This window comes from Anopheles coluzzii, chromosome 2 (assembly GCF_943734685.1).
Source record: "Anopheles coluzzii chromosome 2, AcolN3, whole genome shotgun sequence".
NCBI classification, from domain to species: domain Eukaryota; kingdom Metazoa; phylum Arthropoda; class Insecta; order Diptera; family Culicidae; genus Anopheles; species Anopheles coluzzii.
The window spans coordinates 13494901-13552001 of NC_064670.1; the positions used below are offsets into that span (position 1 = coordinate 13494901).

At 44.5% G+C, this 57101-nt stretch overlaps 1 protein-coding gene across 1 annotated transcript; it reads left to right on the forward strand.

Moving 5' to 3' along the window:
* Positions 1-21811: 21811 nt before the first annotated feature.
* On the forward strand, positions 21812-23517 carry LOC120951808 (uncharacterized). Its single transcript, XM_040370746.2, has 3 exons — positions 21812-22086; positions 22175-23080; positions 23143-23517. The coding sequence occupies exons 1-3, from the start codon at positions 21896-21898 to the stop codon at positions 23396-23398; spliced, it is 1353 nt and encodes a 450-aa protein (XP_040226680.2). The 5' UTR covers positions 21812-21895; the 3' UTR covers positions 23399-23517.
* Positions 23518-57101: the final 33584 nt, after the last annotated feature.

Below are 57101 nucleotides of genomic sequence, written 5' to 3' on the forward strand. Positions count from 1 at the left end.
GCCCAAGGTAAATTGGATCCTTCTTATCTCGAGCGGAGAAGCACGCCGTTGTACCAGCACAATCGTAACAATTGTTCGCGAACAACGCACGAGCACGTGAGAGTTGGCTTGGAGTCAATTTCACCGTAGGGGTCAGGGTGGGTAGGGCCGGGAGCTTGCTATTGTTACGTTTCGGTGCTGTATCGCGTAGGCTGCTTGGTGCGATTGAAGCGCTTTTAACTTCAAACCGTTCGGAACACGTAACCGGCGAAACAATAGAGCATCCCATTGCGAACGAAACGAATCATGTCGTGCGGAATGAATGGCGGTTCTAATTACATGAGAATGCTTTTCATTCACGCGGAAAAGGGTATTTATCTATATTTGACTGCCTTTTTTACGGAATAGTAAAAATCAGCATCATAAAACAGTGCCAAAATAGAGCAGTGTAATAAATTGGTACATTTTATCGCACAGCGGATTAATTATCCTGATTGATATGACGATTGTAAACAACCGATAGTCAACCACCAAGCGCATCCATCGTCACCACGCATCAGCTACCATGCGCCTCCATGCACTGTTTTACTTTGATTAATCATTCACAGCAAGCATACAATGTTCCCCCTTGATGGGCTGTCAGCAAGGCTGTAATGAACGAAACACACTGTAATTTCAAACCAACAAACAACAAAACCTGTAAGAAGATTAAATTTAAATCCTCCGTAGGCGCGAGAACCACGAAACGATCGCAGACGTCGATCATCCTACGCCAGTAAGGCCCCTGCTCGCCATTAAGCATGAGTTATGGACTCGCGCTGGATCGCAAACACTCGTCAACGCTGCGGCACTATCGTCGACAGAAACAGTGGCACATTCTCTCGCTAACAGCTGGTCACTTGCCTCGATGCACTGCGCCCAAGGGTGAGCCGCCGGGCACATTACTGCGACAAACTCTAAAACCATCAAGTGTTGAGGTGGAGTGGAAAAAAAAACACCTACCCAACCACGTCCAGCATAACTTCACTCGACTCATCATCGTCATGTGTGTGAGAGTTTTGCATGTGTGTGTTATTTTTTTGTCTTAAAAAATGAAAGGCAAAGTGTAAAAAATGCTTTCTCCCGCTGCGCAGCAACCATTACCGCCCGCAGGGAAACGAGTCGGCTGTACAATTACCCTTTGCTCCGGGTCAGCCCGTGTGTGTGTGTACGTGTGTGATATAATCACAATTTATCGCTGTGAATTTCGGTGCTTTACGGTGCTAGGCACACCTAGGCGCGCCCACGTCCGCTTTTCCGCTGGGATACATATTTTTTCCAACTTGCCCCGTTACAGTGGCTGCCCGTTACTGTCCCTGGTGTTCAACACGGAAGCATGTGGTGATGTCTATGTGTGTGTGTGTGTATGTGTGTAGTCTGATCTACTCGCGATTGCATATTCACACCGGCTAGCCCACCAGTGCGGTAGGGACATCATCAGCGATAGGGGTCGAGAGCTTGAGAACTCTGGCACCACTCTGTCAAGAGTGTTTCAGCTGATGCGTACCATAAATTTCATTTTATGACAGCAGCATCAGTGCTGGACGCTTTTTTCCCTTCAAATTTGTATCTGTGTATATGGATGTGTGCTTGTTGGTTCACTTCTTTCTGCACACTCACGACCTGTTTCAGCAGGCCTGCAAGATCATTGGAGCGCACCGTACCAATCGCCCAATGTACTGCCACGCGTTCTTTTTCTCACACAAGCACACATACTCACACACACGTCATAAATTATCTCCCGGTTTGCTATCCGGGTCTGCCCTACCCGAGGCGCCATGCATCCCCACTATCCGAAGGGAGGCTTTGCTGCCGCTGATGGATTAGTTCCGGAATTATGGAAGCGGTTAAAGTGTATCTTTTTGGGGGGCCTTCTCTTGTCGCAAAGCGCGCAACGATGACAGAAGCGCATCCCAGCGGTCCTAATTACCGTCCCAGTTTGAGCGCTCGTCTTGCACCGTGACAGTCGTCGGCATGTGTGTGTGTGTGTTTAGCAGCAGAACCCGCCAGAGTACACTGCTTGAGATGAGAAGAGCGGCAGCAGTTGCAGTAACGGAGAGCAGGAAAAAAAACTACACTTTCCACTCGAATGTGCACACTTTTCTGCACAGGATGTGAACCGCAACATAAATTGCCCGCCCAAGTATCCCTTTACTAAGCCGGTCCCCCCCCCCCCTTTATACTGCCGTTGAGACCCCGAGCAGCAGTTCAGCATCGCTGCTAGAATGATGAAAATTAATGGGAAAACTACTAGCGCCAGCCTACCCCGAACAGGAGGCCGCATCCTTAAGCGCAGCGTTTCATGTTGATGAAGTAAAATGGGACCTTGCGCGAGCCTACACCTAGCAGGAGCCAGATGCACCTCCACGGTAGGTCGGGTTACGCTGGGAAATACTTCAGCTGTGCTAAACGCATAACAGTCGTACCTTGCCGTGTATTCGTACCGACCCATGAGCCACCCATTAGTCCAATTATGTCTCTCACCACCAACGAGCAACGGTGCACATTGTGCTCGGATGGTATCTTAATCATCGTTCTACGCTTTGTTCTGATGCTGCATCTTATCTGCCAACATTTGATTGGCTCGTTGTCTCAGCAAGCAAATCCATGGCAGCTCTTTTGTCTTAAGTAGTTAGTAGTAATTGTGAGTATAATTTAATGAGAAATGGATTGCAATTTTCTAACTCATAACAGAAACTTTGTCTCAGTTTTTTATTGTTCTATTGCATCAAAACTTATTTAGGTGAAATAATAAGTCAACATAATCAGCCACTTTCTCAGACTCGCTCGAAGCGGAACGATCGTTACAGTTGCCTAGATACAACGATTTCCTTGATTTGTTTGATGAGTATCCTGCTCAGTAACGAGTACAACATGACATCATGTTTTAAAAACATCCAAAGAAACCACTATTTTTTGTCATTAATGACAATTTTTACGATCGTTCCCGGTTGGTTCGAGTGTGGGTAAATGGCATAATATATTAAAGGTCTCGTAGTGCACTAAAATCGTTTCCCTGATACAGTTCCTCGGCATCTTCATTTTCTAATTTCTTTTTTTGCTATATATCTATTCTTATTTTCCTTTTTTCCACTCAATGCACTTCCACACATCCTTCTTCTTTTTCTCTTTTCTTTTATTTTCCTTTCTACTTCTTCATTTCTATTATTATTATTGATTAATATTCGTTTAGAGTTAAACTTTTTTAATATTTGTTTTTCCTTTTTACTCTTGTATAACTAAGGAATTTCTTATGTAATGCGATAAGTTAAGTTAGCGATTTGTTAGATTTCGAAATTATTAAACCATTACGCTTATAAATTGAACTAAACTTGAATCGAAGTGAATTGCACAAATAATCAAACTGAATAAATAAATTAATTGCCTCTGTTTTATTCCATATGTATGTTGTTAGTAATACTAATTTGGCAAAACACAACACCAAGATCAAGAATCTTCGAGTAAGAAACTAAAGTGCCATAAACGATGTCTCCAAACGGAACTCCTATCGCACAGATTGCCTACTTTTAAACGGATTACCTTTAAACCCTAAGCGACCCTCGAATATTTTTAAATACAGAAATAAACTACCTCCCACCTTCCCATCCCATTCTTAAACTTCCCCTCCCAAGAAACTAGTTTAGTTTCAGTAATCGTCCAACACATCAAGCTGTACATTTTTAAACCTACCAAATGAATCATTCGCTCATGCCCACAGGAAAAAGGAATGGATTCTGAAATTAGCAAAAACAGGTGTTTTCTTCTCTCTTTTTTTTTGCTGCTTAATCCGTACATTCAAATTGCACCTTGCACCGGAAACAAAATGCATTCACATTCGGCTTACCAAAGGTATCGCATTTCGTAGCCGCACAATTGCAACAGAACCGCCTCGGTATGCTGGACGGTAATGGATGATGGCAAGAAATCTCGGCCACCTCCAGCAGCGCTGAAGCCTTTGCCTAAGGCCTGCCCACTACCTTTCCTGGTAATGAAAGGTAAAACCTCACCCTCCACTCGCACAACAAGTGGCGATTATGGGCGATTTTGGGAGCGTACAGAGCATAAAAGCACCGGCTTCACACCCACTCAAAACGGATCACGGTCCAGGCTCAGGGTACTGGGTTTCGGGCACTGTTGCTCGTGCTTCGGATCTGCTGCAACGCGCACGGATCCGATGCAACTGCACCCGGTGCGATGATACGCTCCTTTCCAACCACCAGCACCATCAACCGGGCGATTCAGAAGATTTGTTTCAACATCGCAATCTCACCTCGCAAAGCTGCCAACCCTTCCCGGGTGCCATTCCCTTGCCGTGCGCTTTCAAATACCATCCTTTCCAAAGCGAAACGACACCACTTATTCATGCGCTCTGCCGGCAAAACCCACCCGAATACCTCTGCTGTACCGGAATCAAAAGATTTGAGATTGTTCAAATTTGAGGTGATTAAGCAGTTCCGCCCAACCTCCTTGCGGGGTTTTTGTGAGCTTGCAGGACCGGCGCTGCCCCTTTCCGCACTGTACGCTATAGCTCATGCTCGGATGCCAAATGGGAAGGGATAAAGGAAAGATCTCCTCCTTTTTTTTGCTGGGGCGCAAATCCCGCCTGCTACAAACCACAACCGGTCTCACGTGAAGGCTCAGCGCATGCAACGTTGAAATGGTACCACCCAAGCCCACGGCCGTGCACTCCCTTCCTTCAGCGCGTTCACATTTGTTTCACTCTATGCTATGCATCGGTGAAAATAATCAGCCCTCAAAATGAGGCTGAATAAAACAACGGCTGGCAAACCGACGACCGACACATCCCTCCCTCCCTCGCCGTGGAAAAGCATTTTTCATTTTAAAATTCATGGTATTTTGTGTAAATAAATAACATCCATTAGGGGTGGTTTTTTTTCGTGGCCGCTACGTTTCGGTGTCCGCTCGGCGGCAGCCTCGAACGGGAAGCTTCACAATGAAAAGTCAAGCCGGGATAGAACGACCGTCCCATCCATCTGCCCGCAAGGGGTGGGCCTGTTTTGTTTTGAATGCGCCTCCACGAGGTGGACGTTCGGATTAGCGTGCCGAATGAGCGGCACTCAGTATGGTCATTCGGAGGTTATGGAGAAAGCTTTTTGTTTTCATTTCGAGCGGTGTTTGCTAGAAAGTTCCAGACAGAGCGGTACGGCATACACGAGATCGAGAAATGAAACTGTAAACTAGCGTAACATTAGGTCGACTTTTGCTACCCATAGTTGCTCAAACCTAATAATATGTAGTGAAATAATGAGGTCTCGTTAATCATACTGCCGATGCTTTTGCTTTTTACAAAGTTCTGGCGAGCTACAACACCACTGATACACACGTTTTTCATTCGTTCATTATCATTTCTATTACCACAACGTAGCGTATGAAACTAGAGCACACAAATATGTTAGTGTTGTACATTTAATTGAAAGTTATTTTTTATTTCGAAACACACGGTTTCGCTGGTCAGTTGAGGCATATCTACAGGCAAAAAGTATGTTAAAAATTAAATTGTTAAAAATTGATAATGTTATTCGGAATCCAATAGCGTTCAGTATTGCATACATTCAGGCGTTAAATACTTTTGCATACATTCAGGTGGTAAAATCCACATACAGAAACGTCCACACAAGCTATTTACCTAAATGACACGAAAAAATCTGAATATAACAGCACTAAAGAATCGCATGACTCATTACATTCAATGATAACACTCTTTTTTCCTTCGCTCATGCTGCCTTCCAATGAACTTTCACACCTTTATACGTATCGTGGGACTTTTACTCGCGCTAAATGAGTTCAGCATAAAAATCCCTCATCATTCAACGACAAAACTGTTACTCCTATGGCAAGAGGACCCAAAGAGAAAAGGTTTTTACATGCGGTGTTGAAGCGTGCACACATTTGCAACTAAAATCTCCTCCCCGAGGTAGCACAGCGTCTGTTTTTTTGTGCTTCTTTGCTATAAGCTACATACACTTCACTTCCTTCCTTGGCCGATATGATGTCGATAAGAGTGTGTACCGGACCGGAAGCTCGCTACAAGAAATGTCTGTCACCCAGGAAACACTTCGTAATTACACCCCTGGGACGCTTCGTACAGGTTCGACTCGACCCGTTTGCACTGCGTCGCGTGTGCGGTCACGTCCTGCCAGAAGCCAAACGGCAATTCATTTGACATGACGCAAAATTGAACCCGAACGACACACGGACACGGGCTGGGCTGGATTGCAAATACCACTGCAACCATTACCAGAAGTAGCAAGGCGAACCCACGAAACGAGCCAGCTCACTCACCGTTGCAGCACCGTCTCAAAATTATGGGAATATGAAGCGGCAGTCTCACAGGGCTTCACTTCAGGTTTGGTCCCATCCTTCACCTGACCACCATCGTGGTCCATCGTGCTGGCAAAACCAGTGACATCACCTTCCAGATCTACACATACCACCTACCCGCAAGCGGCAGGGATGCGTTGTTCCAAAGAAAACATGGCTGACGAGAACGACCCAACGACGAGTGCTCGAGTGCTGGGGCTTCGTTCTTGTCGTAGTAGCAGGCTGCCCGCCTGCTGCTCTCTTTGCTGCACGTCCCGTGACAACCTTTTTTCGACCGATTTTATGAGATTTGATCTTCGCTGCATGCATGGTACGGCTGGTACGGCGACGAAACGTTTAATACACTCGGGCGAACCCGTCCCGTTCCGGCTGGACTGGATCTCAGGTGCACTTGAGCTCTGTCAACGTTCTGCTCAAGTGTACGGAGTTTTGCGCATCGGAACGAAGAAGACATCCGGCCACCATCAACTGCAACCATTTGAAGTGCAATAACAGCAATGCGCACACCGTTTTTCCCACACACCCACACACACACACTCACATGCTCCATTTCAGGATGCATTTTTGGGGTTTGGAACATTTTAAAACTCGAAGAACTTGCCTGAGCGTGTAATATTAAAGAGCTGTTTTAAGCATTCAGAATACTCCATGCTCCAGTGCATGTAGTTTATTAAGCAGCATATGACATTCATTGCACACCTTTAAGAAACACAAACGTCAAACGCCTTAAAGTATACAATTAACGATTCAATCACAATGTAGGAGTTTTATTTTTTAGGATAACTTTAGAAACAGTGAACATTTCATTATTTTCTTTATTTTATCACGAAATATCCAACAGCATGCTAGCATTATGATTATTAATATAAACAGCACGAATCCTATTACACTCTTAACTAAAAGGAAACGCGTATTTGTAAATATTCTTCACCAGAATCAGCAAATGAAATCATAAATGCGTCTACATCAACAAGCGTCCGTTTTCTCGAAACAAAAGCTTCCGAGTACGTAAAGTGATTTAATAAAACATTGTTACTCTTTTACAGCTTCTACCAAAGGATGCTTACTGCTTCTAGCAAACAGCACAGCACAACCTTCTGCTCCCTTGTCTAAAGATCCCCGATTTGCATTCGCGCTACGGAATGGTCAGCACTGGGGACGTCAAGCACACCATCTGCCGGCAGTAAAACCAAGGTGTCCCCGTGTCTCGACGTTGTCGCATCACCTTATGTGCCCATTCGCTGACACACACTCCGTGTAGAAGCTATCAAAACCCGACTTTAAACGTACCAACACACGGAAAGGATTGTCTACACCAACACAGACAGGTAAAAGGCTCACGAATGGTTGCAAAATACCTTTCACGACAATGGCACTGCGACGAAACAACGGCGTATAAAAGAGAAAAAAAACCCACACACCCCAAAATGCATCCCAACAGCAGTGGGAGGAAGGAAAGCTACTACATGTTTTCATTTATTTCCTCCCCGGGCAGCGGCAGCGAACCGTCCATTGTTTCAGCTTCCGACAGCTTGCCCATGGCTAAATTCCACCTCCACTGCTCGCCATCCAACGCGCTGTCAGTGCACCGGGGCAAAAGCTTGTATGTTGGGCTACACTTTCCTCAACACTACGCCATGGCGCGCCGGCATTAGTGGAAGGCAGGAAACAATATCTGCCACCGTAGATCGCCTTAGTAATGATTGCTGCTTCGTGCACACAGGAGACGTTCGCCCGCTCCCGCCGTAGCCTCCACCGAGAACCAGCTCTCTCAAGAGCTGATAATAACTCGCACAACAAACACGGGCGAGTAAACCGTTCCCCGTGACCCGGTGTTGGGACGTGGCAAGGTTCGTCTTTGTTCGTCTAGTCCCTGTCATCAACGACCAAGCGACGTTACGGAACGGATGCTATGGTGGTGGGGAGGGGAGTGTGTTTCAAGAATGACCTCGCGCAATGGTTGGATCTCCCTCGTTCTCTTCCATTTGGTGCCACTTCAAAACCCTACAGGGTGGTTGAATTTTTATTTATAAAACTGCATTTCATGCTCGTAACTAATTTGTCGGGATGGAAATTTTCACAGCCAATACGGAACAACTTTGTTTGTGCCATTGGCGGCGGCGGAAAAAAAACCCTTGCATATTTTGTGCTAGTTTACTGTGTGGCCAGTTTTTGTTATTGTGGTTTTTTTTTGTCACTTTCGTTGGTCAGCGTACCTTTTATACAACGTTACACGTACCTATCTGGGAAACCGTGGTAGTACCGGCGGCCATCGCGAAGCTGCCCAAAGCATAACGAACTGTAATGCTAACAGTAACACAAAAAAAACAACTTCACCTATTCATACGTTGCTTCGTTACTTTTCATCCTGTTACAGGTTAAGGTCGATAAGTGGTACCAAGCTCACAATTCAACCAGTGTTTTGATTAACGTGAGTGTATAGGTTACGGGGCAAATGGTACCTTCGTAACAACAGAGAAAACGAAAACGAATGAAACAAAGCATGTTCTATAATTTCGATCTTTTGCTACACACCACAGCCGTAAATGAGTACAGACGATGGTCCTTTGTGGCTGCTGTTGACCCACACGGCGATATAAAACAGTACCGATCAAACCTATACCCTTAGGATTTAATTGTGATTTACTTGTTGAATAAAGCTCAAGCAAAACATCATGACAGCATCTGCTACAATCAAGTGAACTGTTTGATCCGAACGACATGACCTTTTTAGTTGAACCAATACCAAATAGTTATAGAAAGCTGGGCTAAGCTGCTTGTGTGGCTTGATCAATTATGATTTTTTAGTGCATAATGAGAACAAACTACCGGATGAAATAAGTTTTTTTAATTAATTTATTTATTTCTTCAAAGTAACATTATTACTTCTTTGGCCATATTTTCTATACATCTATAAACTTCATACCGGGCACACTCGGTTGAAACAAGCTTTTGTCTGTAAATGTAAATAATTGATACACACCGAAAGCATTTGCATCTCATGTGAATTGATTTTTCTAATTCGCATCTAATGAGAATTGATTGATTGAATTGGGGCGGTCCCGTGGTACAGTCGTCAACACGAACTACTCAATAACACGCCCGTAATGGGTTCAAGTCTGAAATGAAGGGTCCCCTCGTAGTAAGGACTAACTATCTGGCTACGTGGTATTGAATAAAGTCTTGAAAGCCTGTATAGGCCGGCATGTCCGCGTAGAACGTTTACGCCAAATAGAAGAAGAAGAAGAAGAGAATTGATTTTTATATTTTAAACAGAAATGCATTTAAGGGTCCTCCGTGCGTGAAAGAGACATTCGATACTTCTATCATTCAATTTTACACTTGATCAACAATCTCTAATAACCAACCGCAAGTCTGTACATTTTTCAATCATATTTTTACTGCATCGTTGTAATCAAAAATAAAAACTACAAATTTATTATTTCAATCGTTAGCGAATTGTTATGGTTGCTTAAAAAGAATAAAAGCCGAGCCCTTTTGGCCCATTGGCATTTGAAATCGTTGGTTTAGAATTCCTGCAAATTGTTTGATTACTCAAACAAACACATACATACACACAGATACAAAGACACACAAACGCATTTCATCGGCATCCATTTGCACTGCACAGTTCATTCTAGTTTACATTCTATTCGCCAAAAGCTCGCTCCAAATTGTTCGACGAATTGTTTACGGGTTTTATTGTACATTAGTCCCTGCGATACGAAGTGCCATTCCATGCAGCTTAGATTTTCACTCGCATCATATGACGTTTGTCGAGCGTAACGCTTCGCAAAAACCTCGCCTCAAATCGCCCCACACTCTACTGACCGTCAATACAGACGGTGAAGTTACTAAATATTTTGGCAGCAAAAAACCTGCCTCAAATGCCGCACTCTTCATTGCAAAGGGCAGTATCGTTCTCAGCAAAAAAAAAAAACAATTCTCTTCTAGCGCCCGTACCGATCCCAACACAGGCCCAGCAATGATGAATCGGATGCTGTTTGGGCTGCTTGTGTGTGCTTGCATTGCACAAGCTGTCAAGCATCAAGTAATGGTGACCGCACTATACTGCCAGCCCTTGTGTTCCTTTGTAACCACTCGCAACCATCTCGTCATTATAGGGTCACGCCCCACAACCACCAGGCAGTACCGCAGTCCGACTGTAGTTTGCGTGCAGCAAGAAAATAGAGTAGATTATGCCATCAATATTTAAACTGTTTCATTGCTCGTTTCAGCAAATATGTGAGCCCGCCTCATCGTTTAGTGTTTTTTTGCTACGGTTACGGATAGTTCCTTTTCATTCTCTACTCTCCGTTGTGCTGTTTGCCGAATCGGTTATCATTTCGTATGCAGTATGCTTTTTTCCTCCATTCGCAGCATTCCATCAGTCTCATAAAATTCCAACTTCCAAATTGCAACATTGCAGCTCAATTGCGTTTTTTCATCCCCGCCAATCGCACCAATTGCCGGTTCGTAGCTTGGTCGCCCGACGTAGCAGCAGCAGCTTCCCACAAGCCATGCTTCATTTAGTTGGCACTGATGGGGGAAAAAAAACATTTCCCCCTGATTGGTATCCAACACTGGTGCCCGAATGGTGGTTTGGGCTACAATTACGAATGATGAAGATGTAACAGCTAGGTGGAGCTAGGCGAGAGGTAGTAGCATCAGTGAATATATTTCTTTGCCATCAGCTTTCAGAAACAATCGAAATAGTTTCAGATGCAGTTTTTGTGCTCAAACAAGTTTTTACACTCCCCGCGAACTGCTATTGGATTTCGGAAAATCCCATTACCTGCACCCACACGCAGATAATATAATTGTGCATTCGTCACAAACAAGCAAGCGAAAAAAAAACAATCGAAACTAAAATCACCCAACCGTTAAGCCTTATTTGCATGCAGCTGCATCGTGTTTTGCAAATGAGCAAATTCTCACAACCTTTACACCTCCCTGCACAATATGCAGCCAGTGTGAACTTCCATCGAATCGCTTTTTTGTCTTTCCCACACCTTCCACATGGGTGCATGGGAGATACGGCCACATTTAGGATACGTCTGCACTTACTGTACACGCCTCAGCCAGTCGTTGCACCCGTGTGACACATTCGCCACTCGTATGCCGCTCGCTTGCTAGTCGATGGAGCATTTTAAAAGACCCAATGTGCTGGGAACCGACACGGGAAGTAAATGCAAAAACAAACGACAAAAGCAACAGAAAAAAAGTAAAATAAAGAATCCTCGAGACACACTGTACGAAAGGACCAGCAAAGCTGACGAAGCCCGGCGTCTTCGCGGAAGTTGTATCCAATGGCAAATTGTTGCTAGCGTTCGGTTTGCTTATTATTGTGCTGCTCGTTTGAGTACTGCCTGACAGCTATGAGCTGAAATATATGAAACAAATCCCTAGCGTAAGCACTCAATCCACTTCCGCCTCGATGCCTGGTTGTCACCCTTACGCCTGCCGGGAGTCTGTCCTTACGTTCGAAGACAGAGACAATGATTCGAAACAGCAGAGAACAGCGGTTGCAAGCTGCAGTGGTATTGGTCAAAGTTTCGTTCAGTGGAATAACGTCCGCCTGATTCTATGCAATCCGCATAACAAAACCAACATTATTAGCCGTTTTAAACATCGCTTCCCAAAAACTATAAATTTATGTAGTGCTGTTATCTTTAAGGCTGAATAATAATCATTGTTTGATAGTTTTGCATAACTCAATTTAACTAAACATATTTCCTCGTCTGATTTTGGGCAGCCCCTAAAGGTATGCAATGCACGAAACTAAGTTTGCATTGCTTTCCCTAATCAACCAAACTACCTTGCCGCATTGCAGACGGTCCCATAGTGCGCCGGTTCTCCTTTCCCCTCCAGCTCACACCACCGTACAGCAGTTTCAGCAGCTCGGGCGACCGATTTCCCTCCCGAGGTCGATCGAATGGAAACTTATTCGATCTGTCAGTTGGTTTAGTTTCTGTTATAGTTTTTCAATTTGCCACCGCAAGCATCGCATCGCCGGCATCGGTGAAATGGTGTGCAGATAAAAACGGCAAACCATCCCTGTCACACATTTCTTCCCTTCGCTGATCCTTCCACCATTTTTTGCAAGAAAAAGTTTCACACAGTTTCCCGGGCTGCCAGAGGAAACTGAACGCACACGCAAGAATGGGGGAAGGAAAAACACCTTCACAAAAACCAACATCCGCCCAGTTTCAGCGCTGTCAACGGCTCAGCGTCGAAGTCTCTGACAGTCGTTAAGGAACGGGGCGCGTACGAATACAGCTACATCCTAAATACGGACCAACAGCTCTCACGGACCCATTACTCCTTTTCTGTCACTTTCGCCGGGCATGAAGACAAAGAAGCGCCCGCTTCCCGAGTCGTGGGCGAGAAACCCATCCACCCGTTGTAAGCAGTTTTTAAAACGGCTTTTCCCACCGAGAGCCATTTCCGGTATGCGGCCGGCACGGTGTTGTGGGCTGGGTAAATTTTATTTCCTTCCACCCTGCCTGTATTTATTTGCTCCGATAAAATAATCATCTTGCAAAGTGTGCTGAAAAGTTGAACGATTCCTTCGGGATGTCGGCACGATCTTGGAACGTGTTGACGGAGCTAACGTCCCTTCCATCCTGCTTAGCCCAGCAGGCCGGCTGGAAAGGTGATTCGTCTGGAAATGGGGAGGCAGTGGCACTGTTATCTCTCTCCCTCCCTCTCTCTCCCCATCAAAGCTCACGAAAGTAGCCAAAGCCAGTTCTTGAGTTTAAATTGACTTTGCCTTCACGGTTGGAAGGGAGCGTGCGCGTTACCTATTCCATCCGCACCGTCCAACCGCAATTCCCACTAAAACGGCACCGATACGCATCTAAGCTAACTTTTGCAACAACTGTCTGAATTGCCTGTGCGACTAGCCATTTGGCAGCCGCTTTCAAACTGCAAAACTTACAACCCCCCCAACCGCTCTGACCCGTCCATCGCCTGCCCTCGTGGCTAATCGTTTGTTTATCAACTGTTGTAATTAGCTCCCGGGAAAATCATAACGAGCGTGTTTTTCCAACCGAACGCCGGGCACCTTTTGCCCGCCATTCTTTTGCCGGTACGCGCGATAGCGTCTCGCCGGCCACCGATAGATAAAGCGCACCGAAAAACTTTCCGGCTCCAACTGTGATCTCAAGCGTGTCGTAAGTGCCCACCAAGTACGTACGAGCGGATGAGATCGGATTTTGGAGCTCTTCGTTTAGCGCTCCCAAGGCTAATTGCTACCGCATTTTCTCGAGATGGGTCAATCGGAGCGCAAGAAACTTCCGTTCCGTTTGTTCCGATGAGGTGGGAGTACACGGCTCAGGTACACTCGAGCCTGGTACAGGTCGTGCTTAACCGTTTGAATTGTGGTTGGCAGTTTTCAAGTGATCCGGTGGCTTGAACCCCCTCGGGGATTGATGTTTCAAGCGGCTGTGAGTGTGAGCTGTTGCTAATTGGCGTTGGCGTTCTGGCAGTAGGAAGTTAGAGTGTGGAATACTACTTTGGTAATGTTTTCTAAGCTCTTACTTCTATCAAGCATGGGTGCACGCGACATTGACTATTCAATATTACACATTTTCGTTAAGTTTAAGCATCAAGATAATTTTATTCAGTCCATTTTCCTAGGGAAGAAATAATTTAGTAAATGAGGCATAAAACAGATAGAACTCAGCAGGAATAAAGTTGATTCTTATCGCCAACATTAATGCAACGACCATGGCCAGGCCTTAAGGAAGGTTAATCGTAAGACATAAACCATCCAGCAACTAGAGAAAGAATTGAAATATGCGAGAAACAGGACTCCGATCAAAAGAGCATTGCCATGCGATAGGGTATTACTCGCTCGATACCGCTGAGGCTCTTCACAAGAAGAAGTTTAATTTTGACTCGGTGTTGGAACAAGTCCATCTTACTTGCTGATGTCGAAGACTTAACTAATTTCTTAAGAAGAAGTCCTAAACTGTTATTTTGTTTGCTCAAGGTCAGTCAACGTCAGCCCTTAGTTACCGTTTTGTGCAATAATGTTTTAGATTCTGCATTCAATGATGTGTTTGAAGCGGCGCTTATAATTCCTAAATTCATTACTGACGGAAACATCAATGCAAATGACCAAGATTTTAGTTATGCACGTACCTGTAGGCAACGAACCAAATCAATAGGTAATGTTCCAATATAGTAAACTTCTTCAATTTTCAACGTCTTCCACAGGTCTTTGTAATGCCAATTTTTCCCAATATAAGGTGTCCGTCTTACATTTCAAAACGGTTCGAAAAAAAACTATGTTTAATTGAAACCACAAAATTGTATAGAAACTTTAAAGTTTCTACATGTTTTCTGATAAAATATGAGTGTAAAAAAAAGGTCTCCACATTTTCATGATCGCCGTATAAACCTCAAGATTTCAAACATTTTCCTTGATGTGTCTTTAATTACCTTCCCCTTATAGCTACTTTATCATTAAATTATTTTATCTTCCCCATTACCCCAGTGAAGGAACCACTGTACCCGAAATATATTATCGTCCAATTTCGAATATGTACGCCTTGCTTACTTATTTTAACGATCACTTTAATCGTGTCATCGTCATCGTGTATCAATGGATTTGATGTCTTGTTTGATAGGAATTTCTGAGTTTCCTTTGCTTACAAAACAATTAAATCGCCAAACAACATAAACGCATACAACCCACTTCACAGCTGACAATCACAGCGTTAAACGGTCCCTCGAGTTCATGCACCCCGAAATGAGCGACGCCCAGTGTAAAGTATGCACAAATTTGCTTGCCACCAACATCAAAGCACCGGATAGCTCGTATGTGTAATATCCATTTCAGCGTGCAGACTGACATTACAACAAAAGCTGTAGCCAGCGCTCGTTTCATGCAAACTTTGCCACCCCTCCCCAAAACTGCCAGTAACGGGCATTTTGAACAACACACACACTCCCACACGGCGAAAAACTTTGGTAATTTAGAAATTCCATGCTGCTACGATCGGGAATGGCTCTGATTTGCAGCATGCAACATTAAGCACGGTTTCCGTGCGACAACCAAATCGGAACCGAGAGACAAAGCCCGACCTAACCGCACGAACAAAAGCGACGCCCGCATGCTAGCAAGCGATCGACATTGTAACCTAATGTCGAACCAATAAATATGGCTACCAGCTGCCGCATGTTTACCGCCCGCACCATCCCCGTCCTGCAGTCTGAGAGAGAGAGAGAGGGGATCTGTCCGTAAAAAGAGCATACTTTTTCGCTGTACAACACCCGCAGACACGCAGGTTACAACAACTGTTTCACCGCACTGCAATATAAGCAATCAGCTCACTGTTTGCGGTTTACTTCGGTACACCTTTGTGCGAGAGAGGGGTTGAGGTTGAAAAATTGTGCCAAAAGTGCATCGACAAAGTTTTGCCCTGTTTTGCTACATCGTGCCCCCAGACCGAAACCCCTCCCCAAACCGAGGGTCGATCGATTGGGTCCAGTTCATTTTCCATGCAGCGCAGTTTGGACGGGTTCGTTCGTGGTGGTTCCGATTCGGCGACAAAACTTTTGCATTGAACAGCAGCACGAAGCTTGCGCTACACGGTTCAACGCATGTATCTTCCAATCAGAGCCATGATCGTCCCGATCGAAGCACGGGACCTGGTGGAATCATAAATGGGACATAAATTTTTACCATGCTCCCTGCAGCAACAACCCCGTGCAAGGTTCACGCTGACGCAGCCTGCTGGAGGTTTTTGCAGTATTGAAAAATAGTGCTGCAACTGCCAAAAGGGAACGGAATAGCCTGTTCGTGGTTGAATCTTCCCAGTGCTTGATAGTATTTTTTCCACTCCATTCCATTCCGAGCATAGATATGCATACACACCACCAGTGCGCGCCCTCGCCACTGTTGTCAACCAGTGCTTCCCCCCCAAAGCATCAACCAGGAAGCCGATTTACGCCACCGTCTAGACAGTAAAATTGTCCTGAAATTATTCCACCACACCTAGCACACCCCCATAGCTGCGAACTTTCATCGCCCGCGGGAAAACCACCAGCACGTTTGCAATCGACCGATCATAAACTGTAACTTAATATGATTGCACCCGGCGGGAATCGAACATTGGAATGCCTCGGAGCAGCCAGACGGAGCCGCCCCGGGCAGACCGGGCGCAGCATCTTGCAGTTACACACGAGTGCACAAACAACTCCCGCCCGACGACAGAAGCTGGTGAATTTGTGGAGCAAGCGAACATAAAAGCGCACACACACACACACACTCGGTTGCTAAACTGCTCATCCCCAAAGGCTAAAGCTGTCAAGACTAATGATGACCACGATCGTTTTTCTCTTTCTCGCTTATTTTTTCGCTTTCTTCGCTCTTCGCCTTTTCTAACTTTTACGCTCCATTAAGTTTCACTGCTGAGCCATTGACGCGTGGTCAGCAATGCAGTTTTGTTTTTTCTTCTTCTTTCATTCCATTATCACCAGCGACTAACTCCACACACTCACGGACTTATTTGTGTAGCTTGTCCACTCGGTCATGCCGCACGGGAATCACTTGCGGGTAAGGGTCTGTATAATTGTAATGGATGCTTTAATGGCTGGACTCTGGTCAGTTGGAATGGGCTACAAATGAGATGGCAGAATAGGAGCACTTACACCAGTGCTTTGAATTTGCTAAAGCGTCGTCTAGCGAATCAAGGTGTGTGTACAATAATATACACCAAATGGAACATTACATTTTTAATGTTTTTTTTATATATTAATATTTAATAATAAAACAGCAAAACGTCAAGTATTTAGTATTTTTGGATAAATTACCTGAGCCAAACTTTGTCTTAAAACTTGAGCTAAACCTCTTCAGACAATTAGCCTCTAATGGCGACCGTAGACTTTGCATACATTTAGGCGCTATCTTACAATGCTTCAGAAGAGACTAACAATAATTGGATTTCTAAGTATCCTTCAATTTTATTTTTTTAATTCTATACATTTATGGATGAAATTCTAGTAAACTACCTTTTTAAACTATCCTTTTTAAATTTAATCGTTTAATCGTTATTTTATTTAATCGTAAATTTACTCAGTGTTGCATGTTATTTGACTGGCAGCATCCTACAAGATTCTGTTGATCCGTCTTGATATTGAACACTGCGTTTGATCTGCTCTTTGTTATAGTTATTTAAGTTCTAGTTTTAGCTCAGTGATAAGGCCACTTGTTTGGCCAATCACTTAAACACAATAAAAAACTATATAAACAATACATTTTCCTTTAAAACTCCATACAACCCCCTAAGTTAAGCGATATACACAAGCTTCTTAAAGAATTGTGGCGTCTGATCAAACACAAAACAAAGATGACGTGAATGGTAGGAATAGAAATACGTACATACAGGTCACGCAATATTGCAACGGTCCATATCATCACGCAGCTGATCCAACAATTCGAAGCTCACCTTCTAAGCTCACGGTTAAATATACTCTTCCTCCGAATATCTTCCCACTAATCTTTGCCACCTTTCTCGAACACAAAACCAATCCCTACAAGCGATGTACTCATTTCAATTGGTATGGATTCATCCTCGGGTTTTTTTCGCCCTGCTGTAAACAAACCAATAAAAGTAAGCAAACATTCCACCAGCTAACGTTTCGCCCGGTAAGGTTCCCCCGGGGAACATTGGTGTATGGAAAAGCAATATTTTGGCTAAGGGGAAATCCTCAAGTACAATGCTCAGCGTGATGTTTTGGCTTGTACGTGTACGCGCCCATGCCCAACGGCCCCATCCACGAACGAACGTTTTATTAATCTTCTAATGCACACCGAATCTTTCTACCGTTTCGCCTTTCAGCATTGATCCAACGGCAGCCAGGCTGTGCGTCAGATTGACAAGGTGCGTTGGGAGGTGGCTCGAAGGTGGATTGCTCCCAACGGGGATTAAAAACACACTTTTTGGCAGCGGTCCATTGGGGGTGGATCCAGCAACATGAGAACAAACAAAGGTGGAAATCACAATCACAAGATGCCACAGTCAGCACATCCATCCAGCATGTAAATTAGGCACTGCCAAACAAAGAGATAAAACTGCAGGATTCGTTTCATTTCAGCGCAAAAGGTTATTTGAAATTCGCTTTCAAGTTTGGAGAACAATTATTTATTTATAAGCTCGGTACTTCGAACAAGAACCATTGAAATGTTGAGAAATTCAGACAAACAGACGAGCTAATTCAGTGCCACTTTAAAAGGGCAAAGATAAATTACATTTTGAACCTACGCGTTGATTGCAAGCGCGTTTTACAATAAAAAAGAGCCGTTATCATACAAATGATATACTTTTAGGCGTTTATGGCAATTAATTTGCTTTTGAAACACTTTCCTGCCAACCATAAACACTCGTTTCAATATCTTCATAGCGCTATTAGAGCATGTATGTTTAACATCGTATTCACCAATCAACTTGCACAAACGAATGTCAGGTTCACGATAAAATAAATAAATAAATCTCTTCAAAGCATTACCGCCTAGCATCAAAAACTATCAGGTTCAGTATGGTCGCCCGTTTCCAAGGTTCACTAACCAACATGTATAAAATGTTTTCCCATTCAAGAATCATAAACTACCGAAGCTAGAAGCTCATTTCCTCCGTTTAGATAAACGCTTCCAAACGCAGTAGAAACAAGCGCGTTTCTATCGCTCCAAACCTCCAGTCAAAATCAATTTCCATTTCCCAGTGTTTTTCCACACCAGCGTACCAGCAACAAGGTGCCCAACAACCGTGGGAATCTTCTTCGCCGCTCCTGCGAAAGCTTCAAAGCCTCAAAGACTTTAGCCTTGCGCTCGTTCGGATCATGCCTAAGCCAAACAACAGCTCTTCGCGTTTGACCCGGTACGCCAAACCGCAGCCAGTCAACTTTCCCCGGGGGCCGATGGTAGAAGCTCAAATGCCTGAACCTGCCTCGTAAAGTTTGTACGTATGTGTACCATGCCGTTGTTTGTGTGCTTTGATTGCCGAGGCAGAAGTGTGCTGTGCCATTATCATTGTTATTATCATAATGAATATGGTGGAGTTGATATGGATTTGAATTCTTTGTGAAAACTTTCCCACCTCACCGGTTTCGTTGAGCGACATCAACAACAACATGGAGTGGAAATGGAAGAATAAGAAGAAGAAAAAACAACTACTAACAACGCTTTCCCATCGCTTGATGCGCACACATTCGCGACATTCAACGGCGCTTTTGGGGACCAACTTTTCATTCGCCTTTAACGGGCATCCGGCAAAATCCTCCTAACAGCGGGGAAACCGACTAGCACTTCGTTCGAAAATTTAGTTTTCCGCTGACTATTACCGGTGAGCTGTGTTTTTGCTGTCTTGTCTTTACCTGCTGCCAGGTGAAAGTCGCCTACTCCTCCCACAGCAGCAGAAACAATGCTAAACCCGGCATTCCTTTCCCAGTCCCAGGTTGTTCGTGTGTGGTTGTGCGGTAATACCTTCACCCAAGCAAATACGAGCTGATCTTTCACAAACGTACTTGATCGTCGTTCACGAGTATGTGTGTGTGTGTGCGCGCGATATATGTGCTTGTTATGTGCATATCCTGCCAGCACACTTAACTTGATTTAGACTAAGGCCGGCCCCGGCACAAACGCTGACAAGGTGCGAGGCAGCTGGCCGGCAAGACGAAACGGTTTGCACCGGAAATGGAGAAAGTGATTCCCACATCCGAAATTGTGATGCTTCCACTTCACTGTTTGCCAAAAGTTTTCCCCAACTTGGCTTCGTTTCCACGCCCACCTCTCCCCCCTCCCCCGCAGGAAAAGAAGCCAAAACCAGCCAGAAAAGGTTTGAAGACGATTCTACCCTGATTCTCGAGAAGAACAAACACTTTCGGGTAATTGAATGGGAAAGTTTTGCCTTACCGACACCGGCACACGCTCGGCAACCCGCTAGGCACCAACATCCCTCCCCCCGCCCCCTTCCCGAGCGAGCCACACATCCCTCCCTCCCGCAGGGTGGGTGATTTTAAGGGTGAACACGGAGATTTCGGGTAGCGTAATTTGATTGCGATTGTCAGAAGCATATGTTGTCGCTTGGTACGCTGTATTTAATGAATTTACTGGCGTCCGGACCGGGCGCCGGCCCGATTTTTCAATCCCACCTCAATCCCTCCGTTACCAAGTCCCAAAAGTTCCTTCGTTTTATGGCTTTTGCTTAAGTTTTACGACTATTTAATTAGTTTCATTATCGTCATGTTATTTGTCTATCTGTCTGTTCGTCTTTCAGGAAAGTTGGGCTCCCCTGTTTTTTTACCCCGAGAAAGCATGTTTGTCTCCTTCACTTGGTACGGTATCCGAGCCCTGCGAAAGTGCAGAAAGTGCAGTTTGACATGCATACTAGCATACCGCACCACGAAAGAAGAGAACGGAAAAAATGTAGAATATTGCCGTGTATGTGACAGTTTCGCTTGCACGGAAAGGCGTGCTGCTGGAGAACAGTTGTGCAAAGTTTTGTAGCCGTAACAGCCATTTGAAATGTTGCAGCTCCAAATTCTGGTGGATAATGCTGGTGCAAGCTGGTGTGCCCAAGATGATTCAAGGTGCGGTAGTTATGAAGTTATGACATGTAGCTCCTCGTTCGCATCAAGCAAATTTTTAAAACTTTGAAGATGCATTACCATGACAAAGAGGATTACACATTTATTCCTGTTTATTATCAATGAATAATACTTAAACCCAACTCCATTTACATAAGCTGAAAGTGATAAAACAAAATTCACAGTAATGCTTCTTTATTATGCAGAAAGAAAACAAACACTCGCAACTGTTCATCAAGACATGAGTCCGAAATTTGACACATCTCGTTTTTGGAAGACACTATAGATCATATTATCTATGAACTATGGTCTTCTACCATCCGAGTAACGGAGATAAAAGTGTTTTAGAAGACTGATCAGAATGATTTGATGGAGGACCCTCCTGACCTTGAACCAAAATAAGACAACAGAGCCTCAACCAGCTGAAGATATTAATATTCCAATAGCCCGAAGTCATTAACTCTGTGAGAGCAACAACACATATTCTTTCCTCTTTGCTCGGATTCATGACCACACGCAACGCTGAAGTCACCAGTACCAAAGTGAACCGAGTCTACAAAAACCATTGATATGTTGGTTCTATGTGGCTCTTAATTCCTCGTTAAACACACACACATACACACCCAACCGCATCTCATCGTGAATGACACACCATTTACGGCAAGGTCAACAACGAAAAAACGCCAACTTCACCGGCTTCCCCGGTTTGGTGTGTGTTTAGTGATAAGATTAGACATACTTCCAACGAACTTCACACTGCGCCTCCATACCGTTCAGACGCTCTTGCGAGTGTTTGTGTGTTGTCGCTTCTGTTGCGTTTTTTTTTTTGTATATGAATTGACTCTGTTCACTCTGATTGTAGCTTCGGATGCCAAACAGTATGTTGCCGTACTTCGACTGAGTGGGAGAGCAGTTTGTGTCTGACCGTGACCGTAACGCAATGGAGCAAGACAAAAAGGAAAGGTTTCTCACATCGCAGCTGGTTGACAAAATCATTCAATCGAATGCAGATCTGCAAGACTATCGCACCGTGTCAGCGGGAGACCGTACACTTACCACACCCCAAGGTTTGGATGGGTTTATGTCGGTCATACACCGGTTGACGTTAAAACTCACTCACCAACGCAGCGGGTAAGCATCGCGCAGTGTGATAAGCAGCGACCAGATTCACACTGGTATCAACAGTTTTATCTTGACTGTTTTACAATCCCACCGCCAGTGCTACGAAATGTCTGACCGTGATGGTGAAGGTAATGAAAGGTGATGATAACTTTCGCCAGAAATCGCTCGGACTCGTACTCTTCCCGAACGAGATCAACGTTTATTCGGCTGTGATTCCGGCGTTCGAGCGGCTGGTGCGTGATGCTGGCGCTGCGCTCGATCTTCGCACGCTCGCACCCCGGATCTATCTGGCCGAGTCGGGCGTCCGCTATCCCGCCTACAGCGACCAGGAGGAAACGTTTCTCGTAATGGAAGATGTGTCATTGGCGGGCTTTGTCCCAGGGCCCCGGCTGAACCTTGATCAAACCCATCTAGAGCTTATGGCACGCAAGATAGCTCAGTTCCACGCCTGTTCCTACGCTCTGCGTGTTGCTGGACAGTCGGAAACACTGGGCCGGCTGGTCAAACAGATCATTCCCCTCAACTTCCTGCAGGATGGTAAAATCTTCTTCGAAAGCTACGATATCGTGTTCAAGGTCGTGTTTGAGCGACTCTTCCGGTACTTCGACGAGAAGCCGGCACTGCTTGAGCAGGCCATTGTAGGGGACCGTGTCAGGGCATTGCGGAGCAAGTATGGTACCACTCCCTCCGCACTGATGCAACGTTGTCTCGAGCGGGACGAGCAGTACTCGGTGATTCTCCACGGAGACTACAACCGGAACAATGTGCTGTTTCGCTACGAGGGGAAAGTGCCTCAGGATGTAATGCTGATCGATTTCCAGGAGAATCGGTACGGCTCCCCGGCCCTTGATCTGTCGTTCTTCATGTACATGAACATGCCACCGGAAGCGTGGGCAAACGGGGGCTGGGATCAGCTGCTCGCCGTGTACCATCGGGAGTTGATGCGATGTCTTTGTGACATCGTCAAACTACATCCAGACGATGAGGCACTACAACCGTACAGGTATGGAATAGTATTTTTTACCAAACATGGATCGGTTTTAAATTGGTCCTGCTTCTTCATAGGTTCGACGCAATGAAGGAGCATTTGCAGAAGCACTTTATTTACGGTGCGATCATAGCGATCAAGTTTCTACCCTGCATGCTGGCCAACGAGCAGGAGGTACAGGAGATTGTGCATCACTTCCACACGGACGTTACGGCGGAGGCATTCCGTCAGATCTATCTCATTGCGGGTGGTGAAATCGTGAACGAACGAATCTCCAAAGTGATGGTACATGCCGCTCAGCAAGGTTATCTGGATATGGTGGATAAGGAATAACGAATCTCTTACTACTGTTGAGAGGATGAGATGGATTAGAGCAACCTATTATCTAGAGGTCTAGCATTATTCTTTTAAACCAAAACAATCATAAACTACCTAAAACATTTAAGAACATAGTTTTAGCTCAAGACATCAAGTATATGAAAACAGATAAACGAAAGAAAGCACCATGCAATCTCACCATGATAAATACGCTTCCGTGTTGCATCGGATTTAGTGTAACAAATTTTGTCCGACTTGCAAGCATCCCGGAACATCCAGCGGCAGTTCTGCTAGGCGACTCGAAAGAATAGTTTTATCACACATTTGCTGCTCCCAAAAATACGTGCTCCCTTGCTAACGGTGCCGTATTGGATACCTATTGGGCACGGCATCGGTAACCGAGGCAGTGCCCGCAATGCTATGACCATAAGCAATGGCCACCCATAATCACGTTTATCTCCCTGACCAAACCGTGCGAAGGGACCATTTGTCTGGATGGAAAATCTGCGCTCAGCAGCATCGAATCTTTCACGGTACTACGGAAGCAACCAACGAAATCTAACGCCGGTGCTGACACCGTTCTGCGTGACTGTCTTGCGTGTTTGGAGATATGGTGCAACAGTGATAAACCTGCACTGTACATTCGATTAGCGGTAAGACAAACAGTGGAAACAAACTATTTTATAAAACCCGCTTAAAGCTATTTCTTAACCATAAACTTTAGCATGTTTTATCATTTCCTGGGGAATCCCATGGCTGTCTTTCTACGCCTTGACTTGCACTGCACCAGCGCAACCATCCTATCAATGCAACCGAGAGCTAAGTCTAAAAGTTTGGCCCGTGCTCTATATTTCACGCCACATTCTTCGTCACATTCTTTGTGCCGTTTTGTGCGGCACTTAAACAAATGTGCGCTATAAAACGATTATAAAGTCAGACACAGGACCGCAACCAGTACACAGCTGCACCATTCAAAGGCCGGTGGGGAAGTTTTGCCCACCCCACCGTGGAGGGGATCGGGAAATGGAAAATAGCTGCACAGTTGTTGGACATTTATGTTTCCCATCGTGAGTCGGACCACGGCCCCCGAGCCGTCTCTCCGGGATCGACGCCGGACTCCAGTGAACGGTCCCACAAAGGAAGAGTGATAATTTGTCACAATCAAACCCACCATCACCAACCCGATCTGTTTGAAGGCAAAAAACAACAACGCGCACCAACCACCCATAATGTATAATGTTCACAGCAGCGGCAGTGAACGAAAGAGACAGATTATTGATGCACATTGAAAGGTCCTTTCCGTTCCGGTGTGTTTGATTTTCTTGCTCATGGCACACACAATAAAACGCTCCTACCCCTGCCGACGCTTCTTGAACGGGGGAATTTCCAACCGGTACGAGAACGTAAATGTGCGGCAAAAAAACACACACACACAAGTGCACCGAGTGCAACTGTAGCGTATGAAGGTGGAATGGACAGGAACACTCCGGTCTCCAGCCTAGCTCGATGATGACGATGAAACACACTCACCCAATTTTCGAATGAATTACAGCAATGATGTTTCCGGTGCCAGTGGGATAATATGCATTCGGGCTGCATAATGGGAACGTTTTCCGTGGACATTTTTCTCCCTGGATGGCTGAATCAAACACACACACACACACACACACACACACACACACACACACAGAAAGGCATAACGGGTACGACACAAAGAGCGACACGTACAGGCTGAAATCTCGAATGGCTTTAACTGAATTAAAATCTCCATACTTATGGTGGGGGTGTTGGGTGGTTTTTCGTGCCTCTTTTTTGTTTGCTCTTTCTGTCCCCACTAGTGATGGGAAAAATGAAGTTTTTATCGGAATCGATTCCGGCTAGGGTAGGTCCGATTCCGAGCTCCCACCACTAGTCCCCACCCTCTTCACGATGCAAGTGGCGGTTGACCGAAAAAAGCTCTCCATAATCGACCAAATGGTGGAGGCCACAAAAGTGTGGTGACATTTTTTATTGGACCGCTTGTTTTTTCACCCGTTTTTGTCCACGACTTTAATTTGTGCCTGTTGCCTACTTATTTCCATCGTTGTTAAGCGATTCATGTTTTGACTCTTGGTACTGAGCAGCAACGTGGCCATCTGCCAGATGTTGGCTGTGGTGGAAGAAAAAAAATCACAGTGCAAACACGAAAAACACAGTATTGCTGGAAAACAGCTTGGGAAGATTAAAACTGAATGCACAAAATGAAGGTTTCGTAACGATATAGCAAGAAAAAATTGTATAAATTGCTTACTTTTCACCACCGCAAGAGTGCAGCATCAAAAGGGTGGATGGTTGAAAATTTCTCAATGCCTTAATTATAAATTAACCATTAATATAATTCAGCATCAAAACCATACCAATGACGATTGCTTCACGCGTTCGCATTTACCTTTACAGGGAATTATTCATTCGCGACAATTGTAAAGGCAATCTGTATTTTCATAGAATCAAGCTGGCGTTTTGACTTAAAGTGGCATTAGAAGCATTCCTTCTTTCCTACATTGCGACTTCGTGTAACTGCTAAAGCATCGGTATGAGCTACGAGGGTGGATTGGGGAATGGATTACAAAACAACAGTTCAATCTGGACGGACTAGAAAAAAATCGCCACTTTGAAAAGACGGCCACAAGCGCGGAAACTTGATCTGCATTTATCCTACGCCAATTTTCTCGCCTCGTTCTATCACTAGCTGCGGGGAATGATTTTCTCCGTACTCAATCATAATCACGGTGGTCTTGTGGCCAAGAGCGGTCAATTACGATGACGTTCGTAGAATGGCACAATGGCTGACAGAAGAATGAAATTAAAAGAAAGAGAGAGAGAGAGAAACCACCAACGCCACCACTTAGCCACTTCATCCGTTCACCGAGGCCGGGCACGAAGTGCATAGAGCAAAACTTAATTCCACCGTCATCGATCGTAGCCCGCGGGCAAGTCAGCTGGTCGTGTTAAAAATGATCCTGTTCTCCTCAAACTTGCCGAACGATTGAGTGATTGAACTAATATTGTGTTAGACCGACTCTGATAATGCCCGCCGGCGAAGCTTTCGTTACCGAGGCGGCGAAATTGGCGAAAGAAAAGGAATCAATCAAGCTAATCGGTTTAAAATATGTTCACCCTTTGCTCGCGCTGCGATAGCGATTGGTCTGGAGAGGGGGTTTATTGCCGCGTGGAACAAAGGGTCGACCCTGCCCCACGGTAGAGCGAACGGCAAAGATCAACAATTAACAATTTGAAATTGATTATGCAAAATCTTTACTCCAACAACAGCCAGCACCGAACCATCTTGAGCGATTTGGTTGATGAGTTTGGATCAGAACTGCTGATGATGGAATTGTTCTGCTGCATGGAGAAATGGTGGAGCTATTTTCAGAGTCTTTTACAATTAATTTAATAGTTTGATTTCTATTCGGAGCTTTGTCTTTCTTCTTTCACGATATTTATCTGTTATAATCACATTTGTTTTGGTATTTTATTATTCATTTAAATTAAAGTATATCTCCCTACCATCTTTGAGTCAAAATATTCATCGTGATGGCACTATTCGGGACAAATTTACACGCGAAAACAGTCCCCCGAGAAAAGGTCAGCCGGATAGTTTTCTCCGCAAAGCAAACTGTCTCACCTTACTCGGCGCCGTGATAGATGTGAAAGCAAAATCGTTTCCAAATCTCCAAGTCACGCTTCTTTGGCTGCTTGCCTTTGTTTCAGAAGGTGTTTAAATAAAGCCAAGCGGTAGCGGTTTATGCGAACGAAGGCAAAACGATGAAACTGTCCCCATTGAGAAGGGTTTTCCGTGCAAAAGTTATGGGTAAATGTTGATTGCCGCGTTGCTCACGATGGTGAAAAGCAGAACGGAACTCGTTGGTTAAATGTGACATCGGTAAATTGACGTTAAAATGTTGCGTACCAAGCTGAACCGCGTACCGGTACCGGTCGGAGAACGAGAATCGGTGGACTATTAGCGAAATAGGCCGAGTTTAATTTTTAATCACTTCATTAGGGGATTGCGATAACCCCTTTCACGTATGCATTGGCTAAGGCATAAGGTCAGATGGTGTGAGTTTGATAAGGTTTAAAATTTATTTTGAAAGTAAATGATGTTATTTGCCATATATTTTTATATGCTAGCAATAAACATTTTCATAGCAATAAATAGATTTTTTAGATATTTTTATATGTTCATTTATTTTCTGATTTACCTTTTTGTCTTACCATTTTGAAACTAGGATTGTCTTATCTCATTTTTCTTTTGCTTTATCAATGTCAATTGATATTAAAGCATTGTCTGTTATTAGAGTTCAATTATTCTTGTTGAACTTAAATTTTACTTTAGTAATGTGTAATAGCTACTTCTGCTGCAATTGCAACCAAAATAAACACAGCGCACAGCGAACAAATTTATGTTCAAAATAGGATTGTAATTTTAAAAATTATGTTTTTTCTCAATATTAAACTATCCCTTTTTATTGAGATTTTTAGCTTATTGTAATTCAACTTTTTTCCACACAAACAGTAAATATCTATTTTTATCAATTATATTGCATACCTTCAGGCGCCATACTAGACGCCACTCATCATTTGTCCACACAAGCAACGAATAACAATATTTACAATACATATTGCATACCTTCAGGCGCAGTACTAGGATGAAAGAATCTTACCAAAATGTTTTATATTATGCTCCTAACGATACTTTTTGCAAATCCCACGTAAAACTTTCGAAACATGTAATTCATTTTCCCTTTCACAGCAGTGCAACATTAGTTTTAGCCCGCTCGACACAAACCAGACGACAGGAGGCAATGCACCGGACGTGTTGATTTGATAATTTCCTGTAACCTGTTACTGTTAAACAAAATGCGCATTTGTGCTACGTCACACAACCACACTCGAGCTCTACCTTCACTCCCTTCTTTCCATCCCAAACTCTCCCCTCAACTCGCACTGCCCGCAACGTAATGGTGCTAATTTGCATACGGAAAAGGCGACCGAACGACAAATTGCAAAAGTTAAACCATCTCAAAGCTCTGTACGTGCGCGCGCGCGTGTATGTATGTGTGTTTTTGTGTGAGCCAGTTTTTTCCTCCTGCTTCCTTCATTACGCTTAAACACCCCCACACTGCCGTCATTCGCATTCATTTCGAATGCGATAAATTCAAAGCGTATTCATTCGAGTGTGGTTCACTTCAGCATTCGACCGCACCGGGAGCGTGTGCTGCCCGTTCCGGACGTTTGCGAGCAGGTTCCGACCGGCGGTGGTTCATTGGGTGGAAAATTTCCCTTAATTACCTACCCGCAATTGCACCCGTCCTGTTACCAGCAAAACCCAGCCCTGGGAGCGTGTGCTTGTATGTTTGCCTCCCCCCTTTTTTTCGCCCCATTCAAAGGATCCCAGTCAGAAGTGGAGTTGTTTTTGTTTTTTTTTCTTATTCTTCCATCCCGTTCAACTCGGTTCTCAACTCTGCCCCTCTGCCACATCGGCTACATCGTGCGTCCACTACGAAATTGATGCTTGGAGTTTCATAGAAAACACACTGTTTGCAAACAAAACAAATTAAGCCAGCGCAACACACAAACACACACATATGGCGCCAATTTCATTTCGTGCCACGTGCAGCCCGCTCCGCATCGCTTCTCCCCATCTTTCCCAGCGATCAATCGTTTCCTGGTCCACCGGGCACCGGGGTTGGGGTGCCTTGCGGTGCCAGAATCAAATGCAGGCGGAATTACACCGCCTGGATACCTAATGAGTGCCTTTTTGTTTCTGCCCTGTTTTTTTCCCAACTCCTTCTCAGCTTGGAGGTACTTTTTTCATTGCAATTCTTTTCCCAATCGTATGACTAACTCCTGTGCTGAAAGGGCTTAAGCCACGTGGGGAGTTTTTATTGCCTTTCGGTCCACTCTCTCCAACCTACCGCAGCTCAATGTCATTTGCAGCGACGGAGTACTAATGGGCAGCGAACTGCACTGCAGCGCGTAAGAAAGCAGCATGTGCGAATAGCGGTGGGAACCATAGGGGGCACAAAACAGACATCTCGAAAACGAAATGGCCAGTAAATGGAGCGGGGCGTATGTGGTTGCACTTTGCCCCGCACCCAAAACCCCTCGGCACACGGTAATTGCCCCCTTTGGTGAGTTCCCGGTACACACGTAAATTGGGAAGGGAAGCGTGAATGCACATCGCACAGCACATCGTTCGAGTGCTTTAGAGTGGGATGGAAATGGAAAGAATATGGGATTTAAAAAAAATACCACCCCCTTTTCGAACCGGATTTTACATACACGCAATTTGCATGCAGCATATGTTATTAAGTACTATACCTGTGTCAGCTTTGTAGCGTAATGAGAGGGGAACCTTTCATCCAATTGCATGCCAAATGAGTTAATTTCGCAATGAATTATGTCAAACATTAACGATAGAAATTGCTTGCTTGGCATTTAGAAGAAGTCTTCTGAGTATTACGCTACGCGCATTAAAAACGCCTAGAAGTATGCAATATCCATAACAAAGCCATACCAATAAGAACAATTGTTTGTCGATTAAGTAATTATTTCAAAACCATCAGTACAGAAAAGGCCTAAGCATATGTATATCTTTCCATACTAACAAAAGCTAATAAAAGTATACGAATCCCATTTTGGTTTGCTTTTGTTGGCATGATTTTATCACAACCTGAACCCCGCTCAGCTGTATGCATACAGCTACAGCATACAGCACCTCTCCTCAAAGCTCTTCAACGACCCAAAACAAAAAATGCTCTAACCATGCCCGATACACCAGCAAACTCATCCTGACAGAAAGGTTTTTTTCCCACCAGGCAGTTGCAATCCATTTGCCAGCACGCTTCGCACGCTTGTTTATGCTGCAAAATAAACACACCGTACATCATCGTAATGTGGAAAATCATTCACCACTCGTCCCGGCCCAGCTAAGCTAGGGAAACCAGCCTGCTCGTTCCACTGTCGAGAAACGGTGCCGCACAAAACACGAGCAAAACAACAACTACAAATAAAAATCACCCCAGCACATCCAGCGGAAAAGCACTCACAGATTTCGCACCGAAAGCTCGATACAAGGGAAACCCATCGAGTGCTGCGTAAATGGATCTAAACGATAGCATCGAACTGAACATGTGGACGCATTTCCTGTCCAGCGCCCGGTGGCAGCGCCCTCCCTGTTGCGAACGTATCAATAAAAGCGATGGAAATGGAACTCCCGCACCAAGCGCGCCAACCGGATGCGGCAAAACCGGATGGTTTCGTTTTCACTAAATTAATAACGCACTCTCTCCAGCACCAGCACCGGGTGGACGACTGCCAATGGTCGTCTAAATCACTGCACGATCGGTACGAGGTTGTTGTTCCTTCCGATCGGTCCGAATCGGCACCTGGAAACCACTCAGAACGGGGCAGGAGAGGAAACCATCTGCACCCTTGGGTTTTTCCCGTTCGGTTCCATCCCTACAAAACCCATGTCGTGGGCATGATTTACAGACCCATAAAGCGATATATTTCTTGCTACTTTTATGGAGTTTATTATGTTGATATGATGAGCTTTTTATGACACTTTCTATCACCCTACCACGGGGTGGAAGCTGATAGAGCACTCGGCATGCCGGGGCGTCATTTTCACAGGTGGCGAACCTTGCCGGCATCGGGCCGGCACGTACACGCTTGCATTCGCTCAGCTCACTGTTCTCGCACGACCTTCATAGCTAGCGGAGCAGCCGCAACCACCAGCACCAGCGCAGAAAAGGGGTTAAATCCTTCACTTTCCGTTCAGCTTTCTGGTGACGGGTGGGTGAGCAGACAAAAGCAGACAAATAGATCAAGCTTCACCGTCTCAACCATCTCGGGCTGCAATGCTCGGTGGGTGACCTACCCGTTGGGTAGGTCGCACCGGGTCACCATGTGAGGTTGTATTGGTTCAACGTTTTGAAAAAAAAAAAAAACCTCCTCCATGGCTGTTGTTTTGCTGCTGCTACTACTACTGCTGATGGTCGTAAAATTGGGTGACCATAAAAATCGTGTCTACGGTTTCGATTTTCCACCCACCGAGCAGCACTTTGCCCGGGTACTTTCGGGTGAGTGGAAGCGATGCAGCGATATGTTTGGGTCTGAAAAATGGCTTCGCAAACAGCACATCATAGCGTTTCGAATTCGTCCTTTCCACTGTCAAGCTTTCCTTTCCACTGTCAAGGGTGGTGAACGAGGTGAATACCAGGACGGTGTGCCCCTTCCTTGTCCCTCGTACTTGTGTCACATTTCACCAGCAAAGTTACTTCATACATGACACAGAAGTATCTAGGTCAGGGGTTGTTAAGCTGGTTGCATAGCGAATGTTTCGGTGCGAATTTTACTCCTAGACAAAGACGAAGAAAATGGATGATGGTAATATACAAATCATGTTTTCAAATCGATTGTAATTTTACACTTTCATCATCTTATGAAAATTCCGTAGGATATAGTGCGCCTAAATGTATTGAAAAAATACCAACACTTTTGCTTAGTTGGTATACAAGAGTCTTTTTTAACTATTTTCTAAAAATCGTCAACTGCTGCCACTTGAATAGCTTTCATTTAACTACAAACAATCATTCCAAAAACTATTGGTATAGCTGAATACATTACAGAAAAATGCGAATTAAGGGCGCTATATGCATGGGTCGGTAAACGAAATAAACAAGTCCAAAGAGAGGAAGAATTAATCGAAATCTTTAAATCGTTACAATTATGATGAAACTAGTATAGTAGGAAATATCTATCAGCGAAACAACATAGCCTTTTGAGAAACAAACCCAACAAGACCGTTCTAAAAAATGTTTTTTTGGGAGGATTAATGAATAGTCTAAAACAATCCCTCACTTTTTCAATAACGACAACAGTAGTGAACTACACCTACCTTCCCGATACTAATAAAGAAAACTTTTTTCGTCTATGCCCTTTTCATCAGCACTTATTCTCGGTTCTGGATCCGATGATTTCACTTTGCATACAAATCATATAAATAGGAGCCTCCCGTATAATGAGTTTTTCCTATAATGAGTGAGTCACTGGAACGGATTAATCTCGTTATAAGGGGTTCCACTGTTTAGCTTTCAACAAATACACATATTGCATACATTCAGGCGCTCAGGAAAATCTTATAAAAAGGAACAATACAAATGATTCAACAAAATAAAACATCCACTACAACCGGCGAACCGCAAGTTGCTACGCTCTGCCTTTTCCCTCTTTTCTAGCTTTTCCAACTTCCTCCGAAGCTCAGCAGCCCATGCAGCATGGACAAACACACCATGTGAGGACCTTCGCCTGCCAACACGCGAGCAAAAACGCGACTCAAAAGGTGTGCTTGTGGACGCCTTCACCTACTTTTACGGGCGGGAGCCGTCCTCGATGTCCTATGCTGTCCTTCCGTCCTTGCCGAGCTTCTATTTCCTTTCCCACCGTCCAAGCGGACACACATTGCCTCAAAACAAACCCAAGATACCCAAAAGCTTAGTCGAGAGGGCGGGGCTGGCAGCAACGTACCGTGGGGGAGAACAGTGGTGTTCATGTTTTATTTGCCGCCCTGCATGCCGTCACCGTATGCCCCGCTCGTTGTCGGGATGAATGACAAACTGGCCTCCTTTATGGAATCATATTTTATTCACTAGCAACGCCCTCCACCCCTATTCCCCATTTCCCACTCGCTGCTTCTTTCTTCCGGCACAAATGGGGAAGACTATTTGTGGGTCTGCGCTGAAAACATTGAAAGCATGGGAACATAACTTTGCATCGTTAAATTGATGAAACTTTATTAGGCTCCTTCAGGTGCGGGGTGGAAACAGTGGTGCAGCTCCCGCCCATTCCCTTCCATTTGCTTTGGACATTCTTCCAAACCCCCCTCCCCCCTCCCCCCCCCCCCTTTCCCACCTACATTCAAAACGATCGAGAAAGAAGAGAACGGGTTGCTACTTCTTTTTCTGTGCTGTTCCGTGTTTGTTCGCGTAGCCGAAGGGAATGCCGCGGTAATGGGCACGGTGGCGGGCAACAGCAAACTTCCCGTTTACCGGCTCGGGCTCGTTGTGGTGTGCAATAAAGCAACTACACACCCTAATGGAGCCATGTGCAACGTTTCGACAACTGTGTGCAACCTGTCACTCAACTGGCGGACTGGCACGAACGTACGTTCACACGAGGGTGCGCTATCGAAGGGTCGAGATACCTCTGCACCAGACAGGTCACCGGCACCAGGGGGAGGAAGGTTTATTTGCCAGCCCAATAATGTCAACAAGCGTGCAGGGGCCACTCGTAAAAGTATTTATAAGATGAGATTCTTATCGTTCGTTTGTGGGGAGCTTTTCGACTGCCAAAACAGCTAGACGCGCTCTCTTTCAGGGCAGGTAATTCTAGGGCGTTTGTGCCCGAAAACTAGTACCACCGATGGATGGCAAACCGTACAGAGCATGTCAACGAATTGTGCTGGCATTTTGGAGGAAGTAAGGTAATCATCAACTTTTTTTTGCTTTTCTTTATTAGACAGTAGTAGTAGTAGCAGTAGTGAACAAACACAGTATAAAGTCATTCCGGCAATTTGGTTTTTACGAGATGGAAGAACACATTCATATATTCTCATAAAAAATAAACTCACAATGCGCTGGTCCTGGCAAAATCTCACGTAAAAATGCATCTATAAACAGTTCAGCAAGAACAACCATTTCAAAACCTACTCTCGAGTGAATAAAGTCTACCCGAAATGGAAAATTCTCGTTCTCGTCGAATTTATGTCGTTCTGTGACGGTTCATTAAATTATTTAATGTATTGTTGGCATGCTCATCATGATCAGCACATATGCTATTCGTTTTTTCAAGTTTAAAGGTTTTTTTTTCCCTGGTGCAAATCTTCCCTCAAGCAAAAAATCAAACAAACACTTTTATGCTTCCTTCAGGTTGAAAGAAATTCATAAAACATGTTCCTTCCACTGCGCTTCTTATGGTAAGCAATAAACTATGATTACGTACTTTTTACACACGAAACACGATCGCTTTGATCTGTGGCCGTGGCTCCCGCATCCGTCCCAATATTGCACCCGGGCCAAAACGTCAAAAACTTCAAACAGCCGAACGGATTCATCAAACAGGCCTGGTCGGTTGATAAAACTTTCAACCCCCTCAGCGCCTTCAGCTGCAGCTGCAAAACTTTCGATCAAAAACGTTTGCTGGAAAACAAAAAGCGGCCAAACACCAAAGCTCCAAGAAATGCCACAAACAAAGCCTACAACACGCCCGAAAATGAAACCCGTACGGCGAAAAGGTAAACTCTTCCTCCCCGAAAGATGGCGCCAGCTACCCGGGGCTACCCGGGAGTCAAGCCTGCGTGCAATTTTAATAAAACTTCCAACTTCCAGCGGCGCAGCAGACCGTAATTAATTTGCCAACCGAAAACCTACCCGGCCCGGCACAGCATAGCGGCAGCTCCCGGTGTGGAGCGCTCGTTCCGGAACCCTGGAGGGCAGCTCTGGTTACCAAGGAGTGTACCATGGAGAGGGAAGGGTGGGAAAGTTTTCCACTGTGTGCTCTGTGTGTGCAACTGTAGCCAAAATGCCAAGAAAGTCAGCGGGCGCGCGTGAAGAAAGTGCGAATACTGGGTAGAAACTTTGCACGAGCCCGAGTGTTGGCCGCGCGCAAAACTATAAAGACCAAGTCCGGTAAATGCTAGCCATGGGTTCTGTGAGCAAGAACGGACTGGAGGTGTTTTGCATGTAGGGTACAGCAGGAGGGAGCTATAACAGAACTGCAGAAGCCGTACCTTCTTGCTGCCCGCTAATGGTCACTTTCCGATACGCCTACCGAATCGCGTATAATCCCTTAAGGTTTTGTTTTAATTTATCGTCTTTTTTGTTGCCGTTCAGCAAAATTTAGCCAGGTGAGGTTTGCAAATAAGTTGCTCTTTTTAGAGCTAGTTTTTTGCAGAGCCTTGCCGCATTCTGCCATTTTCTTCTCTGAGAACTATTTTTTTGCTAATCATTACGACTATCATCGCTTGTTATTTCATATTACACGCTTGTTTCCTGTTTCCAAAGCCAGTCATAGACTTTTTGTTTTCTTTATATTCTTTTTTTTCATTTAATACACGTTTACACCTCTGAAAACATTCATTTAAAATATCAAATAATCATAATGATTTTTTTTATTTACATTTACATGAAAATAGCGATAAACGCCGAAAAGTATGCAAACTGGTAAGCAAACACCCTTCTAACAGTAATCGTAGAGAAAAGTTCATTTTGTTGCCATGTTTTAAAGCTCAGTTATTCGCGCCTTTTGACTGAAAAACTTACCAACAAACCTTATACTATTCGAACGGTTTCCATTTCCGCCCGGAAACCGAAGCCGGAGATTATGCGCACCGTACCGGTACGATCGCCAGTTTGCGGTTGCCAAATTGCGACCAAACTAAAGCTGTAAACAAATTTAGATAGCGACTAATGCAATTTTAACCGGGATTAAATTAGCGCTCGTCTCGGTATGCCAGTGCGAATTCCGGATGCCGATATTTTTCGCTTTTTTGTTTTGTTTTTGGCATCGATTCGAACAGCTAACATGTTAGCATTCTTCTGGCTACTTTTTTTCGAAGCCAATTTTTGCTTTCTTTGGCCAGTGTACATTCATTAAAAAATATCTTAACCGGCATTTGTTTCCCTCACAAACAGCAAACCACTAGCCACCAAACCTTTGCCAATCGTTTCACAATCCATGTACCTGTACCGTGTCGGCCCTAAACACACGAAGCCAACAAGGCAATGGTGTGAAAACCGACACCGATTTTTATTTACAGCCCAACACGTAGTCATCCAGGGGCAACAGCAAACTCACAGCAAAAAAACCGAAAGCCCTTACATCCCGCTACCTGTTGGACGATGACGGTGGCCAAAAGGGGCATTGCAATAGAAAGTAACAATAAAAGAAAGAAGAAAAAAAGTGCCACAAACAAACCAAACGGGGGAAAATCCCATCTCACCTTTATCGACCCCGCACGCTGCTTGGGACGGATTTGCGTTACGGGATTTTGAAAATTAATTGAACCGTGCGATTTAAACTAACCACTCATCCATGGTTCTATGCCACTTTTTCTAGCGACACGGTACAGTGGCCTTTTTTACTGTTACTACCGATAGCAGCGGCCCGGTACAGGGCACTGCCTCTGCAGAGAACGATTCCGAATCCGGTAGGGCCGGCCGGTAGTTTACGGCCCAGCGGCGCAATTGCAGTTTCATTTCATTAGCTAGCTCACTGAACCTCGAATGCTCGGGGTTGTTGTCACATGGACATGGAGGCTGGAGTATACTCTAGCCCGTGAATGCTGGGAAAATTGTGGCCCAGCAACTAATTACTGCTGCCGGAGGGTTAGCGTTGGTAGGTATTTTTATCTGTTTACTTAATTACAACACTGGCTGGCTGTAGCTGCAGGGTCCTCAACTGGGACGTGATTGATCTGGTAATAGAACCGTATTTACATTTCTGCGAGGGAAATAGAGACCATTTTCAGTAAATATAATTAGTAGGAGATGGTTTCCGAATGTGTGCATCATAGGTCTGTGTTAATTATACTGGACATATTCGCATATTCGCATAAATAATGTTCACACATTTAAAATGATGTCATCATCGACTCGTAGAAAAGCTTTAGTTTGTTTCAAAATTGTTGGTCTTTTGTAGAACATTTGTTCCTGTGTTCTTATTGCTTCCCTATTAAATTGTTCCCTTTTCCATGATCTAAAAAGACTCATCTAATGATGGAAAAACTCTTTGAGGTTAAACCTCAACCAACACTCAACGATTCCTTTCGCGTTCCTCTTCGGAACTAATCACGCCGCGTAATTGCGTGCTCCGGTGCATCAACTTCAAAGAAACCCAGCATTTGCATAAACTATTCTACGGTCAAGAACAGCATTACCCTTTACCCGTTTATCATTGACCAACCCCTCCTTCTACCCCCTCTCCCAAGTGTCTGTTTACGCGATTTGCATAATTTCCAACCCACGGCAATCCATCAACCCGTCCTTCATTTCTTACTACTGCCTAAACACCGCCGAAAAAGGCAATCATGCTGCAGTGCCGCCGGGAAGTGTAGCCACCGAAATTGGCGACACATATTAGTTCCCCCGGTTCGCTCCCTCCCCACACTCCACCATGCCTCATGCATTAGAGGGTAGAAAAAAGTAGGCGTGCCGATTAAATTTGCAATTCAGCAGGCTACAAATGGGCGTGGAACCGTGTCCGGCCCTGCCGACGCAATCGATGTGTCGAACGTCGCATCATGATTGAATCAAACGCCCGTTTGATCCCCCCTCTGGCGGGCAGAATTATTGCATCTCCGGATTTGGTCGCCCAACGCCCGGAGCTCGTTTTCGACACCCGGGGAACCGAAGAGTCGCGGGCCGAAGGTGCCGGCTTCCGGCGTTTGATTAGTGCGGCATCGTACGCAACAAAAACCCCCGAACATTGGCAGACATTGCGTTCCGGCGCGAATCGGTGTAGCCGTTAGTTGAGGTTATTTTGGCTCTGTTTCGTTGCTCTCCCGCGTGTTTCGCTGCTGCTGCTGCTGGGTTTTCGTTCGGTGAGACTGTCTGGCCGTGAGGCACCAGGACAGGACAGCGGCGTGTAGAAGTGAAACGACAGCGGAAGTTGATTTTGTCCTTCCTTTACATTCCTTGCAGTACGTCGACGAGCTCGCGACGCTTTTGGCAGGAATGGCGGAGTTTACAACGCTGTGCAGTACGCAAATCAACGCTGAATTGGCGCCATTACGGAGAAGAAGCTCTGGCCTGATTGGAATCGGCGCGAATGGCGCTAGATGATGAATTGTATCAGGGTGGCCATTTTTTTTGTCCCCGGTCTGGCACGGTACAGTGCAGTGAGGAAGAAAATACATCCACATACCTTCATCCGTCGCATTTTTTGTCTAGCAAACTATGGCGTTGAAGGAGATTTATGGTGTTAGAAATTGAGTTTTTTGTTGGCACCGATCACAGCATTGAGTTAAAATGTGTCATGATGACAATTAAAAAACAACAACAGGATAAATGGTCAGATTATGATCCATGTCCAGTAAGGCTCAACTAACACAGAGCTTAATCATTGTCTCCGTTGTATTGGCAAAGCATTGTAGCCGTTCCGTTGTTGTAAAGTTAAAATCTTAAAATTTAATAACCGTAGAAAAAAATATTTAAAATTCTTTTGCAACACACTTTGCATACTATTAGGCGTATTTGTCATGGGTCTTCTTCACTGCTTCAAGACAAACCGTAGCTGTTACAACGTACTGCAGAATTTTATTTTTGGTACCTTGTCATTGTATTTATCGCACCTGTCGCGCGCAGAGAGTCAAAGGCGAACTTTCCCTTACAAAGTCTATTTTTATTTCCACTGACGTGTCCCTATTTTCAATTTGTTTCGCAGCGTGTGAAGATAACGCAGCGGAAATGTCTACGTGACAAAGGAAGGCAACAACATGCGTTACGTCTGCGAAGAGCAACGAAACGTACCAATATTATGTATGCAATCTTTTCTCTTTATCTTCATTTTAAAAGCAAAAAAAAACTTTTACTTCTGAGCTGTTACCACAGATAAGGCTGAACGTCAAACGATTCAAGTTTTAACACACACACACACATAGAGAGAGAAATTGCTTGTAAACGAATGGCAACCCGTAAGCATCGCTCTGGGAATCGACTGAAAAGGGGATGCTGTTAACCATTCGATGTATGATTTGTGTGATAATATAGTGACAACTTCTTCTGCTGCAACCATGCTATAAACATATTCAGAAATCTAAACCTCTCGCAACAAGCGAATTTTCAGCCATTTTCAGCAGAAAACTTACCGAATCGTAACTTTCACCCAAAAGGCAAGTAGATTTGAGTGTGAAATTTCAATTCCAAAACACAGCACACGCCATAAACTTGTGGAAAAAATCCCTTCCATCCCCGTGCTTCGCCTCCTTCCCGGACGACAAGTTTATTGTTTAAACCGAGCAACACTCGATTTACAAAACCCTTCCCTAGTTGCAGGAAATTGACTAAAGCACCACTCAAAACGTGTCGTGTCTTTGCAAGCGGCGTGCCAACTATTTTACACGACTGCTTAAAACGGTTGCCAGAGTCACTCAAGACACTCAAGAGGTGGAACCGGGCCCCGAATGTTGCAATACCTCGGGCACGGAGCATGAACAAGTTTTTGATCAGGCTACAAAATCAAAACCGAGTTTCGTGCTGCTTTCCACCCTTTCACTACCTCCGCCTTAACCGAACTCACCATCCCCAAGCCGTCTCCATCAGGGACAATACTCGAATGAAGAGTGAACCCCATTAGCGCAAGCTTTTCTTTGTTAGCGAGATTCGCTATCTATTGTTTATGGGCACGGGCGCGATAATCGAACGCTTAAATTGAAACCACCCCTTCTGGGGTTGGTCAGGGACAGACAGGGAGAGGCTCTCAGATTCCCCTCCCAAAAAGGACACGCTAAAAAGGCACTTCACGTTTCACCGGTCGATAAATGGCTACCGCCGATGGGCAGCGCCCGGGCCGGGCAGAGCGGAGCAAGGGAAAGTGTTTGGGTTTAAATGATTATGCTGTCATTGTTTAACTTGGCTTCGATCATCCAGAGACCATGAATAGTGCCGGCGACCGGAGCTGTTTGAATAGGTTTTGCTTCTTTTTTTTTTTGTTTTGCTTCCATCCTTTGTGCCCCACAGCCCACGACCGTTTTGTGGTACAGATTAATGTACCGGCAAGATAATCCACATCCCACGGCGGCGCCCGCTTCGGAGGTGTTTTGATCGACAGTGCGCTAAGTGGATTGCTTTGTATTCAAGTGTTTCTTTTTGTGTGCTTTTTTTAAGCGTGGTGAAAGTATGTCAGCGAAAAATTAATTAGAGTATTCAAGTATTAATCAACAAAAAGTATCTCTTGTTTGTTAAATTTTATTGTTTTCGTATACTTATTTTTCTATTCCTACAATTCAAACGAAGGTAGTCTTACCTGAGAGGTTCCTTTATTAATGATGTACCAATTTTCTTCCAAAGCAATCACCGAGGATCTGGTTATCTGTTAAGGTCATTCGTATGGTACCAGATGATTTAAAAAAATCCTCTAAACCGTGTCCTTGTCAGGTAAAGGCAAATCGGGTAGGGCTTAAGCTAGAGTAAGAAAGATTGCACGCGTATCCGCGTACCAGGATAATGAATTCTCCGCTGATCAGGAGACTGCAAATTTTTCTAGAAAAGAGCCAGTTTGAAAGAATAGCAGAATCTTCCTGAAAATTTTAATTTTGTAATAGCCTTTTAATACTTCTCACATGTACCAGTGATTCCTTCACAAATAACATAAAATGACTTATGACCGAAAAAGGCATACCTTTAGGCGCAAAAATATACTGAAACTATGCAGGATCCAATGATGTTCGGAATTAAGAACGGGTGAGTTTTCTAAACAATACATCTTGTAGTAATTTTTCAACTAGGAAAATCATATTTTTCCTCTTTGTTAAAATTGCTTGCAATACTCTTTAGGAGAAATAAAACTATTTTGTCCTCACTTTCAAGCAATGATTAACTGCTCTTTGCCCGCACAACAGTAAAAGAAAAACATCTTTACCGGGGCGAAGTAGCTACGGACAACACGCTGGATAATGCAACAGCACTTACTTTATCTGTTTATTGCATTCTAAGGTGCTCAAAGGCGCTTAAGGAGATTTTGTATGCAAACACAGCTTCATAGCAACCCTGTTCCAGGGAGGGAGCGTAGCAAGACCGTATAATCGAACAGATTATATCATTCCCAGCACTGCTATTTGTAGCTTTTGCTGTCATTTGACATTAAGACGATACCTTACCCTCTTCCAGCAACACACTCCGAAAGGCCTAAAGAAAGCAAAGTTTCCGAGCCGTAAGATCACACTACTTCTCTCCGATCACTATCTCCGTAATCCCCATCAACTGAGGCCCGACGCTCATGCCACTGGCAGCAAATATTCCAGCACGATTTTCAAGACAGCCATCTCCTGGAAAGCTTTTAGCAGCCAGTGCTTCAAAATCCGAACAGCTACAGCAGATTTGTTCCGGATTTCGGACGAATTTTTCATCCCGTTCATACCGTTCTTGGCAGTTCTAAACTTCTGCTACAGCCTCGAACAGCCTTGGCGGGATTTCCGGCTACCGACGGCCTCACCTTTCGATTCGACTTTCTGCCGATACATCGAATATGCAAATTAGCTGCCGCCTGATTATTGATGAGATTTGCAAACTTTTTTCCCCTAGCCTTCCCAGTCACCGTCAAGTGACTCGCCTTTCCCCCTTCCCGCATGGCTTACATGGAATAACCAAACCTCGGCACCAGAAGCAGCACTGACGCTGATCATCACGGATGGCCGGAAGTTGTATGTGAAAAGTTAATGTGCAAGTAAAATTATGCAAACTTCTGTACCATATACCACCCTGTTTCCCACTCGCTGACTCCGCTGGTCGAGCGTCGGTTTCTGGGAAAAAGTCGGGAACACAAACTCGGGAAACGAATAAAAGCGAATCGCGTACGCCCGTATAAAGTGATGAATGTTTCGGCGTTGTGTGAGCCTTTTGCCCTTACTCCTTCGCTCCCAGCAATCATCGATTGTGTCGAGCTATCGATTTTTCACCTTTCCACTATCACGATTAACTGCCCGTTTATGGTGAGGATGAAATATTTTCACGACCCTGCTACTTGAAGACTTTCCTTCCATCAAATGTTCGATTGCTTCATTTATCAGATGTCGCTAGCGTGAAAAGTATATTTCCCCATAAAAAAAAACCCTCCTCCACCCAATCGCTCGAACTTCACAAGACAAACTTTTGACCCGAAAAATTATAAGATCGATCGAAATTTGTTCAGCCAAACACTTTTGCGCCGCACTGATCATGCTTATCGGGCAAATTATGCCCGACAAATTTTGGCTACCATCGAGCGAAACGATACCGGCGGTGGTCGGGAACCTAGTTGCTGCGAGGAGGTCTCCTGTGCATGGTTTTGGTATTTTTGGTTTTTGTTCTTTTCTATCTAGCAAACGTTGCCAGAAAACTTTCGGCTTGCAATCGGGGAGGTGGTGGCGGTGGGAATGGAAATTTTTCCCGTGAAAAATCCGGGACAGCCCATGGTGGAATTCATTTTCTTCGGCCGTATTTTTAGTTTCCACAATCGGAAACGGGCAACCAGGAATGGTGTATGTGTGTGTATGTGTGTGTTTTTCCTTTGCTCCTTTCTTACGGCGACCAACCGGTACGGAAAGAGGGCGCCAAATTTCCGAAACCCTGCTCCATCAGCAAATCATCGAAATTCAATTCCGTGCACGGGCGCACCAGTTTATGTTGCATCGTTTTGACGTTGCTAGCTGGGTTGCGCGAAGGATGTGCTTTTTTTTCTTGCGGCATAAAAAAAACCCCAACGCCATACCCGGAGCCGTGCTGTAATTCAATTGTCTCGTGATTTCCTACGATTGGTGCAATTGCAAAATTGTCCGCAACGTTCGGCCGGAAATGAAGCAGGCGCTTGTTTGGCGTAGAGCAAAAAAACAAGACTGTTGGGAGCGAGCAAATCACAATACTCTTGCTTGTTTGGAAGCGATGATTTTTTTACATATTTTAGTGCAAGCCGTAGAGTATGCAATGGACATGGCTTTTATGCTTTATAAACTTTTATTTTTTTATTTGATTTTTTTGGAAAACTAAAGTTTGTCTTCGCATTTAATTGTTAAATTTAAATAACTTAAATTTAGCTGTCAATGTAAATTGTATACAACAGTTATTTAAAAAAAAATGTATACAAGTAGTTGATCCTTATTACATACTATACAGTGCTCCTCATTGTTTCTATACAAAGAATTATGCATAAATACTTAATCTATATCAAATACATTTAGCCCATCCTTCGTTACTTTTTTCAAAATTGTTTAGAGTTATGTTAAAAGTAGAATTTTATTCCTGCATTATACATTCTTCAAGCAAAGTATTCTCAAAAATTAATGAAGCTAATCATGTACTTCACATTGCATATATTTAGGCGCCTCTGTTGCACTGTGGGCGAGCAACATTATTAAGCTGTGCCGAATATTATTTACGTTACAATCTTTTCCAGTCCTGCTTTTTCCCATTCCGTTCCAAAGTACAGAAGCATCACTTTACCACTAGACACAATTTTACGATTTCAATAATTGAAAAACAGCAGTGAATTATCCATCTCCGCGCATGTGCCCAAATCCTAGAAACTAGGCAAAGAGCAGCACGAAAAAATAAAAGGTTTCAACGTTCCAAATTCATTTCCCAGCAATTGCTCTAAATATTTTATCAATCAAGCCTTTAGCCGCTGTGCTACAGCAAAAAAAAACTATTCACAGCCACCGCCACGTGGTGACGTTGTTTGGCCTGCTCAATCACGATCGCTTCAAGTGCTTTGTATTTTAGTTTATCGCCTTAATCCCTTTCATCATTCATCGTTTCGCTGCCTTTTTTTTGCTTGTTTGGAAAAGTGTCCATGGAATTTCAGCACACAAACAGTTCCCACCACTACCACACAAACACGAACCAGTGCAATCTAACCCAGTGCTCGGTGCCTGTGACTGTGTGCGTCCGCTCTATCGCCTTTCCATTGCTGTCGGGGCGTTAAATATTCAAAGGATCGTAAAACCTGAGCCCTTCCCTCCCACACGAAAGCGCTCGCGGGACCGTGTGCGGTGTGCAGCGCTGGAGTGAAAGCTTCACTTTAAATATTCTGTCACCCAAAACCACTCAAATCCCACTGCAGCAATCGATCGTGAAAGCGCCCGGAGCAAAGATTGCCTCGTTCGTGCAATCACGGAGACCCTGGCTGTCGCCGGGTGGCCCGAACACGCTGCGTTTCACCGACCGCATCATCTTCAGCGTCTTCATCATCATCATCATCATCATCTTCGTCGTCATCATCACCATCACCTTCGTCATCATCTTCATCAACGTCATTGTCGGTGGCGGGATCTCGAAAGCTTCGCCTGCTCGGAGCCCGTTCGGAGGCTTGCTCGGAAACGATGAGCATAATGAAATATTTAGCAGACAATTTTCTTCTTTCGCTGCCCGGAGCCTGGCCCCGGAAAATATTAAATTAAAATACACACGCATCGCATCGGAAATTGTCATCAATAATTTATGTGCCGCTCGGTCCCGAGCGACCCGGCGCCCTCACGCCCGCGCGTCCCAGAGGAGAAACGCGACATTCAATGTATCGGTGCACGACACTAACACAGTACGGGGCGGTTGAGATGAGTTTGATTGTGCCTGAGTGTATATGTGTATGTGTGCCTGTGTATCTGTGGACGCTCGCTCAAACTGACAAAGCTCATTCCATCTAGACCTCATCTCCAGAAGCTACGACTGTCGGAAACCTTAATTCTGCCTGCAAAAGGATGTACAAATTTCGCAACATCAGCCAGCAAAGTTGTAGCTTGCATCGCATACGCGCAAAGACGCTATCGCCATGCAACCAGCCAGGATGTGGCGGCATGTGCATTGAACGAATCGGGAGAATCAATATTAAATTGCCACTTTATGCGACTCAGCCCGGCACAGGCCCGGAGTTGGCCCAGTGCCGTTGCAGCGTTGCAGAACTAATATAAGCACGCCGGTTGGCACGGCGAAGAAACCTCCTCCTGGGAGCTGGCGCAACGTCGACAATAACAATTCCTCGTTAGTCGGATTTCAGAAACCTCTTCTGCACAAGCTTCCGATACAGCGCCGATACGCGGGGAGCCGGCATATACGCGAACGAGTAGGATTAATGAAAACAACAGCGAACGCCGCACTGCAGCTCACTCCTTGCGGGCGATAAGGATTTCCAATTTCCCGTGCGCTTTTCTCAACAAAACAAACGTTCCTTAAGAGGGGGGGGCGGGAGGAAAATTTGCAAAAGAATATCAACATAACAATAATAAGCACACGCTTGCTCAGGATGTTCGACTCAGGCAATCGAAATTATAATAACCAAACCATGCCGCCAAAGCAAACCGGATCAATCCCTTCCCAAGATGTACGACGAATATTGCAACTAGAAATGGATTATGTTCTCCGAACCGAGGGGTTGGCGCTTGTTTATTTTCGCTGACTCCTTTCCAATGCATAACGCTGTTATTTTGCAGAAAAATCAACACCGCCAATCGCTAGAACAAGGAGCGCGGAACCGTATTCCAAACAATCCTCTTAATAATTAATTCATTCATTGTGTTGTGTTATAGGGCGATCGTTTCATAATTGCTGTTTGGTGTAATTTTATAGCACAGCTACGCTATTGTATTCGTGGAACTATTAGCGCGAATCATCGTCCCCGTGTAGGACCATTTCCGTTAAATCATAAACATTGTTCCAACCATTTCTGACAAATGCACCGAAGCCTGAAGGTTGTTGATGTTCACCAGGTATTAACGTGTAATCAAATGCATGGAACAGCTAGTAATTAACGTTTTCATCACAGTTTCAATGGAGATTTATTGATTGGATATCGCCTATATTTTTCTCTAGGTTTGGAATACAGTATTCCAATTCTATTAAATTAACCTAAACATTTTATCAGACAAACGAATCCAATAAAATGCTAGCATTTTCGTTGTGATGTACTTGACCGATAAATATAAAATGAAAAAACCAATTTTGCTACACAAATTGCATACATGTAGGCGGTTTTGTTTCCTGTTTTGTAGAAACTAGGGCAACACATCATAGGTAAAAGGTACATTTATGAAACGTATCGAATTTAATTCCAATCAATAACATTTTACTCTAGTTAACATTGTCTTTGCTGTGCATATCAACCTATCTTTTCGAAGCAAAACACAGGAATTAGTGTATACGGTACGTTTCTTTACATGAGCATTTAGCGCGATGGAAACAACTTTGCCAAACATGTTGCATAGCTGTGTTGTCTACTTTTTGCTGTGATCTATATTTACTCATCTTACACCAAATTGACGAATGACATGTAACTGCGGAGCCATCTACGGAAACATTTTGAGCGTTTGTGCCTGAACGACATCACCAGTTCTGTCACGTGAGGGCACATCCCAATGGGCAGATGGAATGGAACGCTAATTCCTTGCCCATTCCTTCTCTTCTTTTTTATATCTTTTCTATTTTCCCCCTTTCCATCGATTCACAGCGTAATTACATTAGCGCACGGTACGATCCCAGGTCATTTGTCGTGCCTTTCCTTCTTCTAAAGAAAAGCTCACCGCCGCTCTTTACTGCACCTCCATAAACGAATTGCATTTTGTTACGTTTTGGTTGATTTCTTCATTCCCTCATAAGCACACTCACCGAAATCCAGACAAATACAGAATTCAATGTTTCGTTTTATCGTAAAATTCCCCCTCCACTCGACAATGGTCCCACGGAAGAGATTCTTTTGTTTTATTATCTTTCCCCACACACTCCAGCCTTTCCCGGTCGTGTCTTTCGCCTTTGTACCGACCGGTTCCCCGCATCAACAGGTTCGGCGGCGTACCGCTTGGTACGCTCCCATCGCATCACGGTAGCGGAAGCGAACGATCTCATCGCCCGACTGGGGCACACATCTGCAAATATAGATGCAAAAAAAAAAACGCAACAACCCACCAACCCATATTGTACGACAACCCGCGCGCTCGGTTGATTGAATGGCAGCGCGTCAACTTGATGCGGGACGGATGAGCGTGCTGCCGGCTAGAAGAATAGAAGGAAAGCAGCCAGCTATCTCGCCCAAAAACCAAACGCCAACGGTACGGCTCATCAACGTCTTACGTATTTCCTCCTGCACTCCCTCTCGCCGCTCTCTCTCTCTCTCCCTTCCGCACACGTACGCATTGTATTATTGCGATGATATTGTCAGCGTGCGGCAGGTTCATAAATAATAGAACGTAAAATGAAATGAAATCGACGCCCAAGCCACCGCATATGCTCGCGAGCTCGGTGTGTCGGCATGGAGCCGGTGGCCGGAAAAGTACCGGTGCACGGGGTAGGCAAAGGCGGTCGGAGGAAAAGGGTGGTATTGTCAACATTTGTTCTACCCATAGATTCCCGCTCATCCGTTACGGAGTGGCTTCAAGTGGAGACGAAAGCGACAGAACAGAAAGGAAGTACAAAAAAAAAAACAAGACGCCCCCACCCGTCTCTCTCTCCCGTGTGGAAAGTCACGACCACTCCTGGAAGAAGTAAAGCGATCCTTGACGATAAGTCGTCCTGTGATAACCATCTGGCATGGAGCTGAGCTTCCGCCGTGCGAGCGGACGAAAACGTACCGAACAGAAAAGGGGTTCGGTCTCGGGAGGTGGAGGCTAAGAGGCAGGGACACATTTTCCCTGACGGAATCAAATCGCTTTCGTTCGTTCGTGCTGTTTATTTGCGGTCCCTTTTACACGTACCTCCCACGAGTGGGGAGCGAAAGCATTTGCCAATCCGTAGCAGCAGACGGTAGCATGGTTGAGGTGAATTTTCAATGCTACACGTGTTTTTCGGAATTTTGCGTGTCTCTAACCCATTCTCTCTTTTTTCTTCGGTCATGTTTGTGCTGCTGTTCTATTCTTTCTTTCTTTTTTACATCCCTCCCTCCCTCCCCATCTCATACACACACACACAAAGACACACTTTCGTACAATAGTATTTTATTTTCTTGTGGATAACCTGAACCGACCGGTTGATTCTCACCAAAGATGCCGTCTGCCCACCTAGTGACCAGGGCAGGAAGAAAAAAAAAGGGAACTTAAATAAAACATTGTCCTCCCGCTGCTGCCGTGCTCGAAGTACGCTCCTTTTTCCTTTCCACAAAGAAACCCCCTTAGGACAGGCCTGGCATAGTATGGGCGTGTGAAGGGCAGAATTTACTTGTTACGTTTTTATGTTTCGTAAAAGATGCACGGGAGTGTTGGTTTCCTTTCTGGCGGTGCAATTGAAAGCAAACACACACACACACACACACACACACACACACACACACACACACACACACACACACACACACACACACACACACACACACACACACACACACACACACACACACACACACACACACACACACACACACACACACACACAAAACACACAGCACAAACGCAATTTTGTAGCAATGGAAAAGGAATCATGCAGCAATGAGCACGTCACCGTCCTGCTGCTCCAAAACAGGAGAAACCGTAAGGAAGCCGGCCGTGTCCATGGGTGTTTTGAAGCGCGGTAGATTGGACCAACGGCCTTCTTGCTACGTGGTATCAATTTACCCGTACAGTAAAGCACAAATAGAAGCAGAAAGCAGTTGAAAGGAGAACTAACTAACCCATCGTACATAATTTAGTTCCGTGTTTTTGCCGTTCGGTTTCTGCCGCAAACACTCACTCGGTAGTAAACGCACAAGCGCAACCGAAAGGCAAGCTTTGTGTGTGGAACAAATTTTATAATTTGGAACAGTCTCAAAAAAAAGTTGACAAAATTGTGCGTCAATTATTAGCAACAGTTCAGTATACCGGCGATACAATGGCAAGTATCATTCGCTATATTATCCCAATACTCTCCTCAAGCGCCTAAAGGTATGCACTTATCAAACAAAGTTGTCCAATAAACCGATGACGTGTTGGTAAGATTAATCTACAACAAATTGTTGGATCATTCGCATCCATAAATAACATTATTCTTGTTCTTGTATCCTGAAGCTATTCTGGTATTTGATGAAGGGTAGTATATTAAAATACCTACGCTGCTATTGAGAAGGCGTTAAACTCATTGCTGTACCAGCAACAATTATTTATAAACCGATATATAAAAATAAAACTCATGCCCCGATGCTCTCCGACCGGCAATGCCGGACTCCATTTCCCCACCCAATTCGAACATGACTATCCATTTCTTCAGCTGTCGATTAGGATGGTTATAAACTAATAATATCCCGTTGATGAGCTGCTTGTGTGCTCGGGTCAATAAAAATAAACATAATGTCTTTTTCACTCCCCCCTGCAGAAAACAAGTTTCGCATTAGAGTCATCCACTTACAATCATGAGTCATCCGATAGATACCTTTCAATTACGCATCTGCAGATAACCAAACGACAAAAAAAAAAGAAAAAACAGACAGAACGGAAACAGCTAACGATACCAAAATAGCGCTAGACAGTCTCATTCTCACTCACTCATCCCGAATTCAATTTCCCAAGCCCACCCGAGAGCCATTTATGCTACGGGCATCAAACACCGCAAAAAGGGAGGCAAGAATTTGGCTCATTTTATGCTGTCAATGTGTACGTGTGTATGTGTATTCTTGAGGCGGGTTTTTTTTACAACCCACCACTCGTTTTTGCTGTTGCTGCCTCGTTTTCGCAACAAACAGCAGACGGTAAACGCTTGCGCTTGCCAGCCCGCCTAATAAATTGCTAAATAACTTCAGCGCCGTCCCGTTTCCCCGTCGTCCCTGAAACTTCATCCCCTCCCTCCATGCTGGCGCAAAGCGATGAGACTGACGACAGCGGCGGCGGCAGCGACTACAGCTGAAATTGCAGCCCACGTGCCATCGTACCCCGTCGGTGCGTCACGAAATTGATATTATCCACTGCGCAAAACAAAAGCCAAAAAAAAGGCTGCGTAAAATTGAGCAGATCCCGCGAAGAAATGAGACGAGTTTAAAGCAAGACAGCAGGGATAGGAGCGATGAAACCGAGAGGAACTGTCGCTCACACAATAATCTCGCTGGCGCAACAGTGGATGCGAAACTGGCGACCTACTCCAACCGATCCACTGCCTCGTCATCCACTGGCAAGGATCTACACCGGTATGGCACGTCCTGTGCCCGTGGTTATGTGACTGTGGGTGTTTGTGGTGGAGCAGGGACGCGTTAGACGCATCTCGTGACACTCCGGGTACCACACTTCAAAGTGATTTAATTTAACGAGAAACCGAGCGCCGTGTTCGGGGAAACGAACAATAAAACACACCCAAAAAAACCCCTAAAGGCCGGGCTACATTGATCGTACTCGCACGCGTAATTTTGATTTTCACTAGCGCATCTGGCGGCGGCTGACCGAAGCATTTTGCCAAACAATTTGGAGCCGCTCCAGAAAATACGTTAATTTTCCATGTTTTTTACTTAAATCGGAGGAGAAAAGTTTTGTAAAACGTAGATACACATGTCTTGCACGCATTGCATCCATTTTTGCAATGAAAAACGATGGAAAAACTACTAAATTTTGAGATCCGGCAGGTCCATTCCCTCGATGACCAAAAAAAGCTTCCACCAGCCGCCGCCAGATGCGCTAGTGAAAATCAAAATTACGCTTGCGAGTACGATCAATGTAGCCCGGCCTTAACGAAAGCACTGCGTACCGCTGCGTTTCCTGCTTCGTGCCATCCACCGCTAGAGGGCGCACTGGGAGACTTCGAAGAGTGGGAAACGAAGACGCACACTTTTTTTTCATTCTTTCATTTTCATTTCTTTCATTTTTCATTCGTTCATCCAAACGAACCGGAACCGAGCAAGACTACGGCCTCCTGCTGCCTGCCTGCCGGGAACGCACAAAATCGAACCAAGACCGATGGACACCTTAGCCCCGTTAGCACCCGCCCGGCAAAGGCGCAAGAGCCAAACGAGGGGCACGCGCGGGTAGATATTGTCGCGTCTTCTTCATTATGCAAATTTATTCACCCTCGTCGAGCGATCGACAAACGGGGCACGTTTTTTCCCCGTTGCCGACTTCGGTGATCCGTGGAAAAGTGTTTGTTTCTGGTATGCCTATTATTACAATAAGCCTTCTTCTGCTTCCTCCTCCTGTTGCCTGGGGTCGTCCTGCCGCAACAACGGGTTTTCGGGAGTGGAACGTTTCCTGCCAGCCGTTGCCGAGTGGAATCATTTATAATGCTGACGCTAGTTCTCCCGCTATCTCTCTTTCTCTCTCTCTCTCTCTCTCTCTCTCTCTCTCTCTCTCTCTCTCTCTCTCTCTCTCTCTTTCTCTGTTAAGCACAACAATCAAAAAGGTCCTCAAACTTGGCTCCCTTCCTACTTCTTCTACTTGTACCTATAGTTCACACCGTTATCGTTCGAGTGGGTCTACGGCCTGACCTCGAAGGACCACTTAATGTGCCACAATTTGCACAATAATTGTGTTGGCGCGGTGCTGCGGCACAAGCCTTACGGCAGGAGACACCCAGCAACGGGGAGCGCGGTGCCGATTCACTGATTGGTGTAAAAGTGACAGTTGGCTGCCAGTGACACGGAAAACTCTAAGGCGATGTTAACATTTACTAGCTATTTGATTTGTTCTGCTGCAATCGCGGATGGTCTGATTGCAATTAATCAAGAAAAAATTCATTAAAAAGGAGAGAAAAATGGCTACAAAAGATTTTTCCAGACATTTTTTTGTGCATTTTCTAACTTTTTATAAAGTAATACAATAAATCGAGAAAGAAACAAATTGGAGAATGTTAAGACAATTTCTAACGGAGCTAATAAAAACGCATAATAATATGCAATTGTACACATTAAACCAGCTCAACATTAACGAAAACAGTGGGTAAAATGATAAAAATAAATAAAATATACAAATGACTCTTTCAAACCTGGTAACACAAATAATTACACTAAATAACCAGCAACCTAAACGAAACCTCTACATTTGTTATGCAACTCGAGAGAGCTCCCCCCCCCCCCCCTCCTCCCCCTAAACGTACGTCAAAAGTTGTGGAATCTCCCATTTAAAGCTTTTAAATTATTTGCAACCATTTGCTGAAGGCAAAGTACTATCCTCCGTTCCGCGTCCTTTAGCCGCAAATGCCGTCGCATTGAGTGGAAAAATCCTTTACCCCACCTCCCATCGACAGCCGGGGTGAGTTTCTGCCGTCGTGACGAAACGAAATAATCAAGCCAGCGCGTTATAATCCACCAGCGTAATCAAAAATTTACTTATACACTTCATCTCCGCGTACACGAAACCGTGTTTATCTGCCATTCGCTAAGTAATGCAACTGCTGCTCCGGCTGCTTCAGGCTGCTGCGTACACTTTTCACCATCGTCACCGTTGTCATTATTTTCCGCACCCGCGCATAGATGCTGTCCATTAAATTATAATGAGACGCGCGCACTTACGTCACGCTGCAACAGTCACAGCGAGTAGCGCTTTGATCTGGCGGAGGGGTGCGCGAGACCGATCTCTTTGCCGTAGCCAACAACTTACAGATTTTATTCTCAACTGAGACGACGGGGGTCTTCGGGAAGCAACCAAATGGATGACGGGTAAGTACTGCAGATTTGTCGTTCCGGGCTGTCGTTCCTCCGATTGCGCGTCTAATGCTTCGTTTGTTTTTCCCATCTCCATTTTACTACTTGTGAAGGTACTTCATTTATTTTTACTTCTTCAAGTTTTGTTCGTACCATCGTACCTCAGCCCTGTAAGTGTACGCTTTCATAAAACTTTCCCCAACGACCCAATGCCCGCACCGTTCCGAAGGTGATAGGATGGTATGTCCGCAAATCTTGACCAAACGAAATTGTTTGCATCCGGTGGTGCAGTAAGTGCACAACTGGCCAGCTCTTCCCAAACCGGCAAAGTGCTCACTGCACTGCGGTGTGTTGCGGTATGAGTGCGCGGTGATTTGAATTAGATGAGTGGCCCCCGGCGGAACCATTATCCTTGTGTGCTCCCCCCCCCCTCCCCCCAACCAGCCGGTGTGAAGTGCATCTACTTCGACCACCCTACTGTGGGCTAATTCTTGCCCCTTTCCGTGCTGTGTGTCTGTGTGTACTTGCGGTAGGTTGAGCTTAACCCGTTGCCGTTTTCCCCACTGCCAGGGGTGAAGGGGGAGGTACCATCATCGACGAGAGTGTTCGCACACGAACAATGTTGGTCCTCTGGCCCTCCGGACCACCCTCTTTACACCGGTAAGATGGTTCCGCTTCGGCCCTTCCTTACTGTCCGAAGTGTTAATGCGGATGCGGAAGTGGCACATTTAAAATTCATAGTGTCGCAAAAATTGACACCATTTGGGTCGGTTGTTTGGCTCCTGTTGGTTGATAAGATGGGTCCAGCTGGGTGGTAGCCGTACAAACAAGCTTTCTTTCAGGAGCTTTTTGAACAGGGCCTTCTTACGGGGCGTGCCATAAAAAGGCTAGGGTGATTTTCTGGAGAGGGTAAAGATAAACAGATACTGAATTAAATTAACTGCTGTAGAAGGAACAGCACGTACATATTGCAGTTTTTCAAGTTAAAGCAGTTAAAATAATTTAAAAGAGCATCAATAAACATTAGATCCTATGATATTTATGTATTGTTTTTTTACATTCACAAATAACTCGTAAAATATCCAATAATCTTCGACGACTAATAAAAGCCTAAAGTTATGCAATAAGCATTGCACCATTGTCTTTTTTTTTTTTTTTTTTTTATGATGGTCCCTCCACTTTCCCCTTCAAAGGTTCGAGAAGGACGAAATTATCTTAAAGATATTTAGGTATAAAAAATGAAAATAAAAATTTCTACATAACACTCGAGTGGATGATTGAGTGTTTTCGACCCACTAATGAATCCGATAAGGTGCCGCTAAGTCCTATCATCTTACAATCAGTGGGTCTAAACCCCAAAGTCCACTATACGCGCGCGTGTCTCGAATCTTTGAAGACTCTCATTATTTTTTAAATTTTATTTTAAATTATCTTATTTTTTTTTCATAAAAGCTGTTAAACAAAAACAAATTAAAAAATACACCATCATCATCAAGTAGATAAATGCGGTTAAATACTTTTACATAATACAAACTAGCAAGCACTTCTAGAAGTATACATTCTACATTACACTATACTACTATACTAAAACACTTCACGACCACATTACTAAATAACCTGCTTCACATACAGTGCACATTCCTTTTTGAAATTACCCAGGCTTGTTGCGTTAACAACTTCTCTTGGCATCGAATTATACATTCGAATTCCCTTATAGTATAAGGAGTTCTGAGCTCTTAATGAAAGGTAGCTTGGTGTTCTCGGTTCATTTGATCTACGAGTAGGGTAACGATGAACATCCGTCCCTAGAACTATTTGTTCCCCGAGATATCTTGGTAACATTCCATTCAATATTTTGTGTATGAAAATCATTGTTTGATATATTATTCTTTGTTTTACTGACATCCATTGCAGGATGTCAAGCATAACTTTAGAAGAAGTTCTTGAACCAAGACCCAAAATCACTCTCATAATTTTGTTTTGGATACGTTGTAATCTTTGTATCTGTGTTTTATTGCCAAGAAAAAGAATAGAAGCACAAAAATCTAAATGTGGTGAAATAAGCGACTTGTAAAGTTGCAGTTTACCAAAAAAGTTTAAATCTTTGCTAAGCCTGCTAATGACACCACTTTTTTTTGCTACTTTCGCTATGACATTATCTATGTGGGGCCCAAACGTTAATTTATTGTCAATTATAACCCCTAAATATTTTATTTCAGCAGTATTGTCTATTTGTTCTTGATTTATTGAAATACACAGCTGTTCTTGATTATTTTTGTTTGATATGATCATGTATTTGGTTTTATTAATGTTTAGAGCCAGTTTTTTATATTTTAGCCAGCCATCTAAAACATTAAGTTCTAGATTTAATAGAGTCTCTGCTTGTTTTAAATTAGGTTTTGCGATGAATAATACTGTATCATCGGCAAACAGATTTACTTCACAATAATGCAATATTTTCTTTATGTCGTTAATATACATGATAAACAAGATTGGCCCTAAAACACTTCCTTGTGGAACTCCCAGGGTGTTTTCTAGTGGATCTGAAGAACTATTTAAAAAAGAGGTTATTTGCGTTCTTCCATCGAGATAATCTGTAAACCATTTTAGAGGAACTCCTTGAATACCAAAAGATTTAAATAAATTCTTAAAATTCCTATCTTGTCACTTTTATTGCAATTTTTAAACTTAACTTTTAATCCCCTAATGCAAATAAAAAGGTTCATTAATAATTAATTTTCAAAAGAAAAAATGTCTCCATGTCTCAATTTTTAGCAGTTTTCCTGCTGTAACATACTGTAAACCGTACGAAGCGCTCAAGATGGGCGTCTAGGAACGACAGTCATGCTCCAAGGAAATTGGTCGGAAGTTGGCTGCATACAGGCAACCATCCGTCAAAGCATGGCCGGATTAATGATTCCTTCCCCGTGCCTTCCTGCACCGGGAGCGCCAACCCAGCGCCCTCTCCCAAACCCACATCATCATGTACGAACCAGCGCCGTGGGTAACTTGCACCAACAAGTGGTATTTACATTAATTGTTGGATAATTAATATGCATTTAATAGCAGACGAGGGACACTTTGCCCCAGCACGGAAGCACGCGAAAGCAGGAGGTGTCGCTAAGATACCGAGCCCGTGTGCCGCATTAGCAGGATCTCTGCCAGCAACCGTCCGCCCAGCACACGGCATGATTGATGAAGACACTCCACTCGAAGGAAAGGACTTCACACCCGGAAGCCCCTTAAGGTTCGCTCTTAAGTGGATGAAGGAACGGGAACACGGTTCAAGTGGGCACTAGCACAACGTAAGTGTGTGTGTGTGTGTGTGTGTGTGTGTGTGTGTGTGTGTGTGTGTGTGTGTGTGTGTGTGTGTGTGTGTGTGTGTGTGTGTGTGTGTGTGTGTGTGTGTGTGTGTGTGTGTGTGTGTGTGTGTGTGTGTGTGTGTGTGTGTGTGTGTGTGTGTGAGTATGTTTGCCGGGAGTGTAGGCTCCAGCACGACGGTTGCACGAAAGACACCGCTCACGTTAGCATACCCAGCCGAATGCTTCAGCACACAGGCCAAGGATGGTAATTCACATCGTCCTTGGTAGCGACAATTTCTTCCTGCCCCCCTGTGTGCTTAAGGAGCGACCCCGTTTGATGCTGATTTCGCCTCCTGTCTGCTTCGCAAAGAGCTTGGACACGAAATTGCAAACAACAACAGGATTGCTGCCACCAACGGACAACCGCTTTATCCCCGGGAACGTCTGTACAAGCTATTTTTGTACCCCTGTTCGGCCACACTGCTTACGTCCTCTCCACCCTTTGGGCGAACGTTTGATGAGTCCCGTCTCTTTTACAACCTGCTGCCAACCATTCGCGCGTGTATTGTGTTGCTTTTGCTTCAGCTGCATTGCTCGTTTTTAAGTATAGCAGCACTCCATTCACACCGCCTGAGATTGCAATAAAAGTGAGTTCTTTTCGTTTGTCTTTCGTTTCAAGCCTTTAATGTACACAAACAAGATGGAGCTTTATGTCAAGCATAAACCACCGACTGTTAATTGCTTATGTTTGGCTACAGTGCATAGGGTTGTTTTTCGTTGGTAAATCGTTTGAAATGGTAACGAAATAAACAACAAACATGACGACCATAATTTACAGCTTGTTGCCATGTTTTTACTCATCTTTTTAAAGCGTATCTTTCAATGTTTCGCTCGTACACATGCCAAACAGCGTATTATGCTTACAGCTATGCATTTGCTGCACATATTGTTTGTTTGCTACATTGAACATGATGGAATATACGGTCGAAAGGAACGGAATTGAAAATTAATATCATTAACATGATCCTCTACATTCCACAAACATGAGCGCGTACTGGGAAAGTGATGTAATAATACGCATATTCTTGTTTTGTGCGTCACTTTACGCATAGCAC

What these genes read in the sequence shown, in the direction of transcription:
- LOC120951808 (XM_040370746.2), top strand. Translation starts at nt 21,896, where the DNA reads ATGGAGCAAGACAAAAAGGAAAGGTTTCTCACATCGCAGCTGGTTGAC. An exon ending in CTCACTCACCAACGCAGCGG is followed by an intron (nt 22,087 to 22,174) that starts GTAAGCATCGCG and finishes TCCCACCGCCAG; the next exon opens with TGCTACGAAATGTCTGACCG. An exon ending in GAGGCACTACAACCGTACAG is followed by an intron (nt 23,081 to 23,142) that starts GTATGGAATAGT and finishes GCTTCTTCATAG; the next exon opens with GTTCGACGCAATGAAGGAGC.